Genomic DNA, 72089 nt, shown 5'->3' on the forward strand with positions numbered 1-72089 from the left:
GAAGGCACATAGTGTGTTAGCTTTCATTAATAGAGGGATTGAGTTCAAGAGCCGTGAAGTTATGCTCCAGCTGTACAAAAGCCTGGTCCGGCCACATCTGGAGTATTGTGTCCAGTTCTGGTCGCCTCATTACAGGAAAGATGTGGAATCATTGGAAAAGGTTCAGAGGAGATTTACCAGGATGTTGCCTGGAATGGAAGGAAAGTCTGACAAGGAAAGGTTGAGAGAGCCAGGGCTTTTCTCTTTAGAACGAAGGAGAATGAGAGGTGACTTGATAGAGGTGTACAAAATGATGAGCGATATAGATAGTGTGGACAGCCAGAGACTTTTTCCTAGGGTGGAGGTAGCTGTTACAAGGGGGCATAGATTTAAAGTGAGTGGCGGCAGATATAGAGGAGATGTCAGAGGGAGGTTCTTTACTCAGAGGGTGGTTGGGACATGGAATGCATTTCTGGAGCAGAGAGTGGAGTCGGCCTCAGTAGGGACATTTGAGTGGCTATTAGATAGGCATGTGGATGACAATCTCAGGTAGGGTTGGAGGTTAGATAGGCCTTGGTTTTCGGGTAAACGTTTGGCACAACATCGTGGGCCGAAGAGCCTGTACTGTGCTATGTTCGAGGTACACTCGAGGGGGTGGCATATTTGAAGGGAGCTACTTGTGGGATCTCACTGAGCTGAGTAGGGTAAGGGGAGGATGGGGATGAAGGAGGGAAAAGGGAAACAGCTGAAAGAGGGAGAGGTGGGTGTGGTGGGGGGGGGGGTGATAGGTACAGGATCTGGGGTGGGGGGATAGGGGAGAGGAGGTTACTGCAGTGTTCAGGCCGAGCCCAGCTCCAAGTTGAAATGGGAGAGTTCAGTGTTTGCTGGTGGGGGAGGCCCTTTTTGCACTTTGCAGCCTGTGGGATCTTGCTGTGTGGGGACAGCCTGCAGCTGTTTCTTTACAGTAGCGAGGCTACACTTTCCAAATTCAGATGTGGTGGGGCGGGTGAGGTGGGAGGGCTTCCGAAAGTGGGTGGAAATGATGCAGAAACGTTCAGGCTTCTTCAGTGTGGGGTAAGGGCATTGCAGGGGACAGCAGGTGGGATCCTGCTGTGCAGAATGTCCTTCATTCCTATGTCAGCTCCTCTCCTTGTGGGGCGCTGTGGGGGTGGGGGGATGGGGTCCTGCAGGTTGTTAAGGGAATCCATTGGAGGTCCTGCATACCGTAGTCTGTGGGATCGTGCTGTGTATCCCCTTTGGCAACATGTCACCGTCAGGCTGTCTGCAGGAACTCAGGCTGAGTTTTCTGACAGTCTGATAGTGGGTAGGGTGCATCATCCCTCCTTTTACCCCCCCAAGGTCAGACACTCCCCTCCCCAACACCTCTCGTCACCCCCTCACCCTCCAAAATGTGACAGTGACATTGCGAATGTCTCCCAGACACAGCGGGGAGATGGGAACATGTGGCAAATGTGAGGCAGGAGAGGGCATTGTTGTCAAATAGAGAGGGAATAGGGAGAGAGTGAGGCATTGAGCAATTATCGAGCAAGAGAAAGCTCAACAGAGATGGAGACAGTGATAGGGACAGAGAGAGAAAGCACAGGGCAGAAGGGAGAGAGAGAGAGAGAGGGGTGACTGTACCAGTGGAAGCTCATTTTTAATATTTCATGTAGAAACAGCACCAATCCCAGACAGAATGGACACGGGGGCTGAGCCCAGTGAATGGGAGTAGACCGGGGGGAGGGGTATTGGTTTTGTTTTTCAACATCCCCCACCCCATAATATCAGAGAACCAGCTGGAGGGGGCAGGTTAAACACGGAGGGAGGGAGAGACACAGGCCCTGTGGGGTCACTCCTACCACTGTGTCATTGCCCAGCCTCTCAGAAATTAAACCCTGGGGGCAGTCAGAAAGCATTTGCTCCTTGAATCCAGATGAAATCTGTTCCCATTCTCTGGATTTAAAAGTCAGGGGGAAGTGCTGAGAAATTGGGGAGATTTTGGAAGTCAGTCAGTGATGGGACCTCGTTTCAATCCTCGTTATTTTTGTTTCAAAATATATTGGCTTTGATGGGAGCAATTTCCATCTCTCTCTCCCTGGGAGATTTCTGAGAGACTGAAACTTGGGCACAGACAGAGGGAGACAGAGTCTGGGAATGGGGATGGGGGTGTGAATCCCAGCCTCTGGAGTAAACATTTCTCCTGCTCCCCCTCCCCTCAAACAGAAACACTGGTACAGGCCTGAGACAGGTTGAGACACCTTCCTGTTCGCCGTTCTCTCAGTTTAACATAAGGGGCTCTGCTGGGGGAGTGGGAAGATGTCAGGTTGTGAAGTCCAACCAGCAATGGGATCTTTCTGTGCTTTTGATGCTTTTATTTATTTATTCAATTTTCATTTCTCTCTGCCTTTCCACACCTGCCCCTGAGGGGATTTGATTTGGGAGCTGAATCTCAGGATGATGTGATGTCGCTGCACAGTCTGATCCCACAGATTTCACTATCTCCCTCTCTCTCTGCCTCCATACTCTCAGCTTCCTGTACCTCCCACTGCTTTCTATAAATCTCTGTCTCCCCCACATCTTTCACATCTCCCCGTTCACCAATACCCCACCTCCTCAAGTCTCCTCCAACTCTCTCACCCCTTTCCCCAGTTTTTGCAGGAACTGTTTTAACGTTCAGCCTTTCCCATTTCTGAACTTCCCTGTCCACCTCTCTCCACACCTTTCTCTCTGCCCAGTGGGATCTTACTGTTCCTGCCTGATGGTCATTCTATCTGCGACCACCCCTCTCTGTCTCTCCATCACTCACTCTCCATGGTATCTATTTGCTCTCCTCTCCTTCGATTTCTCTCTGTATCTGTCCTTTCTTGTTCTCTCCCTGGGATTTCTCTCTCTCTCTCTGTCAGTCCTTCTCTCTCTGTACTCTGGATTTATTCCCCACTCTCACCTCTTTGCCCTTTTCCTTGCTCTGAATGAAATTTCTCTCTCTCACCGTGGCTTTATTCTTCTCTCTCTGCTCCTTTCTTTGGGTTTTGTCTTGTCTCTCTCGCTGGTTTCTTTTGCTCTCTACTCCCTCTCTGTCTCTATCCCAGGCCCGTGCCTCAATCCCTTCTGTCCTCCCAGATCCCAGTCAGTTCCCAGCTGTCTCTACCTGACATGTACCTCTCTCAGGCACAGAGCAGAGTAAGAGGCTTCTTTGTGAGATTAAAGCAGGATGTGAGGTGGTGTGAGAGAAAGCAACAACTCAAATGTTCTGTCCAATGGCTCCTGTCTGTCTCTCCCTTCCCCCTAAAACAGTCACTCCCTTTCTCTCACACTCCTTCTCTCTCTCTCTCTCTCTCTCTCTCTCTCACACACACAGAGACAGACACACACACACATTTCCCCAGGCCTGAAATCCACTCAGAGACAAAGCTGCAGTTTCAAACTAGCTACAACGCCCTTTCATTCAGACAAGGGAACAGAATTTTCTGCAGCCAGGGAACCCAGATTTATCCCACAGGGGAACACAATACTTTCACACAAACACAAGATGTGAGTGGGATTGAAATTAACCAGTACAGTTGGCGAGTTTACTTTTAATGATTTTCTGAGAATGAACATCAATCAGTTTCACAGATGGACATCAAGTGATGACATGGATCTGTTGTACCATTGGGCGTATGTACATTGCACAAATGCTCATGTGTTTGTTAAACACATTCACTTTCTCCCTGACAGTAGCCAAGGGGCATCACAGCACTGTCCCACTTTCTCATTGGCATTTCATTTGTAAAAGCTCGGCCATATCTGATTCACAAGAACTGTCTTGAAGCTGGTTAATCTCAGGGCTGTGTCTGCTACTGCACACGGAATCTGTATGTGTCATTTTGTTTCTTTGTGTCTGTGTTTCTGTGTGTTTGAGGTGTGTGCTTCTGCGTTTGTGTGTGGCTGTGTCTATCTGTGTGTTTCTGTCCTTGCATGACTGGGTCTGCATGTACATACGTGTGCATAAATGTATCTGGATGTCTCCATGTCTGTGCGTATATGTGCATATGTCTCTGTGTCTAAGTGTGTGTGTGTGTATTGACGCTGCTGTGGGCGACTCTCCCTCTTTGACTGAGTCCCTGCTGGCTTCCACAATCTACCATCCCTGTGCAGTGGCATGAGGAGGCCAGCAAGGGGTAGTATTGTTTCACTTTAAACACGAGGGAGCAATCGGGATCAGAGACAACAAAGTGTGGAGCTGGATAGACACAGCAGGCCAAGCAGCATCAGAGGAGCACAAAAGCTGATGTATCGGGCCTAGACCCTTCTTCAGAAAAGGGGGATGGGGAGAGGATTCCGAAATAAATAGGGAGGGATGGGGAGGCGGACCGAAGATGGATTGCAGTGGGAGAGAGATTCCCTGAGTTGGTCCAGAGGGAGGAGGGTAACTTCTTCAGGTTAGGTATCCCTGGAAGAGGCTTCGCAGTGAGGTTAAAATTGTATCAGAGATAATGGGAACTGCAGATGCTGGACCAGTCGGGAATGAGATGCAGATCCTTCTCTCTCTCTCACTGTCCCCCACCTCATTCTGTTTCTGCCCCCTCTCTCTCTGCCTCTCCTGCTCTCTCACTTCATCTCTCTCCTCCCTCCTTTGCTCTCTCCCTCTCTCTCTCTCTCTGTCTCATCCCTGGAGTTTGGCCCACCATGAGGAAAGCTCATGTTTGATGTGATGGTAGGTGAACGCCCCCTTCCTGCCAGAGATTGCGGAAGGAAGGTGATAAATCTAATTTGAGAAGCAAAATGGGACAATGAACGAACAAAGACAGCGAACATTAGAAGATAGTGAGCGTCAGTGAGCAGCTTATTGTTGAGAATGTGATGCCTGAGAGCCCTGTCCACTTCCCTTCCATCACTTCAGTGAACATTGAAGATGACTCACTCAGAGATAGTACGAGCTGCTGATGCTGGAGTCTGAGATAACACAGTGTGGAGCTGGAGAGACACAGCAGGCCGGGCAGCATCAAAGGAACAGGAATGCTGATGTTTCGGGTCGGGACCCTTGTTCAGAAATGGGGGAAGGGGAAGGAGGCTCTAAAATAAATAGAGTGGGCGGCGGTGATAGCAGGTACGTAGTAGAGGGATACGGTGGGAGAGAAGACGGACAGGTCAAGGAGGGTGGATGAAGCCAGGAGAGGTGAGTGTGGTTGGTGGGGATGGTCAGTGAGATGGAGGGAGTGGATAGGTGTGAGGAGCGGGTAGGTGGGAGGAGCGGATATGTGAGAGGGAAGATGGATGGGTCAAGGAGACAGTGATTGGGGGTTGATGCTGGACTTGGGATGAGAACTAGTGGGGAGTGTGGAGGATATGAGGGATATACTTCCCTCTCCACCCCATCTACCTTTTGAGGAACTGCTGTCTCCGCGATTCCTTCGTGCGCTCCACACCCCCCACTAACCCCACCAACTCCAGCACATTTCCCTGCAACCGCAGGAGGTGCTACACCTGCCCCTGCACCTTCCTCCTCACCCCCATCGCAGGCCCCAAAATACCGTCCACGTTAAACAGATGTTCACCTGCACATGCCCAAATGTGGTTGATTTTATCCGCTGTTCCCGATGTGGGCTCCTCAATGTCAGGGAAACCAAACGGAGGCCCAGAGACCGCTTTTTGTGGAACACCTACGCTTGGTTTGTGACAAACGACTGCACCTCCCAGTAGCGAACGAGTTCAACATTCCCTCCCACTCCTCAGACGACATGCCCATCCTGGGCCTCCTCCAGCGCCACATCGATGGCACCTGGAAACTGGAGGAACAGCAACAATAATACAGTTCTCTCTGCTGCTTGGCTCTCTTTAATGTATATATTTATCAATTACATATTGAAGTAATAGTTACAGTCAGTGGAATGGTGCCCTTTCTCACTGGCCCACTGAATTGAGAGAAACATCAAAATGTTTCCCTGCAGCCCCCTGCAAGATGAGTTTGGACCAGCGCTACCTCCAGTCTGTTACCATAGCGACAGGCTGCTTCATTGCTGAAACATTGAACTGAAATGAGAAAATCCTGGATGGATTGATTAATGAGCGAATTTGATTGATTGATGAATTTGGGTAAAGGGATATTTCAGCACATTCTTCAGCTGCTGCCTGAACTTAGTCTGGGTCACGGCATAAATCGCGGTGTTTGTGCAGCAACTGAGGAGCTGCAGCATGAAGCCCAATTCCTGCATAAAGTCATGTAGATGCACAGACCAATACCCAAAATCCCACATCCGGGCCCAAATAGAAAACACCATTAACGTTGACCATAACAGAATGAAATTGGCCGAGATCACAAACAGTAAAATGATGGATTTTTTTCGATTTCTCATTTCTGTGTCACACTGACCGTCCCCATTGGTGTGAGCCCGGAGTCTCCTGCGGGCTCTGCTGGTCACTAAAATGTGTCTGACGGTGAAAACATTGAGCAGCAGAATCAGGAGAAATGGGAGAGTCGGGGTTAGAATGTGGTGGAGGAACTCGATTGTGACCCAGGCACGAGACATTTGAACATCGATTGTTACATCACAAAACCAGGGGAGGTTCTTCAGCCAATAGCGAGCTGTGAGCATAAAATACCAGAAAATGTTCTTTAAACAGCTCAGCACAGTCACTGTTCCCAGAACCACAGCCGCCGTTTTCTCACTGCAATATTTACTTTTCAGCTTCTGGCAACAAATGGCCACAAATCGATCAAAGGTGAAAGTGACGGTGAACCAGACAGAACAGTCAGTGGCTGCATAAAGCAGGATGGCGTGGATATTACACACGGGGATGTACCGCAGGAAATCAAACTGTTCCGGATAAACAATGGGAATGTGTCTCAGTATCAGGTCGAGGATAATGACCAGTAGATCCGCCACTGCCATGGCCCCCAGGTAATGTCTGACACATGGAGACAATCCACAATCTTTATAAAGCAGGACGTAGATTGTCACCACGTTAACTGTGAGGAAGGAAAACAAATAATATATGTATCAGCCTGGAGGCAAAGTTACCAGTTTGATTGAGGACTCAGTGGCATTTTCAAATGTGTCACTGATTTATTGAGGAAAAAAAAGCTCAAATAACAAATAGTAATTTCTCAATTTTGTTTGCGAGAAACGCTACGTGAAACACAAGAAGCACTCCCACCCGAAACACACAGACACACATCCATAAGAACGGATGTTTTCTGGAACATTCCCACCTGCGCAGTCACAGGTCACTTCTTCACAGTTCCTGATACAGAGGGTGAAGACGTTGCCTTCCTGAAGGATTCTCTCCCTGTTCCTTAAGGACAAACAGAATTTGGAAATTTCTGTCATTTCGTCTAAATTGTGGTCAATTTTCGGTTGTGAAGAAATGTGAACACAGGGAAAATGTATTCACCCCTTTAACTGCCTTAGGAAATTTTGAAACAGCATCTCCTTCTCCCTGGAACAGGTTCTTTTCCCTCGGGATCTTATCTTTTGTTCAATTAACTGACATCCAACCGTTCACAAACAATGTCAGTTGCAGAATGTTCCGGGGAATGTCAGTTACAGAATGTTCCGGGGAATGTCGGTTACAGAATGTTCCGGGGAATGTCGGTTACGGAATGTGATGGAGTCAGAAAGACCCACATCACAAAGGCCCTTCTGTCCATCAGTTTTGGTGAGATCCACTCAGCCTCGCGGTGGAAATCTCTCCACAAACTCAACACAACTGGCAAACACAAATTAAAGGCATTGCCAGATCAGCTGAAGTGGTCAGTTATCTTACATTCTCAATCCACCTCACAGAACCAGCCCATACACCACAAACCCAGATGGAATATCTGTTCAGCATGGAGCACTGTGCAGACCAGGCTAGTGTCCTGCTCAATACAACCCGGCAATCTGTCCAGAGTGGGACACTGTGCAGGCCTCACCAGTCACATAGATATCTGTCCAGCACGGGGAGCTGTGCAGACCACACCAGTGCATTGATCTATAAACCCGGACCAGGTATCTCTCCAGCGCGGGGGGCTGTGAAGTGAACACCACTGAACTGATCTGCAAACCTGGAGCAGTTACCCTCCCAGCGTGTAGATCTGTACAGACCACCCCAGTGCAGTGCTCGGTAACGCTGTGTTAAATCGCTGCCCAGCCTGGGGAAACTTGCAGCCCATGTTGGAAGTGACAGGATGTGGGGGTCCCATCCACTTACAGCTCCATATCTCCAATGTGCCATGACAAGGGGTGCCATGGGTGTGAAAATCACTGCCAGAGAGAGATGGTGGGGAATCAGTTTAAATATGAAAAATGGGAGCGGTTGGATATACAGACAGAGAGGGGGAGATTGAGAGACTGTGTCATGGAAGGATGTGCTCACATGTTTTAGAATGCTGGCATGTAGACATTTTGATAGCATCTTGCAACATGGGTCAGTTTTTCAGGAATGATGTGTGAATAGGATATTACTGTGAGTTCAGATGATGGAGAGTTTTGAATGAACATTTGTTCTGCATTTGTGACTGAGAGTGTGGTGAGCACAGTCTTTGGCTCATTTTGCCGAATCTAACAATATTTTGTCTCAGTGACATTTTAATTGAGTGTGACAGAGGGATAGGCTGCAGGAGGCTGAGCTAGTTTTCTGATGCTATCTTATCAAACTCCCCTCAGTAGCTACCTACCCCAGCACATGCCATTCCTCTCATTCAATGCCAGCCTGACTCTCCCACCCATCATGGCTGGTAAGAGCTCCCATCGCCTGGACGGCCCAGGTATTCCATCCCTGGTGCAGGTGCCATCTTTAAAAGGCCAATGGGCACACATCTGAACTTTCTTAGTTTGGAGCCAGCCTGCACGGTTTACCCCGAGCCTGGCAGATAAGGGGCAATTGCTGCAAGATTTGTCAAAAGGGGCTCGGAAGTGCTGGTGGGTGGGCGAGTACAAAGGAGGACCATTCTTTTAGCAGAGGAAACCACACCACCAGGCCCACCGAGCATGGTCTGAGCTCACCACCCAGCTCAGTGCAGTACCTGCAGTCTGAAGAAATATCCAGCAACACAGGACAAGCAACTATAACCTTCCCCGCTCTGTCAGGGTAAGTCTCACCATGTTCTCTCTGCTCTATCTCTCTCTCTCTCTCACACACACACACACACACACACACACACACACACACACACACAAGCATATAGAGACACAGACATAGTCATGTCTTTAAGACAGAGATAGATACATTTTGATTAATAAGCAGATGGTGGGTTACAGTGAGAAGACAAGAGAATTGTTTTGAGAAACATGTCAAACATTATCGAACAGCAGACCAGACTTGATGGGCCAAATGGTTAATTCTGCTCCAATTTCTTAAACTGCCTGGTCTGAAGTTGTCGGGAATATTTTCCCAAGAGAGCAGTGATGGCAGAGATTGACTGATACTTTACTGAACCGAGTCAGTCAGAATACGGAATAGCTTTGAGGGGGTGAATGGCCTCCATCTGCTCCCATGTGTTGTGCCCTTTAAAGAGGAGGTAACTTGCTGTGAGGTTAACACACTTTATGGAGTTTCCCCATAAACACTGAGATAAGAATATTTCATTCTCTTTAATATTGTGCTGTCTGTGTGTTCTCACCCCCAGGGAACAGTGAAGACTGGGTTAGTGAAGATATTCAAGGTGGAGATCAACTGACCGTTCATGGAGAAGATTGTCCATTATTGGGAATAAACAGGAAAGGGGTGTTCAGCCACAAACAGATCAGCCATGTTCTTTCTAAATTGAGCAGCAGACTCGAGGATCCGAATGGCCAACTGCAGTTTCTATCCTGTGTGTTGTTCTCTCACTCCAACCCTCAAGGCTGTTACAGAGGGAAACAAAATCCCCATTCAAATAGTTGTGATTGTGACAATGAGATAGGAGATCATTCTTCCTCTCTCAGGAGTCACACAGGACTAGAATGAAGTACTCAGACATCGAGTCAAAGAGACACAGAGATATACAGCATGCAAACAGGCCCTTTGGTCCATCTTGCCCATGCTGTTCAGATATCCAAAATAAATCTAGGCCCATTTGCCAACATTTGGTCCATACCTCTCTAAACCCTTCTGAAACATATACTCATCCTGATGCCTTTTAAATGTTGTAACTGTACCAGCCTCCATCACTTCCTCTGGCAGCTCATTCCATAAACACACCACCCTCTGCATGAAAATGTTTCCCCTTAAGTCCCTTTTAAATCTACCCCCTCTCTCCTTAAAGCTGTGCCCTCTCGTTTTGGACTCCTCCACCCCGGGGAAAAGACCTTGGCTGTTTACACATCTTTGCCCCTTATGGCTTTGCAAACGTCTGCAAGGTCACTCGTCAAAGACATTTTATTTTATTTTATTGTGTAGCAATTGTGGCAATCTTTCCACACAGCACCCACAGCCAACAATGAAATTAATCGTGAAGACTATCTGTATTCCTGGTGTTGTTAAAGGGACAAATGTTAACTAGGCTGAAAGGAAATCTCCCTTGCTGCTCAATATGTGTCCAGGGAAAATTGTGCATCTGATTGAGAGGGCAGACTAGATTTATTGCTGCATCTGAAAGACAGCATTTTTGACCCTGCAGCATTCTACTCAAATGTCAGTCTATATTCTGTGCTTGTTTTTGAAAATGCTCAAGGATCAGAATCTTTGACAACCTCTACCTGATGATCTGACAACAAATAGCCCTAATGGTGTGTTGCTGAGCTCAGAAACACCTGGACAACCAGCTGCACACCACAGGAGAGGCCCTGCAACCTTTCCCAGCTGCTACACAGCGAGCCCTGGTTAGCTAACAGGAAATGCAGAGTAGAGAGAATTATTTATTTTCAGTTTGGGAAGCTGCAATTCATGGAATTTCTCAGGGATCAATGCGAGGTTCATCAACAGTTTACAAACTAGATTACCAGTTTGGATCAAGGGCTGATAGGATTGGAGCTCAATTTGCTAGTACACCAGCAGAGTCGTCCAATAAGATGCCAAGTGGAGGCAGAGCATCTGCAATGGGCTGTAGACAGAGGATGAGAATGAGCAAACCTTCGGCATTGCAATTAAAACAGTAGAGTGTGTGTTATGGGAAGTTTGTATTTTGGGGAAAGGATAAAACAGCAGGAAATTATATGAGTCGAGAAGGTACACAGAGGTCGGTGCCACTGAGGGATTTGTGTGTCCTGGGACATAAATCATATAATATTGTTCTGAAGATGTTGCTATTGATTTGGAAAGTGAATTGAATGATGTTGTTTCTTGCAAAGGGTGCCGGATATGATCTTAGGCATGTTTCTCTGAATCTCTACAGGGCATTGCTGAGAGCACATTTGATGCTCTGTGTGTAGTTATGATGCCCTAAACGGGAAAAAAAAACTGTGCTTGAAAATTTTCAAAGATGGCTCTCTATACACTGCCCTGGGATGAAGGCATTATGCCATGGAAGATTCACAGCTCAGACCTGAGAACAAGAAATGTTCTTCTTGGACAATATAAGACTTTGAAGGCAGTGTAGCTGGTGAATGCCTGTTGAATATTTTCTCGTGTATGGGAGAATAAAACTGAGGAAGTAATTTAAAAAATAAAACAGGTTCTGAGGAAGGTTCACTGGGCCTGAAACATTAACTCTGACTTCTCTTCATAGATGCTCTCGGCCTGGTGAGCTTTTCTCGTAATTTCTGTGTTTATTTCGGAATAAGACGCTTTCATTTTAGCAGAGATATTGTGAAGACATTAAGCATTTTATTTTTTTAAATTACGCAGGCACATATAAACATATATTTAAATCAAGTCGGCCCATTTGTTGCTGAGGAAATGGCTCTCTGTACGGCAGCAGCAATGATGCACCGACATGGAGCCGGAAATGTCACGGAAACATATAGTTCAGACAAAGTTCAAGGAGACCTCACATGTTCCAGTTTGGGGGTTGAATAACATTATTGTGTGATTCAAATCAGAGAGGGAAATATATTGGAACCTCCCTGTTTAGCAATGGCCTATTGCTCCCTCTCTGTTTCCTTCTTCCCCATCACAGCAATGTATGAGAGCTAAACACCGGTCAGCCATCTTTACCGCTCGTGGAGGATTCATGACTCGGATTCACTGGAACCTCCTACTGCCTGGAGCAATGGGAATTCAGCCAAATCTAGCTGTTCCAGGAAGGAATCTCATTGCCAACAATTTGTGCTAACAGAACACATTTGGAAGCAGAATAACATTGGGGGCAATGTCACATTTTTCCTTTTATCATGAGTTCAACTATTATGTGAACAAAGTTATATCAAATTAACATTTGTATGTTAATGTGTGTGTGTGTGTGTGTGTGAGATATACCTACTTGCAGATCCAGACTGTTTTACATTCTTCTTTCCAGCACAGCTTGAGTAACTTTATGTTGGGCATAAACGTGCTTTTTAGCAGATTAAAGAAAACTGCCTGATTCGTTCCTTACACTGGCCCTGACCCAGTCTGAGACCTATATCATCGGCCACATCACCAACCTGGTTACATTTAAAATTTGTAGTGATCAGGGGAGAGGTGGGACTAGAAAAGGGAACACTGACCCGGCAAGCCAGGGAACCATAGACCAGTGAGGCTGACATGAGAGCTGGGTAAGTTGTTGGAGGGGATTCTGAGGGATAGGATTTACATGCAATTGGAAAGGCAAGCATTGATTAGAGACAGTCAACATGGCTTTGTGTGGTGGAAAATATGCCTAAATAACACGATTATTTTGAAGATGTGATAAAGAAAGTTGATGAAGGCAGTGTGGCAGACGTTGTTGATATGGACTTTAAGATGATGTTTGGTAATTTTCCAAACGGTTGACAGGTTAATAATGGTGGGACACATGGGATCCGGGGGAGATAGCCAATTGAATTCAAAATTGTCTTGAAGACAGAGGATTGTTTTACAGACTGGAGACCTGTGACCAGTGGTGTGCCGCAAGTATCAGTGCTGAGTTCCCTGCTTTCCATCATTAACATAAAGGATTTGGGTGTGAATATCAGAGACATGGTTAGTCAGTTTCTAGATAACATTAAAACATGGTTCAGTGGACAGTGGTGAAGATTATCTCAGAGTGCAATGGGACATTGATCAGATGGGCCAAGGGGCCAAGGTGTGGCTGATGGAGTTTAATTTAGGTAAATGAGAGGTTTTGCATTTGTTACGGTGAAGCATGGCAGGACGTGTACAGTTAATGCTAGGGCCCTGGGGAGTGTTGCTGAATAAAGAGACCTTGGGCGCAGGCACTTAGCTCCTTGAGAGTGGAGTTGCAGGTAGACAGGATGCTGAAGAACACATTTGTCGCGCTTGCCCTAATCAGTCAGAGCATTGGGTACAGGGGCTGGGATGGCATGTTGCTCCTGTACAGGACGTTGATGAGGACACGTTAAGAATACTGTGTACATTTCGGTTGGCTCTGCTAAAGGAAGGACGTTGCTAACCTTGAGAGGAGCAGAAAAGATTGACAAGCATGCTCCTGGATTGGAGGGTTTGAGCGAGAGGGAGATGCTGAATAGTTTGAAGCTTTTTTTCCCCTGCAGTGTTGGAGATTGAGGGGTGACATTACAGAGGCTTATAAAATCATGAGGAGCATGAATAGTCTGAACAGCCAAGATCTGTTTCCCAGGAGTCAAAAAGTAAAGTGCCTATGTTGAAGGTGAGAGGGGAAAGATATAGAAGGGAACGTGGGACAACATTTTCATGCAGAGAGTGGTGTGCGTACAGAAAGTGCAGGCAGAAGTGGTGGAGACGGGTGCATTTACACAGTTAAAGGGAACCTGGGTTGGTAAATGTATAGGAAGCATTTAGATGGATATCAGCCAAATACTGGAAAATGGGAATAGATCAGATTACATATCTGGTCAGTGTGGACAAGGTGGACTAAAGGGTCTCTTTCTGTGCTGTGTGAGTTTCTGATTCTATAATATGGATGAGAAGAAATTCTAAAAGGGCATTTTGACTGGGAATTCTCTTCCCCAGAAATCTGTGGTGCCTTTCTGTTTACATTTATTCAGAGCTACAGTCGTGAAATAGTTGACAGATGTTGCGAAATAAACTGAAGCCTCTCAAGCTGTTTACTCAAGTTTTATTAAGTAGACAGCTTTGTGCATCTCGTTGAATCTCGCTCTTGAAAGAAACCAGGACAAAACAATTTCTTACAGCTACAGCATTGTCACACAAGTTCGCACATCGAGCTGTTACACGGGAACCCTGGGAAGCCCAATGAGGCATTTGGCCCTGCTGTGCAGCCCCTTGCGTCACTGACATATGAACTGGAGGAGGCCATTCAGCCCCTACAGTCACTTACATGGAAACAGAGTGAGGCAACTGATACTCCAACATGACAAGCAAATGGGGCAGGGGCTGCACAGATAGTCAGCTTCATGCTGTTCCTCATGTGTCCATTGCTCGTGGTACACATGTGGTACTTTAAAATGGTTTTATAGCAGTGAGGTGGGAAGCTTTATGTTTTGTGCAAAATCTCAAGGTGGCATCCTCCAACACGACAGACTTGTGTTCTCTATGGACACCAGAATCTGGTTGGAATGACTTCTGTTTCAGAAGTAAGGTATTACGGAAAATGTTGGGATTGTGAACAACAAGACATTAAGTGGAGAGTCACACATCAATGTGGCGAGATTTCATTAAGAGTCTGCATTTCTGTCTCAATTGACATAGGGCTCTATATAATTCTACACGTAAAATCTACTTGTATTTAAATAAGCAAATTATGGAATTTCTTATCTTATCAATGCGTTTCTTTGGACATAAGTCTTCAACACGAACTCCAAGTTCTAATGGAATTATCTGTTACTCTTTCACAGCTTTAGAGATTAAACAGTCAGTTTCCTCATGGGACCATCATCTCAGGGATGAGACTGGTGATACTCGTTTGCACTGAGCCTGTGGGAAGGTGATCTTTCCTTCCAAAAGAGACCAAATGTGTACCAATGCCCCTAAATACTCTCTGTTCAAGGCTCTACAAGTGCAGAAAGATGGCTTTATTTATGTACTGGAATAATTTACAATGAAGGACAATATACCATTTACTTCCCTTGTTGCTGATACCCCGATATGTACTACGTTTGGCAACCTATGACGAAGGGCAGGCAGGTCATTTTGGACAACAAGACTTCCCAACCTTGCACCATTTAATCAACAGAAAATGAGATGCATGCTATTGCTGGCCACATCCAATTTGTTTGAATGCCTTTCAAATTCCTGTGATCCAAACACTGGTACATGTTATATACCAAAAGTAGCAGCGTTCAGCCTGGAAAAGGGCTTGACTCGCTGTATGGTCTCAATCAACAATTCTCAATCCATGTAGTATATTTCTACCTACCCCTCGACTCCAACTTTTGTCACACACCTATGTGCAACCATATCAAAAGTGTTCTGTAAATTTAAATACACCCCCCCCCCCCACCGTTCTCATGTGTGGATGCTTCAACTGTTATATACATATGACTCAGTCGTACATGCACTGGTCAAAGGATCACAACACACAGGAATTGCCAAAACAAATAGCAAAGTACATCTACTTCTGTCGATAATATTGTTTTCTCTATTTTTACATCTCATTATCCACGTTCTCTCTCACTTTTTCCCTCGCTCATTACAGATATTGAGTTAATAAATACTCCATTCTTTCTCCATATATTAGCTGTTAAACCTCCATCTTTCAGTTTAAATATATTGCTCACGTTTGGATGTGACACAATTATAATTGAGAACTAAAACTACAAAGACATGAGGGAGGAACTAACCAAAGTTAACAGGAATACAATCTTAGCAGGGAAGACTGTGAAGCAGCAATGGAAGATATTTCTGGGGATAATTTGGACGCAGATCCGAAATTTGTGGATACTTTAATTAACACAGGCTTACCAAACATGATTTCCTTTTTCTGAATCTAAGTTGATTCTGGCAAGTCATCTTATGATTCCCCAAGTGTCTAGTTTTCACAGCCCTCATAAAAGATTCCGATATTTTCCTAATAACTGGCATCAAGTCGTCCAAATTTTAGTTTTTTTTGTTTCCCTCCCATTCCGGATTTTATCTGGGTTACAATAGCTATTTTCCATTCTGCAGGAAACAGAAAATCCACAATCTTAAGAATTTTGAATGGTGGCCAATAATTCTTTCTTGTAGTTACAAGTTTTAAACGACATTTGGATAAGTACATGAACAGGATACAAGTGGAGAGATATGGGCCAAACCCAGGCAGGTGGGACTAGGATAGTTTGCGATTATGTTTGACATGGACTGGTTGGACTGAAGAGCTGTATGACCATGTAGCTCTTTCACTAGCTCTATTGCCACCTCCATGTATACTCTGGAACATAGCAGAGAAACGTACCAAGCTTCAGTTCAATTAGCTTTCAGTAATTCCTCTTTATTTATTTAAATCTCCCACAGTTACTCATTTTCACATTCACTCTGCCCTGTGGAATTTCTAGAAGATTTTCTGTATCTTCTTCTGTGGACACAGAGTAATGTATCCCACTCAGCAGTGGGTCAGTGGGGGTGAGGTGAAGAGAGATGCCTCTGTCACCAAGTGAATACATTGGAGCACTGCCCTTAGGAAATGATGGACATGGCACCCACTCCTGCTCGGAGAGTTCTAGAATCTAAACAGTCCAATGAAACTGTCATTTGATGATCATTGACAGGTTATGCTGAAACCAGTGACACAAAGCTGTGACCACCTCATTTTAGAATCAAACTGGCTTCACACTTTCCAACTGGCATAGGCCCAGGTAGAGACAAAAATAAGTACACAATCAAAATATTAGTAACTGCAAGTGTGGCCAGAAGAGAACTGCAACTGGAAAGGAGCAGATTATAGTTTATTCAGAAACAGCGCTGAGGCAGAAGTGAAAGCTGGGAATATTATGGGTGATAAAGGGAATATTATGATATAAATCAGCTCAGGACAAAATGGGCCAATTTGTTTGTTTTCCCTCCCACTCCAGCTTTTATTTGGGTCATAACAGTTATTTTCCACTGTGTAGGAAAGTTATGAACACTTATGAACACTTCCTCCTCAGATCTTTGTTAATTGAAGGTGAAACAAAGCCACGGAATAAGAATTGAGTTTGTTATTGAAAGTGAATACGAAAGTTTCTATTTTTGCCAAATACAGAACTTAGAAATTGAGATTCTGTTCACAAAGTTTTACAGAATAAATGAATGGACAGAGATAGAAAGGCTTACCAGGAACACCAACAATAGCGAGGATGGGATAGTAACCAGCCTGAATAACCATCAGTACAGCTTGTATCCATGATGTTAATGGTAACCAATTGATAGAAAGCCAGGAAAGGCCCAAGGATAAACTCCTGTCCATTGTTGGAACATTCTAATCTATTCCTCTCTGATTCTTGTACATTGTTGTAAAGTTCTCACATTCTGATCCATGGTTGGAACATCCCAATCTGCTCTTCACAGATTCTGATCTCTCCCTCTCTCTGGAGCTGCTGATCCCAATTGTGTTGAGGATGACACAGCCACGGATACTATGGGATAACGCATTGGAAGAAACCCCTTATTAACAGAAGAGGGAAATCCTCCAGCGACACAGTTGGGATCCATGGTGACTGTCATTAATTTGAGTCACAGAACAAACTGCTCCAGTTAACCCCTTTCACTCTGACACTTTTAATGTAACAACACTACCTGGTCTGGGTGGGAAGCTGACATTGCCTGCTATTGGTCTTAGTGCCCATCTCCAATTACTCTCACAGTGAGAGAAGGAAAGGAGAAAGGTGATGCTGTCTCTGTACAGGCTCGGTGATTCTGCTGTGTCATCCACATGCGATGCCATATGTAACCGTTTACCTCAGAGCCAATCGAGAGGTTGTTACTGCACTGAGCTCTCCTCCACCACAACAACTGCCAAACTAAACACTGCCTCTGGCCACAACTGCCTGGAGAATTACAGGGTTTTGCTGAACTTTCCTCTCTCTGCTCTGAGAAGGCAACATTTTATCTTTCACAAAATACTTTCAATAATTTGCTTCTAAAGTTGCAAAAGTCTTTTTTTTGCAGGTTATACAGCTTTTGTTTCCTGATTTTTTGGCCTTAGCCCCAAAGTAAACATTACATTTCCAATTGCTTTGCTTACTGGGAGTAAAGGGTCAGAGACAATATCTATGTGAGTGATTAAGGAACCCTAAGGAAGAGGAGACAGTGTGTATGCAGACTGGGCAGGACTAACGTGATATCGCCCAGTAGGCAATTTCCTCTTCATAGACGGAATAAAATAAAATGCAGAGAAAGAAACAGAACAAATTTGGCTGAAGGAATGGGGACTGACAGTGCAAACAAAACACAATAGTTTGAAATGGAATGGAGGAGAAATGATTTTATATTCACTGTTTAATCAGTGTGCGTGTGCAGATAGATAACATGCATAGATAAATGTTCACATTTGTGCAAGACATTCAGAGTTATTAATGGAGACGTGGTTAATACAATATGATGCAGATGAGATAACAAGGCGTGGAGCTGGATGAACACAGCAGGCCAAACAGCATCAGAGGAGCAGGGAAACTGATGTTTTGGGCTGAGACATTTCATCAGAAATGGAGGAGGGGAAGGTGTCTCTGAAATAAATAGGGAGAGGGGGGAGTTTGAACAAAGATGGATAGAGGAGAAGATAGGTGGAGAGGAGACAGACGAGGCGGGGATGGGGCTAGTAAAGATGAGTGTGGGTAGAGGGGTAGGGAGGGGATAGGTCAGCCCAGGTAGGACGGACAGGTCAAGGGGGCGGGATGAGGTTAGCAGGGAGGGAATGGGGGTGCGGCTTGAGGTGGGAGGAGGGGATAGGAGAGAGGAAGAACAGGTTAGGGAGGCGGGGATGAGCTGGGCTGGTTTTGTGATGCACTTGGGGGGAGGGGAGATTTTGAAGCTTGTGATGTCCACGTTGATATCATTGGGCTGCAGCGTTCCCAAGCGGAATATGAATTGCTGTTCCTGCAACCTTTGGGTGGCATCGTTGTGGCACTGTGGGAGGACCAGGATGGACATGTCATCTGTGGAATGCGAGGGGGGTGTTGAAATGGTTCACGACTGGGAGGTGCAGTTGTTTATTGCGAACCAAGTGTAGGTGTTCTACAAAGCGGTCCCCAAGCCTCCACTTGATTTCCCTGATGTCAAGGAGGCCACAACAGCTACAGGGGATGCAGTATACCACATTAGCAGATGTACAGATGAACATCTGCTTGATGCGAAAAGTCTTCTTGGGCCCTGGTGCGGGGGTGAGGGAGAAGGTTTGGGAGCAGTTGTAGCACTTCCTGCGGTTACAGGGAAAAGTGTTGGGTGTGGTTGGGCTGGAGGGGGGTATGGAGCGGGAAAGGGAGTCACAGAGAGAGTGGTCCCTACGAAAGCATACAAAGGTGGGGAGGGAAAATTGTCTTTGGTGGTGGGGTCGGATGGCAGATGACAGAAGTGTCAGAAGATGATGCATTAGATCCAGAGATTGGCGGGGTGGTATGTGAGGATGAGGGGGATTCTTTTTTGTTGCTATTGTTGGGACGGGGTGTGAGGGATGAGTTGCAGGAAATGCGGGAGGCGTGGTTGAGGGTGTTCCCGACCACTGCAGGGGGATGTTGCGGTTCTTGAAAAACGAGGGGCATCTGAGATGTGCAGGAGTGGAATGCATCATCCTGGGAGCAGATGAGGCAGAGGCGAAGGAATTGGGAAAAGGGGATGGCATTTTTGCAGAAGGTGGGTGAGAGGAGGTGTATTCTAACTAGCTGTCGGAGTCAGCGGGCTTGAGATGGATATTGGTTTCTAGGTGGTTGCTGGAGATGGAGACAGAGAGGTGCAGGAGGGTGAGCGAGGTGTTAGAAATGGTCCAGGTTAACTTAAGGTTGGGGTGGAAGGTGTTGGTGAAGTGGATGAGCTGTTCGAGCTCCTCTTAGGAGCATGAGGCAGCTCTGATACAGGCATCAATGTAACAGAGAAAGACGTGGGGTTGAGGGCCAGTGTAGGTACGTAAAAGGCATTGTTCCACATAACCTACAAAGAGACAGGCATAGCTTGGACCCGTGCGGGTACCCATGGTCACCCACTTTGTCTGTCGGAAGTGAGAGGAATTGAAAGAGAAGTTGTTTAGGGTGAGGACGAATTTGGCGAGGCGGATGAGGGTGTTGGTGGAGGGGGACTGGTCAGGCCTGTGGGACAGGATGAAGCGGAGGGCCTTTAGGCCATCTGCATGGGGAATGCAGGAGTATGGGGACTGGATATCCATGGTGAAAATGAGGTGTTGGGGGCTGGGGAATTGGAAGTTCTGGAGGAGGTGGAGGGTGTGTGTGGTATCATGGATGTTGGTGGGGAGTTCCTGGACCAAAGGAGAGAAAATGGAGTCCAGGTAGGTGGAGATACGTTTGGTGGGGCAGGGGCAATTGGAGACAATATGTCCACCAGGGCAGTCAGGTTTGTGGATGTGGGAAGGAGATAGAAGCAGGCAGCTCGGGGTTGGTGAACAATGAGGTTGGAGGCTGTGTGTGGGAGGTTGTGCATGGTTTTGGAGATGATGTTTTGGTGCTCTGGGGTGGGATCATGATCCAGGGAGCGGTAGGAGGAGGTGTCAGGGAGTCGGTGTCTGGCCTCTGTGATGTTGAGGTCAGTGAGCCATACTAAAACCGCACCTCCTTTGTCCGCGGGTTTGATGGTGAGGTTGGGGTTGAAGCGGAGGGAGCGGAGGGCTGCCTGTTCTGCAGGGAAGAGGTTGGAGTGGGTGAGAGGGGTGGAGAGGTTGAGGCAATTGATATCTTGATGGCAACTGGAGATGAAGAGGTCAAGGGAGGGGAGGAAACCTTGTAGTGGTGCCCAGGATAGGGGCTTGATGTGGAGGTGGGAGAAGGGGTCAGTAGAGGAAGGGTTAGGTTCACAGTTAAAGAAGAAAGTGTGGAGGTGGAGGCGGCGGAATATCCCCTCAATGCCCAAACGTAACCGGTATTCATTGATGTGTGGGTGGAGGGGGACATAGTTGAGCCCTGTACTGAGGATTGAACGTTCATCCTCCGTACGGGGAAGGTCTGCAGGGATGGTGAAGACTCAACAGGGCTTTGGGTTGTTGTCTCCTCTGGAGCTGCTGTCTGTCGCGGTTGTGGGCGGAGCGACGTTGGCTTCGGCTGTGGGCAAATTTGCGTCGGTGGTGGTGGGCGGAGTTGCATCGGCGTCAGCTGTGGGCGGAGTTGCCTCCACGCCACCGCCCTCACTGCCATCCCAGGCCCCGAGAGGACTTTCCACATCAAGCAGACGTTCAGCTGCACATCTGCCAATGTGGGATACTACATCCGCTGGAACCATTGTGGCTTCCTCTACATTGGGGAAACCAAGCGGAGGCTTGGGGACTGCTTTGCAGAACACCTATGCTCAGTTTGCAATAAACAACTGCACCTCCCAGTTGCAAATCATTTCAACACCCCCCCCTCCCATTCCGCAGACGACATGTCCATCCTGGGCCTCCTGCAGTGCCAGAACAATGCTACCCAAAGGCTGCAGGAACAGCATCTCATATTTCGCTTGTGAACACTGCAGCCCAATAATATCAATGTAGATTTCACAAGCTTCAAAATCGATCCCCCCCCACCACATCGCAAAACCAGCCCAGCTCATACCCGCATCTCTAAGCTGCTCCTCTCTCACCTATACCGTCCTCCCACCTCTAGCCACACCCCCATTTCCTACCTCCTAATCTCATCCCGCCTCCTTGACCTGTCCGTTGTCCCTGGACTAAACTATCTCCTCCCTGCCTCCCCACCTACACTGGCTTCTTTCCCACCTCTTTGACCTGTCTGTCTCCTCTCCACCTATCTTCTCCTCGATCCATCTTCAATCCACCTCTCCCTCTCTCCCCATCTATTTCAGAACTCCCTTCCCCTCCCCCATTTCTGATGAAGAGTCAAAGCCCGAAACATCAGCCTTCCTGCTCCTCTGATGCTGCTTGGCCTGCTGTGTTCATCCAGCTCTACACCTTGTTATCTCAGATTCTCCAGCATCTGCAGTTCCTGTTGTCTGTGATGCAGACGATGTGACTTTGTCTTGTTTGTGTCTTGTTAACATTGCACTCAATAGAGAGAACCCATCTCCCCCATTCACACCTTTATTTATTCCCATTGTACATCTGCTTCTCTTTCACCGGAATTAAAAGCCCATTTGTATATTGCACTGCTCCCCCACACCCTCTGTTTTCTATCACCCCTCCTCCACCTCTGTCAAGTTATAAAAAGTTTGTTTTCAAACCCTTTTCAGTCTGAAGAAGGGTCTCGCTGGACTTGAAACTTTAACTCTGTTTCTCCATCTCCACAGATGCTCTAGGCCTGCTGAATTTCTCCAGAAATGAATGAGAACTCACTGAATTTTCAACAAAACAAAGAACCGTGCATGCTGGAAATCTGAAACAAGCAAAATTGCTGGAGAAACTGGGAGCCTTGAAAAGACATCACTGGATCCAACAGCTTAACTTTGCTTTCACTCTGCAGATGCTGACAGACCTGCTGAGTTTCTTCAGCAATTTGTGTTTTTGAATAAATTCCAAAACATACGTCAAAGTTTCTCAAAAACCCTGCCCAACATGGATCACCGTATACTGAGAAGTGAATGACAGCACAAGGTGAACAAATTAATTGGTTCTGAAACTACATAACTCTTGCATCACTGACATTGCAGAGCTCTTAATCATGGTCAGGGACAGAAACATTCACTTTAAAAAAAAACCTTCCTATGGTTTGGTAACAAGCCCCCCAGCCTAACAAGCCCACACCGACCCTCAGGGCATCCCATCCAGACCCACCCCCCTATTACCTACCTAATTTACACATGGCTCAACACAATGGGCAATTTATCAAGGCCGATTCAACTCGTCTGCACATCTTAGGACTGTGGGTGGAAACCGGACCACCTGGAGGAAACCCACACACAGACACTGGGAGAATATGCAAACTCCACACAGACAGACACCTGCAGGTGGAATTCAGCCTGCATCCTGGGCGCTGTGAAGCAGCAGTGCGAACCACTGAGCCACCATGCCACCCAAAGATGCCTCTACTGGTGGGTAAACGTTCAGATGAATATGTTAAAGGGTTTTGAGGAATGTGACAAATTGGTGGTGTGTTATCATGAAGAGAAGAATTAGAATATTAAAATGCAAGTGTTACCACACCAGAAAACAAAATAGGTCACTGTGTACAATGGGGACTCGGTCTGAACTGGGGAACATTACATTGCACTTATTGCAGCTCAAAACTGGGCATCCATGTGGTGATAGAAACCACAGCAGCAGCAGCAGCAGCAGAATTGTATTCCACCAGAATCTGTGACTCTTTGTCCCAGATAATCCTTCAGTCTATGATTCCCATGAAGCTGGTCAATAGCTCAGTGACGAGTGCAGGCAAACACGCCGGGGTCAGAAGCATGTGTACCTGAAACTGATGGCAACTGTTATAGATACTGCATTCAACTGCTTGCATTACAGACAGCAGAACTGACATATTACACACAGGGTGGAATGATTGCAAGATCAACAGACCAACTATCCTGCTGGAGCCAGTCATGAATGGTGATGGGGGCAGCAGGAACTGCCGATGCTGAAAGCTGAGATAACAAGCTGTGGAGTTGGATGAACACAGCAGGCCAGGCAGCATCGGAGGAGCAGGAAAGCTGACATTTTGGGTCTGGATCCTTCTTCAGAAAGGAGGGGAAGAGAGCTCTGAAATAAATAAAGAGAGGGGGAGGTGGCGACAGAATGGAATCAGTGGAGGAGATAGGTGGAGAGAGGATGGGCAGGTCAAGGAGGTGGGGATGAAGCCAGTAAAGGTGAGGGTAGGTAGGGAGGTGTGACGGGGGTTGGTCAGTGAGGAGGAGGGGGCGAGTAGGTGGGAGGGAACGTGGACAGGTCGGGGAGGCAGGGATGAGGCTAGTAGAGGTGAGGTGAGTGTAGATAGGAAGTGGGGGTCAGGGTTGGTCAATGAGGGGGAAGCGTAGGTGCTTCACAAAGCAGTCTCCAAGCATCCTTTCGGTTTTCCCGATGTAGAGGAGGCCACACCGGGAACAGCGGATACAATAGACCACATTAGCGGATGTACAGGTGAATATCTGTTTAATGTGGAAGGTTTTCTTGGGTCTGGGATGGAGGTGATGGGGGAGGTGTAAGGGCAGGTGAAGCACTTCCTGTGGCTGCAGGGAAAGTACCAGGCCTGGTGGGGCAAGTGGGGAGTGTGGAGCAGACAAGGGAATCGTGGAGAGCGCGGCCCCTCCGGAAGGCAGTAAAGGACAGGGAGGGAAATACATCCTTGGCAGTGTGGTCAGATTGTAGATGGTGGAAGTGGTGGAGAATGATGCATCGGATCTGGAATTTGATGGGGTGATACATGAGGACAAGGGGAATTCTGTCTTTGTGTTTATTGCAGGGAGGGGGTGTGAGGGCTGAGGTGTGGGAAACACAAGCGATGTGGTTGAGGTCATTTTCAACCACTGTGGGGGTGAAATTGCACTCCTTGAGAAACAAAGGCATCCGGGATGCCTGGGAGTGGAACGCCTCATCTTGGGAGCAGATGTGGTGGAAGTGAAGGAATTGGGAATAGGGGATAGCATTCTTGCAGGAAGGCAGGTGAAAAACAGAATATTATAGGGAGCTGTGGGAGTCAGTGGGCTGAAAATAGATATCATTTTCCAGGCACTTACCAGATGGAGACAGAGAGGCCCAGGAAGGAGAGAGAGGTATCAGAGATGGTTCAGGCGAGCTTAATGTTGGGTGAGAGGTGTTAGTAAAGTGGATGAACATTTCAATCTCCTTGTGGGAGCACGAGGCAGCGCTAATATAGGCATCGATGTAATGGAGGGATTGGTGGGGATGGGGCCAGTGTAGCTGTGGAAGAGGGACTGTTCCATGTATCCCACAAAGTCGCAGGCATAGCTTGGGTCCATACGGGTACCTATGGCCACCCCTTTCGCCTGTAGGAATTGTGAGGAGTTGAAGGAGAATTTGTTTAGGGTAAGGACGAGTTTGGTTAGGTAGATAAGGGTATCGGTGGTGGGGGACTGGTTGGGCCAGTGGGAGAGGATGAAGCGGAGGGCTTTTAGCCCATCTGCATGGTCAGTTACACAACTCCCTGGAGGAGAGGGTTCCAGAAATATCCCCATCCTAAATAATGGAACAGCCCTGCACATCAGTGCAACTTCAAGGATGTAGTATCCCCACTTTCCTCAGCCAGAAGTATCGAGTTGATGATTCACCTCACCGGCACCATGACGTCCACAAAATCACAGAAGCCAGTCTTCAAACAATTAGATTCGCGGCACATGATACCAAGAGAAAAGATAATGATAAAGTAAAGATACGATAAAGATAACTGGCCCTGATGCCATTCCTGCAATGGGACTGAAGGCTTATGCTGCACAACAAGCCGTGCCCCTGGGGAAGCTGTTTCATTCCAGCCACAACTCTGACACCTACCTGGCAATGTGGAAAATCACTCAGCTGAGCCCAGTCCCCTCAGAGGAGAATAGTTACAATCTGACCAACTGCCACACCCTCAGTCTCATCAAGATCGTCGAATTGTTGGAAGTTGTTTTTGACAGAGCTGCCAAGCAGCACAGAAATAACCTGCTCAGTGTGGTTTCTGATAGTACCCCATGTGGAGATGGTGCTGTTGTGGAAATATCATTGGGTTTCTAATCCAGACCAGGCTAATGCTCTGGCAGCTGGGGGATGTGAAGAATAATTAATAAAACATCGAAGTCTCAAATCTGGTGTCAGTAAAAGTGACCTTGAAGCCAATATCGATTGGAAACATCAATGTGCTTCACCAACACACTTTCAGGATGCAAATCTACCGCGCTGTCCTAATCTGGCCGAAAAGCCTCTCCAGATACACAGACATGTGATGAACACTTCAATGTTCTCTGGAACAGCCAAGCAAGGGACTCATTTGCATCAAACTGCTCTGATGCCTTCAAGGATAAAATCGGATGGAACACCCAGCCGTGGTATCGGAACATTTAAAGAGCTTTCCCACGGGCGGCACAGAAATATCAGGAAAGGAGAAGGCCATTCAACCCATTTAGTGTCCCCCAATCTAGTTCATGGCTGAACATACACAGGCCTCCTTCCTGATATCTGAGAGCTTGTGAGAACATTGAAAGAGCTTTCCCACGGGCGGCACAGAAATATCAGGAAAGGAGAAGGCCATTCAACCCATTTAGTGTTCCCCAATCTAGTTCATGGCTGAACATACACAGGCCTCCTTCCTGATCTCTGAGAGCTTGTGAGAACATTTAAAGAGCTTTCCCACGGGCGGCACAGAAATATCAGGAAAGGAGAAGGCCATTCAACCCATTTAGTGACCCCCAATCTAGTTCATGGCTGAACATACACAGGCCTCCTTCCTGATATCTGAGAGCTTGTGGGAACATTTAAAGAGCTTTCCCATGGGCGGTACAGAAATATCAGGAAAGGAGAAGGCCATTCAACCCATTTAGTGTCCCCCAACCTAGTTCATGGCTGAACATACACAGGCCTCCTTCCTGATATCTGAGAGCTTGTGGGAACATTTAAAGAGCTTTCCCACGGGCGGTACAGAAATATCAGGAAAGGAGAAGGCCATTCAACCCATTTAGTGTCCCCCAATCCAGTTCATGGCTGAACATCTCTTCAATGCACTTCTCTCACATAGTGCACATAGCCCTTACAGTGATTAATCATTGGGGAAACAATATTAATTAGGAACTGTAGTAATTCCTTCGGTCGATTAATTTTCCTCCACCACTCAACATAATGACGCTGATACTCTTTCTCATACTTCTGTTCTCTGCCATTTAGTGTCTAGAAATCCATATTTATATTCAGTGCCTGGCTTCTACAGCCTTGTGTGGCAGAGTGTTCCCAAAATTCACCAGTCTCTTTATGTAGACATTAATGCTTATCTTGTTGTACAGTGGCCTGCCTGTACCTAATACTGTGGCCCCTTATTTTAGACGTCCTAGCCAAGGGCATTATTCTCCCTGCTTCCAAACTGTCTCACTCTGAGAGAACTTAATGCATTACACTGAGATCTTCAGTCATTTTCCTAAACCTCATGGAATTTCGGCTGATTTGACTCGAACTCAGCTCAAACAATGAGCCTGTCATCCCATAGATCAGTCTGGTCATCCTTCGCTGTGCTCCCTCAATATAAGGTTTATCCTTAATGAGGCAAGGAGACCAAAACTGCATACAATGCTGCACAATGTTCAAGATATGGCTCATCAAGGACCTGGTCTCCAGTAATATAAATAGCCTTCTCACACCATCCCCTGTCTCCTGCCAATTAGACAATTTTGAATGTGACTTGCCAAATTACCATTGATACCATTGCGTTTTACTTTCTTTATCAGTTTCCCATGTGGGGCTTTGTCAAAAGGCCTTGCTGAAAAACCATATAAGTGATCATCTTGAAAGAAATCAATGAAATTTGTTCGGCATGACTTCCCGCTAATAAAGTCATCCTGACTATCCCTGATCAAACCTTGTCTCTCTAAATGCAGAACTTTTTTTTTGCTTTCCTATTTTCTCCCACTGTTTCCCTAACACTGATCTGATACTCACTGGTCTATTATTGCCCAGTCTATCTCTGCACACCTTCCTGTAAAGAGGTACTACACGAACTGTTCTCCAATCCTCTGATGCCTCCCTGCGGCGATTCTTATAAATCTGGATAGGGGTTTCCCTCTCCTGTCTCCGACAGCTTCCTCTGTTGCAAATCAGCCAGGTTCGGGGATTTGTACAATTTTGTACCTGCCAAAACCATCAATCACTGCTTGCATCATATATCCATCTGCTAAAGGGCTTCACAGTTCATCTTCTTGAATTCTGTCCCCGAATCCTCCTTCTCCCAATTAAAACAGGCGTGAAATACTCATCTATCATGGTTCTCCAGCTTCCACACACACATTGTCCCTTTGTTTCTGGTGGGCCCTATTTGTTCCCTGATTATTCCATTCCACTTGATGTACATGTGGAATATTTTCGGATTCTCCCTCATCTCACCTGCTTGCTGTTCTCCATGTCCCTGTGTTAGTCAGTCCCGTCTGTGTGAATTTTCTCAGTTTCACTGTGATCATTCTCACTCTTTTAAACTTGGAGAACACAGAATGAGTTTTCTGATCAGACAATTTTGCCATCTGTGGGAGTAATCTCGAGAATACCCACTGCATTTCCTCATTGTTCAGTGTATTCTTTCTCAGCAAACTGGACACAATACTTCAAGTACCGTCTCACCGACATTCTATGGAACTGCTGCAAGACATCATTATTGCTGTATTCCAATACCCTGCAAATGAAGGGAAACCTAACTTTCACTTTTCAGTTTGCATATGTTCCTCCCTACACCCTTTGCTTCAATTTCCTAACTCACTGTGCGATCTCTTGGAAAATCCTTCTGAATATCCATATGTACCACATCCACTAGTTCTCCATTACCTATGCCTATCAGAGAAATATCTTCAAACAGTTTGAAATGGAAAGCTCATCAATTGTAATTTTCATTTCATAACTGTCTAATATTGCTGCCTGCGACTTCTTAGTGCTTGCATTAAATTTACAGCTGGAATTTTTGGCTTCCCAGTCAAATTAGGTTTAAATGTATTTTTAAAGAACTGATCATATTGATTTTGAAAATTTCCTATTTCCAGTTTCCCCTCTCTTACAAACTGCAAGAGTTCCCCTCCTGTGATTACATCAATTCCGGCTTTGGAACATTGACAGGCAAAAAACAGTTTGAACTGCATTGCAACTTCGAAATGCAGGCATTAAACTAGCTCTGACATACGACCGTAGGTCAATTTCCAAGGATTAACTAGTTGCATTGTACACAAAGTCACTGAGAAACTTTACATTTTCACAAGTTCGTGATTAATCCCAAAGTGCACAATCCCTTCAAGTTTAAGATGATTTGTTTTATTGTTGTGCCTTTAGCTACTTACATTGTCGATCAGAAAGTGAAACCATGGTGGTAGTGTCCTTAATTCTGAGCCTGGAGTGCTGCGTTCAAACTCCACCTGCTCCAGAACTGTGTTATGATTTCCCTGAACATTTTAGTTAGGTTTATCAAGAAGTAAGTGGATATCAATATGGTGTCGGAAAAGGACTGAGGTTTGATTCCGGCCTCAGGTGACTGTGTGAAGTTTGCACATTCTCCTCCTGTCTGTGTGGGTTTCCTCTGGGTGCTCCAGTTTCCTCCAAAGATATGCAAGTTAGGTGGTGTGGACATGGGCAATGCAGGTGGTTCAGGGATCTTCAGAATGTCGGTGTACAGTCGATGGGCCGAATAGCCTACTTCCATACTGTATTGAGTTACCTGGTTCACTTGAAGCTTTCTCTGACCAGCCAACACTACAGACCATTAACTGTTTCATTCTGCCAAATTTTCATTGCAAGACTTTACCCGTACAATATTTTAATAGTCTGATGTCAATTTTTATGAGGTGGTGCCATTCCCAAAGGGATTGAAACAGGCTGGGGTTGTTGAACTGGAAAGTTGGAGAGTTGTGGCTTTCCTAGTGGCTGTAAGTGTGATTCCATTTGTATCAGCATCAAATAGACAGAACACTGATCTTCTTAGGACTGGCTCTGGTATATGGCATCGAAAGGTTGCATAAAACCAACACAGATTTACTTACATCTGTCACAAAGAGCCACAGTGTAGTATATACACACAGCCATTTGAAGTTGGATTACTTTTATATTAATGCTTCTAAGTGAAGTTGAGAAGGGAATCTGAATGGGATTTGGACAGTTTATGTGACTTGGTAAGGACACGGCAATTGGAATGTAATGTGAAATTTTCCACTTTGGAATGAGGGAAAATGAAAGACAGAGCCTTTCTTAAATAGTGAAAGGTTGAGAAGTGTTGCTGTCTGTAAGGACCTGGCTATCTTGAGCCTCCCAGTGAGCAGCAGGTACAGCAAGCTGTTGGGAAGATAAACCATTGGCCCTTATCACAATGGGATTTAAGCACAGGACTTGAGGCATCTTGCTGCAACTGTTTTGGGCATTGGTGAGACTGTACTGTGCACAGTTTTGGGCTCCTTCTCCAACAAAGGATAAGTAGAGACAGTGCAATGAAGGATCAGCAGACTAATTCTCGTGATGGTGTGTGTGTCTTATGAGGATAGATTGAGGAAGCTGACCTCCCTGGGGGAGGTGAAGGCCTAGTGGGTATTATTGCTGAACTATTAACCAACAGTCCCAGGTAATGTTCTGGGGAGCCCAGTTCAAATCCTACCATGCGCATGGCAGATGGTGGAACTTGATTTCGATAAAAATCTTGAATTGAGGATCTAATGATGTCTACGAATCCATTGTTAATTGTTGGGAAAATGATTCTGGCTCACTAATGTCCTTTGGGGAAGGAAACTGTCATCCTTACCTGGTCTGGCCTTCACGTGACTCCAGACCCACAGCAATGTGGTTGACTCTTTATTGTCCTCTGGGCAATTTGGGATGGGCAATAAATGCTGGTCTCACCAGCGATGCCCTCATCCCATGAATGACTCAAAATAAATATTCTCTCGTGTTTCGATGAATGCTTGGAGATCTCATTGAAACGAATACAAATCTCATGGAGATTGTCAGCATGCATGCAGATAAAATGTTTCTTCTAGCTGGCAAGGCTAAAGGCAGAGGATATAATCTCAGAATAAGAGATGGGCCATTTAAGACCAAGGTATGAAGAATTTCTTCACTCAAAGCTTGCTGAATTTTTAGAATTCTATACCACAGTGTGTTACGGAAGCTCAGACATTAAGCACACTCAAGACAAAAATGGAAAGATGTTTGTACACTGATGGCATCAAGGGATAATGGAGCTTTATTGTAGATGATGAAACATGTTCTAATTGAATGACAGAGCAGGCTGAGGGGTCTGACTAGCTCACTCGTGTTCCTACATTCTGTTAGAAACTGAAAAGATGTATTTTCCAGTTCTCAGTCTAGTTGACAGTACCACAATTCCCACAGGACCAATTTGGGATTCTAAAGGTAAACATCAGGAGGTCATCCAGGAAACTAAACTGTTTAGAACATGCTGCAGACTCCTGGACTATTAGTCTTTTTTTCCATGCAGTATATTTCAATAGCAACTAACTGTGGACAGGACAGAGACAAACATCAAGGGCCGAAGGGCCTGTACTGTGCTGTAATGTTCCATGTTCTATGTAAACCATGTGGAGCCTGACTTAGCTGCATTGAATCCTATTTACGTTTCAAGCCTTCATCAGAAAATATGTTGTTTGCTGCTCCAACTGTTTTAGCTATCTCTGCGGAAATGTACAATATGTGCTGCTACAATGCAATCCTCTTCCAAATTACTTTTGGTTTTCAATTCTTCATTCACTACACATAATCACTGTAGGGGCCAAACCAACCCTGTGTGAAGAACTGAATATTCTGCTTGTTGTGAATTGCATATTCCAACAGAAATTTAACAGGGATGAAGAATGGCTGTTTCAATAGTTAAGGGTCTGCTGTTGAAAGACTAATGTTTTCCAACCTGTTTGATCCTACTGGGACAGTATTTTTGTAAATATGTAACAGTTAATCATGTATTTCACAGGCTAACTCAACCTAAATGAAATTAAAGCAAAATACTACAGAAGCAGGAAATCAGAATGTGGGGAAATTGGGGAAAACAGAAAGTGCTGGAAATACTCAGGCAACATCTGTGAAGCGACAAAACTAACATTTCAGCAAACATTTCAGCTAACATTTCCTTCGCCCTGCTTTGATCCTAGATGCATTTTCTGATAAAACAGCCTCACCACCTCTGAGCTCAGTCACTGCAAAAATAAACATGCAGCTTTCCTTTTTAGTAAAGGAAAAAAGCAATGAGCATCAAACAACATTTTGATAAAAATCTTGTGAGCAAAGCATTATGACCAGGGATTTAGCTAATGCTCTAAACAGAGGTCAGTATGCAGAAGTTATAAGATGCGGAATTCCACCACTAACCTTGAAGAATAATTTCCACTTTATATAAAATATTAAAGTGGTACGGACAGGGAGCCTTGCTGAGCAATTCAGTAATGAGCAGAAACTGGTTGAGTAGCATTATCAAACATATTGTGATCATCTGATTTGATAAATACCACAATTTACGTTAATGAAACTGCCATTTGTGTTCTGAAACTATGCTGATGACTGCCAAGCGTGATGCAGCTGAGATTATATCAATACCCTCATGTTGGAACTATTGAGAAAATCCCCCATATCAGCTGCCATGGGTCACCTTCACAACGTAAGCCATTACCTGGTTTCCCTGCAGAACAGGACACATCACATTTGCCACTGCAGCCAAGTTAAATCTTTTGGTGGGGATGTCTGAGCTCAGATTTTTGCAAACATCTATATCAGGCCATGGGAAACATACATCACTGAAAGCAAGTTTGCTTTTAATATTTTCACTTCAGGATTGCACGAAAATCTACTAGTTCCAATAATGAAACGTAGTAATATAAACATTCAACTTAGAGCATTTATTAGAGTCACAGAGTTATACAGCACAGAGATAGACCCTTCAGTCCAACTTGTCCGTGCCGACCAAGTTTCCCAAACTGTACTAACCTCATTTGCCTTTATCCCCCTCTGAAGCTTTCCTCTTTGGGTAACTGTCCAAATGTCTTATAAATGTAGAAGCAGAATTCAGCTGTAGTTGTCTGTACCACTTCCTCTGGCAGTTCATTCCACATACAATCCACCCTCTGTGTGAAAATATTGCCCCTCAGGTCCCTGCTGCTTCCCTCATGCAAGTAATATGTTTAGACTTTCAGAAAGCATCAGTAAGATTTTATAAAAAGGATTAAATAGGTTAATACTCAAAATTAGACCTCCGGATTGGGGTTAAATATTGGCACATATTGGGAATTTATTAAAGGGCTTAAATTTGACAGCAGGATTAAACAGTTTTGTTAGTGGACAATACGAGGGACTTAAGGGGAGGAAAGAGAGGAGGGGGAATGGTGATTTTGGTTTGGGATAACATTATGGCTGTACTTAGCGAGTACTTAGGGAGGATTTCTGGGAGTTTGCCCAAGGAAATTATTTGGGTTGAACTATGAAATAAGAAAGGGGTGACCATCTTGTTGGGATTGTACAAAAGTCACCCCCAGTTGTCAACGGGAAATTGAGAAGAAAATATCGAAGGAATTCTCAGATATCTGTGAGAATAATAGGTTTCTAATGGTTGGGGATTTTAACTTTCCAAACATAGACTGGGCCTGGCACAGTGTTAAGAGGTGGGATGGGAAGGAATTTATTGCATGTGTGAAAGAAAACTTTCTTATTCAGTATGTGGATGTATGTACAAGAGAAGGAGAAAAACTTGACCTATTGGGAATAAGGCAGGTGAAATGATTGAGGTCACAGTAAGGGAGTACTTTGGGAAAGTGATCATAATTCTATAGTTTTAAAATAGTTCTGGAAAAGGACAGATTGATCAAAAAATTAAATTGGAAAAAGCCCTATCTTGATGGAATTAGGCAGGAACTTTCAAAAGTTATGAAAACAGAAATCGCTGGTAAAGTTCAGCAGGTGTTGCAGCATCTGTTGAGAGAAATCAGAGTTAACGTTTCAGGTCGAGTGACCCTTCCTAGATTCTGAAGGAGTGTCACTCGATCCGAAACACAAACACTGATTTCTCTCCACAGATTCTGTCAGACTTTTCCAGCAATTTCAGCTTTTGTTTCCAATTTAAGCATCCGCAGTTTCTTCAGGGTTTTTACTTTCAAAATTTGACTGGGAGAGATTATTTGCAGGTAAAGATTGGGAATCAGGACTCCTTTAAAAAATAGTTAAGGAGAGTCCAGAGACAGTTTGTTGACGATAATGTGAAGGGTAGGGCTGGGAGGTGCCAGGAATGCCGGATGAATAGAGAAATTGAGGGTCCGGTTAAGGAAAATGAGCCATATATTGGGTTTGGACAGCTGGGATTGAGTGACTCCCTGAACAAGCATAGGGGCAATAAGTATATATTTAGGAGGGAAACCACGAGTGCAAAAAAGGGACATGGAATGGCTTTGGCAAGTGCAGTTAAAGAGCATCCAAAGAGATTCTATAACAACAATAAGGGCAAAACAGTAACGAGGGAGATAGTAGAGCCCTTTAAAGATCAAAAAGGCCGTCTGTGTGTGAAACCGCAGGAGGTGGGTGAGATACTAAATGAATATTTCACATCAGTATTTCCCCTGGAGAAGGACGTGGAAGCTAGGGAACCTGGGGAAATAAACAGTGATGTCCTGAAAACAGTCCATATTACAGAGGAAGTGCCGGAGGTTTTAAAATGTATAAAGGTGGATAAGTCCCTGGGACCTATCAAGTGTAACCCAGAGCATTGTGGGAAGCTCGGGTAAATTACTGGGCCCTTTGCTGAGGTATTCATATCATCAAAAACCATGTGCGAGTTGCCAGCAGACTGGAGGTTGGCTAACGCAGTGCCATTATTTCAGACAGGTGGTAAGAAAAAGCCAGGGAACTATAGACCGGTGAGCCTGACTCCAGTGGTGGAAGTGGGTACAATGACAGTTAAAAGGAATGCGGATGGGTATATAAATAGGAAGGGTTTGGAGGGATATGGGCCAAATGCTGACAAATCGGACTAGATCAGTTTAGGATATTTGGTTGGCAGGGACAATTGGACCAAACGGTCTGTTTCTGTGCTGTAGAGCTCAATGACTCCATGAGTACCAGAGACTCTTAAGTCTCAGAACAAATTCCTCCTCGCCTCAGTCTTAGGCTGAGGAGTAGGACCTGTCAACTCTGGCCATTTCTTTTCTGTTTTGTTTTCCCTATTTTGGCTTCTTTCTTCTCGGTGATGCCCTGAATGTCCAGCCTCAGTGTAGGCCCAGCAAGGTGATCCATTGGCTGACATGCCCTTAGCATGGACTTCTGGCCTTGAGGTGATTCCAGAGCAGTCTCCCGGCCTCGAGAGGCTCAAAGTGAAGCCTGGCATGGTCAGGAGTTAAGGCTCAGACTGGAGGCTCGGTGCCAGCGTGAACTGGGTTAAAAGGACTGACATTCTGAATTTCTTACTGATATTTTAAAATTTATTCCTGTGAACTATCACGGTGAATTTCTTGCTTATTGTTCTCCCTTATTACTCTGATCTATAATCCTGGAACTTTTCTTTCTTTATTTTTCTAATTGTCAATCTGACCAAGAATTTGTACTTAAGAATCTTAACCTGGGTACCTCTGTACCTGAAATGGCCCGATCTGTGACATTTGAGTATATGTGACAATAAAGCTACTTCTCAGATTCAATTCTAACGTGGCACCTTTTATTTGGGGACTATACCCTCTGGACATATAGTCTCCCATGAAGGAAACATCCTTTCCACATTTACCCTGTCAGGCCTCTTAAGAATCCTGTACGATTCACTGAAATCACATCCTCATTTTTTAAAAAGTTCCGGACAGTAGAGTCCCAATCTGTTTAGCCTTTGCTCATAAGGTCATCCCAACACATTGGAGATCATCTAGTGAACCTTCTTTGAGCTGCCTCCAGTAAAACGATATCTTTTAAATAAGGGAGGAAAAACTGCTGACATAGTCCAAATGTATCCCACCAGCACAACTCCCTCATTTTAAGTGGTTGGAATGTAAGACAAGGGCCAATATTCGATTCGTCTTCGTGTTTATCTGCTGCATCTGTGTGCCAACTTCCTGTGTTTTGTGCACAAGGACCTCAACTGCCTTTATTGCAGATTTCTGCTTTTTTTTCTCCATTTGAATAAAACAACTCTTTTGTTTTTCCTTCCAAAATTAACAACTTTGCATTTTCCCACATTATACTGCATTTGCTTTTTGTCTATTCAGATATCAATATTTCAATGTGAAATGTGTGTACATCTCTCACAGCCCACTTTTCTACTTTTTTTTTACATTTTCTGCAAATTCGGCCCAGGTACTTACACTTCATTACCCCAAGTTATTTATATTTGTTGTAAACAGTTGCCGTCCCAGTACTGATCCCTGTGAAACTCCACTGGTCGCAGGTCACCAAGTTGGAAAAGAACCTCTAATCCCTGTTCACTGCTTCCTGGCTGTTAGCCAATTCTCCATCCATGTCAACTTATCACCTCCAACACCATGGTTTTTACTGTAAGGCTTAACCTTTTGTGAGGTACCTTGATGAACGCCTGCTCGAATTCCAAATATAACACATGTACTGGTTCCCCCCTAACTGCTCTGGTTCAGCATTCTTCAAAAAACTAATAGTCAGACATGATTTCTCTTTCATGGAGTCATGATGACTCTGTTTAATTAGATTATTGCTTTCCAAATGCACTGTTATTATTTCCTTAATGATTGATCCCAACACCTTTTCAACATTAAATGTTTGGCCTAAAGTTACCTGCCTTTTGCCTCCCTCTCTTTTTGAATAGGGGTATCACATTGGCAGTTTTCCAGATACTTCCCCAGAATCCAAAGATGAGGAAAACTACAACAGTACACCTACTATTCCTGGAGCTAACTCTTTTATCTGTCCCACCAATGCTTGTGCCAGCACGAGTTGCCCCACAGCGCTGATGTGACAGTCACTGCAAACACCATTATTCAACAGTCTTGCACAGAAATTCTTTGAAAGTGCATCAAGGCCAATGTGACCTTTGCACTAAAGCTTGCATTTTACAAATGGCATGGGGTCAGTGATGCAAGTGAGTAGACGGATATCAGAGGCCATTTTTAATGGAGGCACCTTTCCCACGTATTGCAAACAAACTGTTCCAATCCTGGCAGAGCCATTATTTGTTCAACTAGTTTGTCCATCAGCTGCCCCCCCAATAGAGATGTCCTGTGTGGTGCCAAGGTACCTGCCTTGCTCTCTAGGATTATGACTATCAATTGCCCCAGATACATGGTTCGTGGAGGTGAGCTCTCAACACAAATTGCTGATAGGAGGTTATATTTAGTGAAGCAGCACTAATTAGATATGAAGTATACTCCCTCAGCCTAGAATTTGTCTTCTACTTCAAAAGAATGAAACAAAAGATTGCAATTTAAGTTTTTTAATTTAAAACAAATGTAAGAACATTGAAAACATTTACTGAACACTATTTTTAGAAACAAACTTAGACAAAGAACTCAGATGATTTTCTCTTCTACCTGTGGCTGGTATTGTTGGCATAGCCTCGATGGTGAACCATTTTAATTTTAAAGTGGTTATGTGTAAATGTCTAATTAGTGAATCCTATGTCGAGCACCAAGCGATTTACAGGAGGAGAAGGAAATAAAATACATACGACCTCTCAAAAATCAGGGCGGTGAGCTCTCTAAAGCCCTTCCTCACCAGAGCTCATTGATTCACATTGGGAAGGAGGCTCGAACATTGCCTGTGGAAGAAAGGAATACCAGAAATGTTAAAGTGCTTGTTGTTCCTGGTGTTAATTTATACATCGTGCAAATGTGAATTTGACAGAGACTCAAATACTGTTAAAAATTCCTGATATTTTGCTACTTTGAATGGATTTTTGTTTTGGATCCATTTGAAAAGTGAATATACATAACCAACGCTGTCCTGCACGTGAGATGTGATTGCATGAAGATGAAAAGGTCAATGAATGAGTTTCAAATTGGCTGTTAACCAATGAGACCCACTTGAAACAATGACAGGTCTGAGTAATGGAACATGAGCAGATAAACTAGGAACAACAAGTGTCTTACAGTATTCATGTCTGAGGTGATCTGGTCCCCTGTCCATTTTTTAAATACCTTTTATCCCCAAAATGGTTTGCACTTTACAAATATATATTCTCTTACACACGCACGCACATCTCACAATATAACCATTCAAAATAAATTCATTATAAAGCTGAGCATTAATTAAAGTCTCAAACAAGTGCAATACCACTGGCAATAATAAACAGTGCTGTTATTTCTTGCAGTTGCAGTGAGTTAAAAAACATCAATGGGTTTTTAATGCAGAATTAGTTAAAGCCTCTGGAAACAAAAGGTTGGCTGGAGACTTTAAAGGCCGAGCCAAACAAACCAGCTGAAGTACTCATCATCCCACCTAATGGTCTGGATAAATGGTTAGTTTGTTAGTTTTTTTTCCCCTGAGATGGCTTGCACTTTACTCTCATATATCCTCTCATACACACACTCCCTCACTCTTACACTCTGACAGTTTCATTCGCAGTCTCACACTTACACACACAATTTCTCACTCAGCCTGTTATAGTCGCTCACACACACACTCAGTCAGTCTGACTCACACTTCACGCAGCCTCACTCACACTCAGTTTCACTCACAAGTATGGACTCATTCACACACATGGACTGACTCCCTTCCCTCACACTCTCAAACAGTCTCATTCACACTCAGTCTCACACAAGCACAATCTCAAGGGTGGCATGGTGTCTCAGTGTTTAGCACCGCAGCCTCACAGCGCCAGGGACCCGGGTTCGATTCCAGCCTCCGGTGAGTGTCTGTGTGGAGTTTGTACATTCTTCCCGTGTCTGCGTGGGTTTCCTCTGGGTGCTCCGGTTTCCTCCCACAGTCCAAAGATGTGCAGGTGAGGTGGATCGGCCACGCTAAATTGCCCGTAGTGTTTGGGAGTGTGTGGGTTGTAGGGGGATGGGTCTGGGTGGGATGCTTCAAGGGGCAGTGTGGACTTGTGGGGTCAAAGGTCCTGTTTCCACACTGTAGGGAATCCAATCTAATCTCACACGCTCTCACTCATACAGTATCACGCTGACTTTGCAGCTTCAGTCACACGCATACACAGTCTCACTCTGACTTTTTCACTCACACACATGGTCTCAGTCTCACACATACAGTCTCATTCTCACTTCACACAGTCTCACACATGTAGTTTGACTCCCTCCCACACAGACACTCACATTGTGTCACATGCACAAACTCAGGCTCAATAACACACATGCCCAATTTTGACTCTCACGCACCAACTCAGTCTCACTCACACAGGCTGTCTCTGACACTCTTAGCCAGTCTCATTTGAGTGCACAGTCTCACCCACACAGAGACTCACTCACACAGAGTCTCACCTGCGCACAGTCTCACTCGCACGCAGTCTCACCCGTACATAGTCTCACTCACACACAGTCTCACTCATAACGCTGTCTCACTCGCATGCAGTCTCACCCGTACATAGACTCACTCGCACACAGTCTCACCCTCACACGGTCTTACTTGGAGGTTCAAACACACAGTATCACTCTGACTTCCCACGATTTCACTCTCACACACCTTGCCTCTCACACTCACATAGTCTCACTCATACACAATCTCACTCTGAGTTCACAGTCTCAATCACACATGGTCTTGTTCAAACTCACTCAATTACACATGCTCTCTCACTCATACATTCTCACACAATCTTATTCAGTCTGACTAATATTCAGTCTCACACTCAATCATACATTCTCAATTAATCTCACTGTGTCACTCAAACTCTCACTCACAGTCACACTCACATCGGATCACTCGCAGTCTCACTAACACAGTCTCATTCACACACAGTCTCTCTCACACACACATTCTTATTCACACACATGGCCTCACTCTCACAAATGCACGGTCTCATTCACATACAAATTCCTACTCTTTCTCTCTCAGTCTCACTCTGACTCACTCACACACGGGCCCACTCACACACGGGCCCACTCAGACTCTTTCACTCACACACATGTTCTTAGTCACACACATGTTTTCACTCTCACAAATGCATGGTGTCATTCACATACAAATTCCTACTCTCTCTCTCTCAGTCTCACTCTGACTCACTGACACACAGACTCACTCACTCACCCACAGACCCACTCACACACAGTCCCACTCAGACTCTCTCACTCACACATGTTCTTAGTCACACATATGGTCTCACTCTCACAAATGCACGGTTTCATTCACATACAAATCCCTAGTCTCGCTCTCTCAATCTAACTCTGACTCTCTCTCTCACAGTCTCACTCACACATATGGTCTCACTCGCACACATGCTCTCACTCACAGTCTCACTCTGACTTCATACAGTCCCACTCTCTCACACCCACTCACACAGAAACTCTCAGTATCACTCACACAGTCTCACACTGACTGTCATTCAGTCTCACTCACACGTACAGTCTTACTCTAACTTCACAGTCTCACTCTTACACACACTCACAGTCTCACTCACACATCGCTTACTCTGACTCTCACTCACACAGTCTCACTCATATGTCCCACTATGACACAATAATTTTATGTTAAATTGTTGTAAAATTGAACATTAAGTAAAAACAGTTAAGATCTGAAACAAGTGCAATATGACTGGCAGTAATAAACAACTCTATTATTTCTTGTAGTTACCCTCTGCTGAAGGCATGTCAATGGCATTCTCTCCAAATTAGTTTAAACCACTGGAGAAATAAAAATATTGAAGGCAGGAATGGAGTGCTGAAGAGTTTAAAGGCCAAACCAAACACTTCAGTTGAAATATTCATCATCCTGCCATTGGCTGAACAAATGGCTGGTTTGCTTTTTAACCAAACAACCATTGAGGAACCCAAGCAAATTCAATCACAATTGGTCAACAAGATTGATACGTAAACGATTCTTTTCCTCATCCAACCAATTGATACATGACTGTGATGTTCATAGAAGACCGGTGGCAGGGTTCAATTCTCCAGCATTCCAGGAAAAATAGCTGATGTGCAAGATGTTTGAAAAGGACAAACAAGCACTGGACTCAAAAGTTAATGTTAAGCAATTGTCTGAAGTCAAGTCACTCTCTCCAAATTGTCCAATAATTTAAAGTAGAACACTGCCAAAGTAATTTATTCATATATTGCAGAGTTTTTGGTACTGAGCAGAGATTTTAGATCCAACAGAGTCCCATGAAACATTATGTTCCTTACAGCTCAAACTTGCATAGACATGAAGATCTTCTTTCGGTGAATCTCAGGATGAAGTCATGATTCACTTTCTTGTCCATTGCATAATACAGGATGGCATCGGCCGGAAGTATGAGCACTGAAAAAGCAGAGGGAAAGCACATTATTATTCACACGTGTTTTCATCATATTGATTGTGCACAGGTCCAACTGCTTCCTGGATATGGAAATATCAATGGCTGGGAGGAACAGAACAAATGTACTGCAAGGATTCAGAACGTATTACAAAACACAAGAGAAAATCTTGGAGTTATACCAAATTAGGTAAACTCAATAACTGAAAACCATTATATCTGAGACCCATTCTCAGGATGAGCATTGTTGGTCAAGGCTAAAATCCATTTCAAACCTCTCACTGTCCGATGGCACATGCCTTCTTCATGACAGTTTGTACAATTCAGTGGCTTTATTAGACCAGATATGAGGCTGTGAAGAGTCAGCATACAGTAGCCCAGGTAAAGATGTCAGATTTTCCTTACTACAGAACAACGCAAAACCCCAATTGATTCACGAATGACCCAGCAGCTACATGGTCACTTCTGCTGATACCAGCATCAAACACAAAAAGGTGCAGTGTGATCAATGCGAAAACGCTGAGAAAAGCTATCCTCTCTTTCAGCATTGTGTTGGAATCTTGAAACTAACACCACTGAGGGCACCTAAATCAAACACGAGTTAGTGATCCAGTGAATGGCCATTTTCTGAGGGCTATGATGGATGCAGAATAAATTCCAGCTTTGTCAGTGAGACTTACGTCCAGGGAACTGATTTTTCTTTTCTGTGAAATCTGACAGGGATAGCATGCTGCAAAGGCATTGGGACCTTTCATTTTCATAAGGCATTCTGCTTAACACAGCCTGGATGGCAAGTTTTACACCACAGCAGAATTAAACCCATGAGACCTCGTTTCTACTTTTCACCAGGAAATGGTCGGGGGAGGGTTGCGACAGATTAGCAACTTGACAGCAGTGACCCCAACCATGTTTCTGGTCTCTCAGCCACGGGCCAAAAAGAGGGGAAGAACAGATTAATTTCAGCAACAGGAAACATTTATTTTGGAATAACCAGTTAAAATAAGAATGAACAAAGCAGAACAATGTGCAAACAATGCGAATAATTCAGGATTTAATGCCACACCCAAATCCTGATGTACATCCTTCACTCAATATGGCTTTAGGTAGTTTTACAAAAGGGCTACTGGACTCTAAACACTACCCCTGACTTCTCTCTACATGTGCTGCTACTGCTGCTGTTCTTTTCCAGCAGTTTCTGATTTCCAGCATTTGTGGTTCTTTGTTCTGATTTGGCTTTAGGGCAATCTGATGAAATAATTTGCTTTTATTAGGTGCAGGTATTAGTTGTTTATTGGCTTTACATTCCTCAGAGTTGAATCCTGCTGAACATGCTTGGGTATGTTCAATGATACAAATTTAGATATCTGCAGCTTTTTGGTGAAATCAAAAGAAAATATCAATTCCCTTGCAGTCGTTATGCTGTTCAGAAATAGATTTAACTTAAATTGAAGCAATTTCCACTGCTCACCTTTATTTGATTCAATGATCTGTGCTAGATCAAATTCCTGAGGACGCTCGGGTTCAAATTTGAGCGCGGTCATGGCTTTGTTGAGAACTTCAGATACACGATCTTGATTAGTCACCTAATTAAAAAAACATTCACTTTTCATTAATGCATTAGACACACACACCAAATGAAATATATAATGCCTCAATTTCCAAAGGGCTTATAAATATTGCTGCTTTCACCCAGAAAACTAATTGGGACATTACACTGTAAGCTGTAAAAGTTACATTAATGAAATAATATCTGGTCGGACAGTTATTGTAAAATCTGCATTCGATGCTCCATAACACAGTTACTGTGAACAGTAAAGGTTGGAATTTGAATGGAAACAGAGCCCAGTGATCAAGTTTACCTATACACACAGTTTGAAACAAGTAACTAATGACGAAATTCATAATTTAAATAATCCACTTCCATCCCCTCCCACCCAAAACCCCCATACCATTTGACATAATGGGAACTGCAGATGCTGGAGAGTCCAAGATAACAAAATGTGGAGCTGGATGAACACAGCAGGCCAAGCAGCATCTCAGGAGCACAAAAGCTGATGTTTCGGGCACAGACCCTTCAACAGAAAAGCTTTGTTTCAAGGCTGAAGAGATTACAAGAGAGTTGCAGTGGGAGAAAGATCCACTGAGGTTTTTCCGGAGAGAGGAGGGTAACTTCTTCAGGTTAGGTATCCCTGGAAGAGGCTTCACAATGAGGTTAAAATTGTATCAGAGATAATGAGAACTGCAGATGCTGGAGAATCCAAGATAACAAAGTGTGGAGCTGGATGAACACAGCAGGTCAAGAAGCATCTTTGGAGCACAAAAGCTGATGTTTCAGGCCTAGACCCTTCATCAGAAAAGGGTCTCGGCCTGAAAGGCCAGACTGTGTGCTCCTGAGATGCTCTGCTGCTTGGCCTGCTGTGTTCATCCAGCTTCCCACTTTGTTACCCCCATACAATTTGCCTGCTTTTAACATTTATTGTCATTACAGCAAATGGCTCAATGTTGTTTGTGAAGTCTGACATTTCCTAATGTTATGCTTATTCATATAAATTATTCATAAAATTGCTTTAACAGTTTGAAACAGTTAGCAATTTGTGATTTGAAGACAGTGCAAATATTTAATATTCAATCATAATGTGACTGTACAGGAATAATATTTGATAGGCAGGATATTGAGAAGACCAGTTTTTTGGGCAATTGTCTGCTTTTGTTTAATTCTCTGTTATATTTGGAGAATGCTTTTCTCAGCTCAAGTTTGAGCAATGACCTGGAAGATGAAATGCACCAGTAAATTTTCTGTTTCTTCTGGAGAACTGCAATGTTTTCTGGTTGAGTAAACTCACACTTAATTCTACTTTAATTTTGCTATAGTTCATGGCTAAAAAAACTACTTTTGCCACCCAGTCAAAAGCAAAGATCATATTAAATATATTAATGGATAGCAAATCTGAAAAATCCAAAAAATGTAGTGGAATTAAATTCCTGAGCAAGTGGCAGATGTAGACACAATTACAATGTTTAAAAGACATTTGAATAAGTACATAAATAGGAAAGGTTTGGGGGGATATTTTGTTCGGTACGTCTCGACAATTCTATAAGTGGTAGAGTCAAATATTACACAACTAGAGATTAGATGAACTACATTATCTTTCTAAGGAAGGGTCTAGGCCCGAAACGTCAGCCTTCCTGCTCCTCTGATGCTGCTTGGCCTGCTCTGTTCATCCAGCTCGACACCTTGTTATTTTACATTAACTAACATCCCCAAAAGTGATCTTTTTTGAATAACCAATACCTTTTCCACTCTGTATGCTCAGACTTTAAATGATTAATCACTAATTTTAGTGATTCATTGGTGATAAATTGGATTTTCTAAATTATGTTCGAAGAAGTGCCACACAAGTGTGCAAGCAAAATTGAAGCCTGTGGAATGAAATGGGCAGTGGCAGTATAGACTCAAAATTGGGTGAGGATTAGAACATAGAATCATGAAGAACAGTCATTTGCTCAGGCTAACTAAAGTAAATGAGGGAAACTGTTTACTGGTCCTTCTGACACTATGTACCAAGGTCAAAATCTAAGGTCATTGGTGGGGAGAAAAAGCAAAAACAAAAAAGAATCCTGCTTTTTCCAAACCGCAATGTACGAATAGGTGGTTAAAGCACATTAAATAACTTTCTAAAGACAACTGAATAATTACATGGAGCAAAATTTGCAGGGCAGGGCTAAAAAGGGCAATGGTGGTTGTGTTGGGGGAGATGGGTGGCGAATTTAGCTACTTCTCACTGAGATTTAACACAGACACAATAAGTCAAGTTTTTGTTTTGCTTTGTGATAACATTCCACGATTCTCTAGTTGGCCTCTCATGACTGTATTAGTTGGCAACAATTTGTTGCACATTCAGCAGGAGACATTTTCGTCATTTTGGTTGAGAATTTTGTTTTCTGTGTTTCAGAGATGTTCAATTTAAACAAGCTGTTTGCCATTTGCTTATCCAAATTCTGCCTCAGATCTTAGGCTGGTTCTGCCCCATCTCCAATTCACTGACAAGCTAACAAATGTTCTCTTCACCAGAATAAAGAGGCGCTGTTTGTTAACAATATTTAAACACCAGAAGCAATTTCCACACATCACACTGACCTCTGTGGAGGCACAATCAGAGTACGACTGATCCTGTCAAGGAAAATGCATGATCAAACAAAACAACCTATGTGCCTTCTAATTTGGCCAACATTCCTTCGACTTCCCTGAACTAGCCAATCGGCAATTATTCTGTTTTGGATTGCACTCTTGCTATTGGAACGCTTTGCCTGCAACGGTAGTAGATTCACCAACTTTAGGTACATTTAAGTCGTCATTGGACAAGCATATGGACGTACATGGAATAGTGTAGGTTAGATTGGCTTCAGATTGGTATGACAGGTCGGCACAACATCGAAGGCCGAAGGGCCTGTACTGTGCTGTAATGTTCTATGTTCTTCTCCAACCCATTTTTGATGTGCTTTCTTCCATGCACCAGCCTTTTAAATTTCACATGAGCCAAAGCCAGGAAAGAAATATTCAATATCTCTGTTAGTATTACTCGATTGGCTTACAGATGGACCAAAGTGCCTGTGGTCAGCTAACTGAAGATCTGGTACCTCCTTGCTGATTTATTGTACAGTTAATGGTGCGTGTTAATTTGTGATATTTCCTCTTCAATAGTTATCAGCCAATCTCCAAAATGGGGCAACAGAGCGCTGCACCTTGCCATGTACACTTAAAGGAGAAATGCAAGGAAAATGTGTTCAGGCCTAAAACCTAAACATTGCTACTGCATTACAAAACAGGATCAAAATGATGGTCAAAGCACTCTCAGAGAGCAAAAAAGGCTTCAGCAATGTGGAAAATACACACTGAATATGACTGCATCGCAACAAATAATTGGGATAAAAATTCCTCTTGCGATACTGGCAGGGAGCAATGGCAATTATTTGGACCGAGCATGACGAGAGCAACCAGTCCAGGGACTTACCAAAATAGTTTTGAATTCTTGTGCTCTGTCCTCCTCTAATCTGACTCGGATGAGGCAGCTTTTCTCATTCTGGCGGTTGTCCCTCCGACGTGTTGCACACCAGCAGCTGCCCAAACCTGCACGCCTACCAGACTTGGCTGTGTCATAATGTGGTTTTGCTGGTGCACCACTGTTGGATAAACCTCCAGAGGAGGCAGTATCCACGGATTTTAATGACTGTGGAATAATTATTTTGTTTAAGAAAACGTTTGTCAATTGTTGCATATTAGATACTTCCCCCTTTCCCGTTATATTTATTATTACACAAAATATGCTGTCCTGCTGCCCACAAAGGTGAAGGCATTCTGCACAGGACAGTTTAATTGTAAGAACATGAAGTTGCACATGAATTCTTGGTCGTTGCTGTCTTGTGAAATATTTAACTTGCAGTTCTTTCCTCTACCAGTAAAGATCACTTCTGAGGAATTATACTCCCGCTTGTGTTTACTAGCTGTTCAGTCAACATCAACAATTCAGTACTTAGCATGCCCATAAATTACTAATTAGTTTCCCTCAGCATAATAACATTGTGGTCATTTCACTTGACCATGTAAACTGGTGTTTCAATTCTAAGTTTGTCAGATAAACCTTTGGGGTTTCAGTTTGCACTCAGTATGTGAACATGCTTACATAAATATTTATTTGCCCACTTCACCCTGCTACGCACAGAAATCTTGAATACAACGATACTGTTTGAAGTTAAAACACATTTATGAATTGCAGGTGACTGCGAATGGGCCAACCAGTGCATTGTGCAGGTCAGAATGTGTGCAGCACAGCACCACTGGCAGAAAGAAAGACAGACAGCAGCAGCAAACCACATACAGCAGAGAACTAAAGAAACCAGAAGTGAAATCATCCAAGTCACTGCAGCTCTCAGTTTATGATTAACATACAGGGAGTCACAACACTAAACAGGAGAATCCATAAAAAGGAAGAGGGTATTTTGAAACAAAGAAATACCACTCCAAAACACCTAAATGTGACCTAATAATACTTAGCCCAATTCTTAGGGGAATACATTATGAAAATATCCCTGGGACAAGTCCTAGACATATTCTGTAAACAATAACCATAACACAACTTTGATAATCTCCCAAGATACAATGGTCTTCAGCAGAGAACGCACTAATCAACAGCTCAAAGCCCAAATATTGAAGAAAAACAAAACGTGCAGTCACGAGGACTCCATGCAGAGAGCTGCATTACTTTGTTGCAATTGCTGGATCAAGACCTATCCAACATACTCCAAATACTGTTTTTGTGGGCAGTGCGCTTCAAGCTGCGACAGATGTACCCCATGCACTAAAATTTACTGTGTAGAAATTAAACATGCTGTGAATAATTAAAGATGAAATATTTTGGCTATTAGTATAAAATCATATAAAATATCTAAGCAAAACAAAGCCAACAGCACAACTCAAAAAAAACAAATAAAATCAGCTCTCACTTCGTGAGCGAATAACACCTTTTCTGGAATCAAATGCTTCAGTAACCAGCACAAAGGTTGAATTTGGCTGGGAATTGCACAGCTGTCTTGCCTTCGTTCTGAAAGCAAGTAACCCAACTTTGGCAAGTGGGACTTGGGACGGAAAATTGCTGGCAGCAGCCAGGTATGAAGATGCTTGGTGGAACGGCATTCACTTTAAGGATTTCAGTCTGGCTGAAACATCAAAATGGCTATTCGGCTAATAGCTCTTAAAAGAAAGGCGAAGGAGATTGGCTAGGCAGCCATCCAGCTCCAGTGGCTGGGACGGTATCACTGAGTACCCTTGTATCCTCTTGACTGCCAAAGTGTAGTCAGGAAGGCAGAAGAAAGGAAGGAAAGAAAGAAGAAAAAAACTGTCTGGACATTATTAGACAAACCAGAGTCTCCAAGAACAACATATTTTACGTGATGAGTGCCTCACTGTCTCACCTTTTCCGGCGCTTTTTGCAAAGTGCTCGGCTCTTCCATTTCCAAGTGGCTGGAATCGGATAAAATGCTGGCTGCGGTAATGCTGTCGTCTGAATCCTCATTCTGAAGGGATGCTCGCTGCTCAGAGCTTTTAGTTTGAGTGTTGTGATTTTAACACCTCTCTTTGAAAACAGGCTGCACAAGGGAAAGGGGACACAACAAACATGAAAATGTCATTGCATTCTAGAGAATTAAACTAGAATGAAGGTATATTGATGATGTGAGTACCAGGAGTTTGATGTGCGCCACATTTGACCTGTGAGAAATTAATAGTGGCACACTCATACCAAGAGCTCGCATTACTAGTATTGAACACCGTTACATTGTCTAATAGTTAGGGAGTATATGAATAGGTTACAATGTTTGCATATTCCAATGGCACAAGAATCTGGGCTTTTTGCAGTGTTTGTTCAACCTGCTATCAACTTCAATCTCATGAAAGGCAAAATGTGGATTTGAATACCCACAGGGTGGAAAATTTCCCCCAAACTGGCCACATGCTAATGTGTGTGTAATTTCATCCTGAAAGCTGCAGTTTATTAAAAATAAAACGTAAAACAAAGTAACACCATTGATAATTGATAGAAAACTGTATACAACACTTTGTAAGGTAGGACAGTGTCCTCTGAATTTGGCCTTCAGTATATTGGTACTGCAAACGTTAGGATTTCTATTCAGCAATTTGCATTTATATTGCATGATTAACATCGAAAATTTTCCAAAACTCCCAAAAGAAGTACAGCAGATGGCATGATAAAAAAATTCCCACACTGAAAATCCCGATTGTTGGTATATTAGGCATTAAATAGTACAGGGAGCAAGAGCAGATGGCTGCTGAAATGTGAGATTGCACACTAATGCTGCAATGTTGAATGCCTGCACTTCGAGAGTCACAATTAAGCCATGGAAGCCTAAATCACATCCATGTAACATCCACACTCATGTAAAGAGAAGATATCCTAGGAAGTGAATAAGTGTTTCCCTTCTCTTTCTTGGTTTCTATCTAACAATAGTCACATGTCACAGTCCAGATCACTGCAAGGCACAACACAGCAACAAGGCATGGTTTTGCTTCTCTGAAACTCTACACGGGTATGTGGGGGAAAATCTGACTTTGCTGAGTTCTGGTCAGTCCTCACCTATTGAACAGAAATATAAGATAATATCCCCAACTCAGGAAAATTATCAAAAACAATAACTTTGAAGTCTTTACACATGTATGCACAACAACACAAACACATACTTTCATGACACCTACATGGAAAGAGATTTGAGTTTTATAGAAAATAGACAATAGGTGCTGGAGTAGGCCATTCGGCCCTTCGAGCCAGCACCACCATTCATTATGATCATGGCTGATCATCCACAATCAGTATCCTGTTCCTGCCTTATCCCCATAACCCTTGATTCTACTATCTTTAAGAGCTCTGTTTATCTCTTTCTTGAAAGCATCCAGAGAGTTGGCCTCCACTGCCTTCTGGGGCAGAGCATTCCATATATCCACCACTCTCTGGGTGAAGACGTTTTTCCTCAACTCTGTTCTAAATGGCCTTCCCCTCATTTTTAAACTGTGTCCTCTGGTCCTGGACTCACCCATCAGCGGAAACATGCTTCCTGCCTCCACAGTGTCCAATCCCTTAATAGTCTTATACGTCTCAATCAGATCCCCTCTCATCCTTCTAAACTCAAGTCTCCAAGTCCAGTCGCTCCAATCTTTCAACATATGATAGTTCCGCCATTCTGGGAATTGACCTTGTGAACCTACGCTGCACTCCCTCAATAGCAAGAATATCCTTCCTCAAATTGGGAGACCAAAACTGCACACAATACTCCAGGTGCGGTCTCACCGGGACCCTGTACAGCTGCAGAAGGACCTCTTTGCTCCTATACTCAATTCCTCTTGTTATGAAGGCCAGCATGCTATTAGCTTTCTTCACTACCTGCTGTACCTGCATGCTTGCTTTCATTGACTGATGTACAAGAACACCTAGATCTCGTTGTGCTTCCCCTTGACCTAACTTGACTCCATTGAGATAGTAATTTTGAGGTGGAGCTTCAGATGTGAGAAGCATGGCTGATAATTTTTCAACAGAAGAAATTTCTGCTGCCTGCTGACCCACAAAGTAGAACACAAATCTGATTTTTCACTCAAAATTGTTAAACATTGCTAGTTTTCATTATACAGGCCCTCAAATTCGCAAATTTAATTCACTGTAACACCTTTTTTGCTTACTTGTCTCTCATAAACAAATTTATTCCGGTGAAATTTAGCCATGGTGCAGAAACTTCTCTGGATAAATGAGATTCGCTAGGCAATACCAAGCTCATCACAGGTCCACATTCTACACTCATGGTCATAGCAAAGAATCTCTATCAATCAGTCTACACTAGACACATGCACGAGGTGAGAATAACAGCACCACTCCTTGCATCATCTCAAATTACTCGAACAGTTACTAAAAAATCTCACTCCAATGAAGCAATAATGACCACACATCAAATGTCTCTATTTGTCAAGGAACAGATGGAATTACCCTTCTGTCCATTCATTCCAATAATAAAGGAAATAATGAGATATTTGCGGTGCTTAACATGGGATACTTACCAGCTGAGGCGTTTAAACACACTCTTTTTGGGCTTTGGCGGTTTCTCGAGTTCAGAGGAGCTGCAGGGTGGCAAATAAACATTTTCAGACAAGATTCATTTAAGAAGAATCAGATGCTTTTGTTCAATATTCTTATTATTTATGGCAAAATCAATCATTTACATAGATTTGAAATTGCAGAATGATAATTTTGTTTGCAAAAGGAACGTGTTTTCAGGCAGGAGAACACTGAACATTACTTTGAGTAATGAGCGACAAAAGTTCTCACTGTAGGCACATCGATCTTTTCTGCTTTATGAACAGCAGATCAAGACAATAAGAGTTCTGAAGAAATGTCACCAGACCAGAAGGATAACTCTGCTTTCTTTCGACAGATGCTGCCAGACCTGCTGAATGTTTTCAGCAATTTCTCTTTGTGTTTTTGATTCCCAGCATCTGCGGTTCCTTTGCGTAATTTTTTACCAAGACGATAACCCCCTCAGTCTTTTTGCAGAACACATGGAATTGAACAAAATGCTCGAACTTCTACAGCAGGTACAGAAAAAAATAACAAGGACTGGGCTTGAAAAAAGTTAACTGGAAAACACGAGAATCAAACTTCCAGTGCCGAAGGTGATACAATAGGTTGTAAAGTTATACAGGAGTTTCTCTGGGCCTCATCCACACTGTCATGTGAATGTACAGACAATGTCAAGCAATGAAAGGTGGTCATGAATCAGTCACTTCAGGTGACTAGAACACCACATGCCACATCTCGGAGATAGTAAAATGAAGGAGTATATCTCTTGACCAGGCTTTCTGTTGCTGATATTTTCAGACAATCTGTCCAAAAATCAACCAAACTATCCCAGAGGTCCAAAAGAAGTTTAAATATAACTTATGATCTATGTAAAGTGAATTTCGGTAACATTTTGTAATTACCGTTACAATAAATACCATGTTTGAAGTTGGCCCAATACTGACTGTGCCACTGATGGAATTGACGATAATGCCAGGTGCTTGCTGCACATGGTCATCCATAGCCTGAGGACGGGCTTAATAGTGAGCTTTGTTTTTCAAAGCAGGAATGTAAATTGCTACATCAGGTGCATTTTAAATAATTACTTCTGCCCACCAATTTATGAAGAAGCAAACTGTTTTCAAACAATGTAATTATTACAAAGCCTGCTCTGTCAAAACAAAAAATTAGTTTCAGTGATCTATAATCTGGTTCCTTCATCAACTCTGGTCCAGCAATGGCAAAGTGTTTTGTTTTTCAGTTGGAGATTATTTTTGGTTGCATTATTAAAAATATACTGTGGCTATTTCGAGATGAGGGAATGATGTTTTTAGGCAACCATTGAAAGATACTTTAAAATGCTGACCAATTGTGTAGGGTTATTGTTAATTTTATGTTAGTAATAGGATTGAAAAGAAATTGGAAGGAAAAGAAACATTTCTCAAAACTGGTACAATTTACACCTGGATTTGTTGGTGCACCCACAATAGGAGCTCTTGGACATGTTGCTAAAATTGGTCATTCATCAAGTTTTTTGCATTTTCCTGCAATCATTGGCTTAGTGGTAGTATACTCTGCACTATTATATCCCAAAGAACACATTTTGATGCAACACAACAGAATTGATTCATTGAGCAACTGGCTTTATCCTCATAGGTCAGAATTCATTGTCAAAAATTTGAAGCCAAGGAAAAGGAAGACAGTAAGTAAACTGGCAGCTCACTAGCATTAAACAGCAATTATAACTAGAGAAGATTTCACACACAACCCTTAACTGCTTTACCTGCACACTCCTACAATACCAGTTACGTACTCGCTATCCTCACTTAAGTATTGTTGCATAAAGAACAAGTCTAGAAAATTCTCGTTTGGACGAAGGGTGTAAGATGAGCAAGCAAACTGCAGGGATTTGATACCCAAAATTATTTCATATTCCTGAAAGAACACAAATAAATAATGAGCTGTTAAAGCAAGTTTAAACTGCTGTAATTGCTTCTGCTAAATCCGAGTCCGTGGTATTTTGAACAGCATCAATAACTTTATTCAAAGTGCACAGTACATCATGTCACAAAAATATTTCTGCTTTGGAAATAAATGACACAAATGTGACTTTTCAAGGAGATATTTCTGTACAAATTATCCAGGATGATTTCAGGACACTAATTCCCAAAACAGTGCTTCAAAGATGGATTATTTTTAAAAAAGATTCACTTAAGAACCATAAGCTGATTTAGGGTGAAGACAAGAAATGTTATGAAAGATCATTGATCTAAGCAAAAGGAAGTCTGCCAAGTACAAAATAAGTGGCTGATCTATAGTAACTGATACCAAGACAGACGGTGAAAATGTTGAGTTAATTTTTCAAGGTTGCACCACCATGAAATTGAATGGACCATGAGCAGCTCAAAGTTACTGGACGATTTTCTTTCAACCTCATTGGCTTCTTGGTTGAATCTTGTCACAATTTGACATGTAAAAAGGGGCAGACCTTTCTAAGTCAAACTCTGACAACATGTTACTGCCAAGTTGGAAAGTGCCAGCCAGTTTTCAACAGGTCAGTGAAAAGAAACACTTCACTACATCCACATCAGCCACGACAAATGGCGGGCCATTTGACAGATTACATTCCGAGCTGGTGAATTGGAGTCACACAGCGTTGGATGCCTATTTTGCCACCCAGCTGATTTTACATCACATGGCCCAGTTTGGCAAATTCAGCATCAGCTGCTTCTCATCAGAACCTATTTTATTCATAGGGACCTCAAGTTACAGCTCTGTAAGCAAGAATTCATTGTTTGCCATAAGGTCAAATTCCTCTCAAATTCATATTCTCAGGTTGCCTGCTGAATGTTGCAGTACCAGATGAAAATACAATCTGAGTGGGTTATCTCTGGGTGCTCTGGTTTCCTCCCAAGGTGCAAAGATGTGCATGTTAGGTGGATTGCCCATGCTAAATTGCCCGTAGTGCCCAGGGATATTTTGCTTCAGTGAGTTAGACATGGGGAATGGGTCTGGGTGGGACCCTCTTCAGAGTGGCCCTATGAACTTTTTGGGCTGCACGGCCTGTTTCCACACTATAGGGATTTGATGATACCCTCAACAGTAGCCATGACAACAGGGTTGTTTGAGAATTTGGTATTACCAAATTCAGAAATATGGAGTAAAACATACTGCCCAGTCAGTGAGAATCCAAACAGGTGCACTCCCTCAATTTCTGACATCCCATGACGAAATCATGCCTCTCATATAAAGGAAAATACTAATATGGAGAGATTGTTTCCCCAGTGTCTTCAATAATGAAATAGCTTCCATGACACTGAGATTATTTGAACAACATCTTCATACACATAACGCCTAGCATATCCTGTACATGGCTGTGACTGTTCAAAGGTAAATTGCAGCACATTAGCAGCGCAAAAGCAGGCTATTTGACTGAACTGCTCCATGCTGATCTATACACCTCTCCCACCTTGCTTCAAACTCTAAATATGCCGTTGTGTCCTTTCTGACATCTAACTTTCTCTCAAATACATCTGTGCTCATCCTCTCAACGAGTCCTGGTAGCAGCAGCTTCTGCAATCTGGCTGCTCTGAGCAACAAAGCATCTCCTTAATTCTTTATTGGATTTATTAGTGACCATATACATTTAGGATGCAGTTGGCGACTCCCCCTACACCCCCATCAAGCAAATAAAGCAGCACAAGATTGAAAAGCATGCTTTTCCCCTTTCATACAATTCCAAACATTTTGTACAGTGCAATTTTCAGTACTAACTTTTTGTCTCTTGTCAAAGTTGATCAAGCCATTCTGTAAGAGATAGACAAGGACAAAGAAAATTAATTCAAATGTACAAAGGTCAAACAGTACTACAAGATCATGAAATTTAAAAGATCAGAAGTGAAATTCAAGCTCTGTAAACTTGGTTCCATTTTAGTATATCGTCAAAGGCCAATCACAAATGATCTGTCATACCACCAGGTCATATCTTGGACACGACATAGAGTCCTTTGCTCCAGTCAAGTAGATCAGTACCAAGCTGAAGACATTCTCAGCTGTTCAACTGCTCAATAGGCAGTGACATCCAGGTAACCAATTTACCTGTACAGAATAAAAATGATGTGCAATTTATCCAACCTTTTGAAAAACTAAACCCATATTCAATTAACTGCAAAGTGATTTGCATGTTCCTTTGTTTACAAATTGTTTGATTCACAGCACAAAGCATCAAATTATTCTGATTGGGATTATTAATCAAACATTCATTTTTTTTATTGCTTTGATTCTCATCTACAAGCAGCTTGCAATGAAACCATAATAATAGCGCTCATCAGCAAATAAGGAATCCAAATCTTGTAAGAGAGACTTACTGAATGGTAATTCGGGAAAGCCGAATCCAGCGCTGAAAATTCTGTGAAGAAAGTTCCCAGGTACGGCACAATTCCCTGAACGATATCCTAGAAAAAGAGAGGTGAATTTGTTTAATCCATTGTGAACTCATTGTCCTATTTCTCAAAATTACTACTCCATGTCTTATTTATTCCCTTGATCATACAACTAAATCTATTTAGAATCAAAATTTAGGACTCAAAATTTTAGACAGTTATACAGTGGAATGCAAAGTTAGATCTATCAAGGCCAGGCAAGTTAAACGTTTGATCCCTCATCTGTGAACTGGAAACCAAACTCAATATTTGTGTAACCTCATCATTTGGAGACTGGAAATTTTCTACGTAATGTGCAATTTCGCTTGAAGATAAAAACAATTTACCTCACAGATCTCCAAAACTTTGTCTCAACAAGTTTAAACGTTATTTTTTTGTAAACTCAAGAATATAATTCTTCTCAATGTCTTTTCATTAGACACCTCTCTTACCTGAAGAAATAATTTAATGGTCTCAGATGGTGGGTTGGTTCAGAACCTAAGAGCCTAGGAGATACATCGAATTGGCAAATTGGAGCCAAAATTGGGTTTGTGGCAGGAAGTAAATGTGATTTTTGAAGGGCTTTTCGGCAACTTGATGCTTTCATCCAGCAACATACCACAGGGGACAGTAATAGTTCTTACTGTGCGTACATTAATGTTGAAGACACGAAAGCTCCAAGTATGAACAGCCGATTCACAGATGACACAAGAATTGGACGGTTGTAAACAGCAAAAAGCCTTCGTCTCTCAGGTTACGCATATGGGCTGGTTAGAAGGCCTAAACAGAGGCAAATAGAATTCAATACAGAAAAGTGTGAGGTGAAGCATTTTGGGGGTCTAATAGGTCAGGAGAATATATGTTCAATGAGATAATAAGGTGTGGAGCTGGATGAACACAGCAGGCCAGGCAGCTTCAGAGGAGCAGGAAAGTTGATGTTTTGGGTCTGGATGACAGAGGATCAGAAGGACCTTGGTGTGTGCATAAACATATTCTTGAAGGCAGGAGGGCCTGTGGATAAGTTGGTAAAATATTGGATAACTGCCTGAATATAACAGCAAAGGGGTAATGATGGAACTGTAAATAACATTAGTTGAGCCACAGCTGGAACAATGTGTGCCGAGAAACTAAGGCATTTTGCTACTTACTACCGCTCCAATTCTTGTGTCATCTGTGAACCTGCTGTTCACACTTGGAGCTTTTGTGTCTTGAACATTAATGTACACACAGCAAGAACTATTGCGGTGCCCTGCATCACTGCCAAAGCACATTTGTGAAAGATTAGCAAACCATGCACTGTAATTCACTGCATAATCTGGAAGTTCGCTTTATGGAAGTTATACAACTGTCCAATCATGAACTCACATTTTCCCCTGGATACTTGACAGAATTTTGCACCACAAAAACAATCATCATGCAGAGCACACATTTTTGATTATAAAAGCAAACCTACTTTTAGATTCAATCTAGATCAGAAAAATATGTTGAAATTCTGTACAGTGCACCAATCACAACACACAATAAACAAAGTGTGACAGCAGGGCAGTAGAAATTCTGGGGCAAACATCTGGAAAGCAATGTAAAAAGATAGTTCACTGCAACTAGAACATTGAGCAGTTTGAAAAATGGAGTGTCTATCAAACTGACAACATGCTAGAATGATTACTGCATTTCTCCCTCTTCAAATACCAGCTTAAAAGTGTTTCAATTCCAACTAAGAATGATTTAGAGAATAAGAAAACGTTGACTATTTTCTGAGCTGGACAACTAGTTTGGTAAAGTGGCACCAAAATATTTATATCTGACCAAATATTTTGTTATTTTGTCAAATTCAGGAGCAAAATGAGTGGACAAAGAGCATGATAAAAGGAGTGAGGAGGAATGGCTAGAAACTTGTCAGTTTTCGTTCAAGCTAGTTGAAACTAGATAGTTGATGTCTGAAATACTGAACAAAGAGATATGAATATCTCTCCATTCCTACGCAGCAAATAGTTCTTACTGCAGAGAACAATAAAAGGAAGACATGGTAATTGAGTAAAAACACTTCTGAGAACCAGTTAAATCTCTTAATGTTTTGCCTTGGCTTTTATTAATTACAAGGCCCTTGAAGTGTACAAAGCAAAAGAAAAAGAAATTGGCACATATCGCACTTTAGACATTGCTTCAGTTCAAATTTCCAAGATACTGAACACTGAGAAAGATAATCTATGAAGGCTGCATCACTGCATCATAGACATTGCTTCACTTTAAATTTCCAAGATAATGAACACTGAGAAAAGTAATCTATGAAGGCTACATCACTGCATCATAGACATTGCTTCAGTTCAAATTTCCAAGATAATGAACACTGAGAAAGATAATCTATGAAGGCTGCATCACTGCAGTATAACCAAATTAGATGTCGATTAAAATGTTAACTGCAATATCATCAGCAATTATAAGAATCATGACAAAACAATCTTGGAAGACTTGAGCCAAGCCAGACCACCTGGACTGCAATACATATACTCCTGTTGCAGTATTGATTGACAGAATCTGTATGCATTCAGTCACCAACTGAGTTCATTGCAGATATTTTACGAGAAACTATTGATCATGCCCTGAATATAGTCACACTGGGCCGAGTGCAACACCTTACCTCCATTAGCAGCTCTCTACTTGCTATAAAGTTATCTTCTTCATTGTTTGAAAGGTCTTCAAATGTTATCTTACTGCTCCTAGTCAAGAGAATGAGACAAATTACTCTTGGCAGAATAGAGTCAAGATAACAAACAGCCGACATAGAATCTGACAAATAAGCAAGTAATACAGACAGTGAACGGCAGTGAAGCATTTTTACAATAAGTATAGTTATTTTAACCAAATTGTTCAGAAATGTTTTGGCAATCTCTGGGGCAGGTAGAACTTGAACCCTGATTGTTGAAACCCAGGGATGGGGATACTGCCATTGTGCCGCAAAAGCTCTTGAGTGCAGTCGTTTTGGTGAATCTCATTGCAGCAAGAGAGACTTCATTCCCAAGCTGCCTACAAAAAACAACCATGATCAAATGGTCTGAGGCACACGAACATAAACTACAGGTGTGCACTTCAAAGTGTTATAGAGTGCTTTCTTGGGAGATTAAAATAATTGTTGTCTTTGTATTTTAGTATCCCACATAAACCTCTGGCTTATATCACCCCATCACAGCATATCCACAGGAAACTGTGTTACGTTCCATCCAACAGCAGATCAGTTTTTGAACACGATAGTTAAATATTTCGAGTTGCCAAACAGTTTTCTTTTTCCACTTAAACAAATTAACTCTTCGCTCCTTCGTGAAAGAATGAAAGATTCTGCCAATTAGCCAATTGTTACGATTGCACTGTAGCGCCTCTGGTAATCCTGTTAATGCACCGAGCGTGTGAAGATCACTTGGGCAAGTAAACCTGGAGGTCAAACCTGCAATTTCCTACCTCATATTTATTAAATAAAAATTACATGGCTCTTTCTGAACAATGACTTACTTTGACACGGCTGCCCAAGTCTTCTTCAAATTGAACACACTATTCAATTGCAATGCCGTAGTAATTGCATGCACTGACGAGAAATTCTGCAAAATCCTACATTCCTGTCAGAGAAAAAAAGCTGTGAGTTCTGTGGAAAAAGCAGTGACTCCCCATTACCCAACACCTCAGACTTTTTAAAAAGGTTCTATCAGAAAAATGTTAGCTGAGAAAATAACAGCATTAACAAACAAACTTTTTGAGGGAAAGAATTCCATGATTCTTGGCAACTCAAACCTTGATATTCGTTTTGTATCCCTCTGAGACAACCTTTACAGTTCCCTTGCTGCCAGCCTGTGACTGGTTAGATATGATTACTGACACCAAAGGAGAGCTTAAAATGAGTAGGATTGACACATGGACATCTGAGTGGTAGAAGTCGCGAAGGTAGGGGGTGGAGGCGGGGTAATCATCTTTGTTATATCCATCACATTTAGCTCATAAATGAATGATAGGTTGTATTATCTGACAGAATAGGAGGGCAGGACCAGTCACGTGAGATACTCATTCGAGGGAAAACAGACAAATCAGGAAATTGGGTCTACTTTTATGAATCACTACGTTATTGATACTGAGTTAACTAATCTTACCTAGATTAGCAGCTGAATGTCCTTCATCTGTTTGCCACCACCCCCCCAACCTGTTGGAGGTAGGGAGAAAACTGGATCAAATCAAACCTCCCAAATGTGTACTTTGGGTTGTGGTGGAGACGAGGAGGAAGCCTGCGAGTGTTTGTTATCAGGTCTCAAAGCCACTTCTGCTTGGGGAGGAAGGCCAGGGAGGGGCAGGGTGATCACACCATTTGGGATTTCTTTAGAGGTGCGTCAATTGGCATAATCATAAGTGCCTTATCTGATTAAGGCCAGCAGGTAGGTTCTCAAGCCCAGAGTCTTCCGGCTTCAGGGAAATAAAGCTGCTGCAGTAAAATGGAAGTAATGGAGGGCACTTCAACATGGAAGCCACTCCTTGTCAACTATTGTAAAAACTCAAAATCAGAACTAGAAAAGTCAGCCAAGTGATCAAGTGATTCCTCTTCAGAATAGCCTTTGATAGCACCAGTGTATATGTCAGGAACTCTTTCATCCATGTCTACGACTGGGTGTCAGCCTACATTCGGTTGAACTGCTCCATATTGTAAAACTGGAGACAGACTTTCAAATCCCCATCAAGGTCCCATTAATGCCTCAAGACTCTTAACGAGTCAAAACTGATGCAGGCAGTGTTGCCAAGACCCAAACCAGACTTCTCTAAATTAGCTGGCAACAGAATTATTGTGAACTTTCATTCCAAACCTTACTAATGAATGAATATTTTGTTGTCACGTGTATACGGGAAAATACATTGAAAGTACAGTTTTGTTGCAAAATCCAGTGCAATTTTGGATTATAAAATCAGTAAGAATCAATTACTTCCTTTACTTAATTAGTTAATTACTCGGTTCCTATCCTGATCCTTTCCAAATGTACGAGTGGGAATGCCACATGTTGGCGACAAGTACAAACCTGGTATCAGATCTGACAGCCCTTCCTCACTCTTTTCCCGATTGCTGACTAACATGCTGAGACAAATTCCTTTGGCAAACACATAAGAAACAGACAACCAGGCAAGTTACTGAAGTGCCGTCATGTAGGCATACAGAATGCAGAACATTGGGAATAAAATGTACACTGTTTCGTAGACTGATTACAGCTTGGAAGGGAGGCAAATAACACTATGTAATGCCCAATAACTAACTTCATTTTTGAAGGGCCAGTAAAAATCTGAAATCAGTTTGCCTTTTTTATCCACATAAATATTTTTGATGAGAAAAAAATACATTAATACTTCAATGCAACTGTAAACTGAGGCAAGAACTATTAGCAGCCAGCACTACAGAAATTATGAATGCTAGGATTTTCCATGAAGCATTCAACTCTTATTCAGAAAAGTATTCTGCTTGCCAGTTCAAGAGGCTTTCAAACCTTGGACATATCAACACATAGTGTTAATGGCTTGCTCTCTTCCACCATGGTTGTTTCATGCACTGTGGACTTTAACATGTCACAAAGGCTAAAAACCAATAAAGAATAGTGTACCTGGGCAACATCAATCCATTTCTCAATGATTTTAGCCCTCTGCCGTGGTTTCAGCTGTTGAGGTCTTAATATGGTGCTGGTGACACATTTTGTAACATTATTGAACTGTGTAATGGTGGCCTGGACGGTTGATACCAGATGCTGTTTTTCTTCCTTCCCTCGTTGAGACCAGATGGACCCTAAACATTGGCTGGGCACAAGTTTCCGAAAAAGATCCTGATCAAAAATAAAAAGGAAACAAAGGGTAAAGGTATCAGTCGTGCCATGTTTTTAGCAATGAACGACAAACAAGATTTGTCCGTCCATGGGTACATTCGTCCTGCTAGTTTGCAATTGTACATTAAAACTGCGTGCTATATTGTCAACGACTGGCTACATAATACTCACATTGATGCACAAGCGCACACTGGCTATTCAGACAGATCAAAACCCTCGAATTTTCAGTCATCTGCTTCCTATTTGTAGGTTAGATTTAAAATCACTGGTTATCTCCACCCAACTCCGACTGGGCTCCACGCACACCATCATGCATGGCTCTGCTGGCAATAGTCACTGCTACAGATGCTCAGCCCTGGTGGCCCACAGGTTAGACAGGCTGGGCATCAGTATAGCAGCCCTGCATCATGTCTACTTCTCGCACCAAGGCAGGTTGACAGAACACAATGGCAGCCCGGCCCTCTGTTGGTTCAACAGATCTCAATGTCAACACTTCCCCACTGTTGGTTTCATGCTGAACACGAATATTGCCAAACGTCCAAGCTTGTCAACTGGCCATTCAGATTGCATAATGTCCTTCTGTCTCCCTCTTCAAGATGAGCAACTCCCATCAACAATTATGCCCCAACAGTGAAAGTTAACACAGCTGGCAAATAGTTCCTTCAGATCCCCGTAAACTCATTCAGAATGGAGAAATTTGTCAGTCTCGTCACTTTCAAAGCCAGAGTTGGCTGTGACAGGTTGGAATAGAATGGAATGCTCAGAAACCATCGAGTGGGAAACTGTTGCATGTTTATGCAAGCATGGTGGGCTCTCACTTTTAACAGTCTGATCACGTCACAATGATGTCATCGATCATTTCTGGCAAGGAATAGCTTAGGCTAACCCTGCTGCCTCGACAGCAAACTACATAATAAAACTCCTGCTGTTTAATGCTTCAGCCCCCTGGACCTGTGCGGTAAAGGAAAAAATAAAGAACTGGCAATGAGGATCAAAAAAAACCGCTTTGAGATTCATCAGGTCAAACCACTGATTTGAAAAAAGACTCACAGCCCTCACTGCAGATCTCTATGATTCAACAAAAGAAAAGCAGCTACATTCCTCGACAGACACCCAACGAGGTTGCTGCCCACCAAAAATGGCTGCTGTCATCATTATGTCACATGATTAGACTCTAAATGCCAGTCGGTATATACATACACATATGCAACAGAAACTGCAGTGAAAACAGACAGTTACCTTTGGAACTCTGTGCAGAAAAGCAGCTGCCCCTTAACAAACTGAGATAACAAAGTGTGGAGTTGGAGGAACACAGCAGGCCAAGCAGCATCTGAGGAGCAACTGTGCTCACCCAGCTCTGCACTTTGTTATCTCGGGTTCTTCAGCATCTGCAGTTCCCATTATCTCTTATCCCATAACCAAAACCAACTTTTGACAAAGTGGTCACTTCCAGATGAGATCGCTGCACCCCTGTTCTGAACACTAACATATGCTTGGGATTTTTGAGACCTAGAGGACTACTTACATTCTAGAGTCACACCCAATGCTGACATACAGACCACTGAACTTCCACTTCAAGCCTAAGCCTATGATCAGACTTTGACATAACTCAAATTTTGATTCAGCAACTACGAGTCTCATTTTTTAGAGGTAGACATCAAGCCACCTTGCAGACGAGACTGGAATACCCTGTGGCTGATTCCACTCCAGAAGATTCTGGGAAAACAACAAAATTGCCATCCTGGATACTTCAAACAAAATCAGTGGACTCTTGAAGAAACAGTGACTGTTATGATGAAACAATTAAACTTTTACCCTGAAATACTATTCATTTTGTAAAGGTTCAACACTAAGTTACAAAGGATTTTCAGTGCTCTCTCAGGTCACTTATTTCACATGACGTTCATTCAAAACAAATGACAAGTGCTGAATTATTAGTTGGCAGGTATTTCAAGCGAGATACTGAAGTTACACGTCAAACAACACATTTTAACATCTTGGAAGACTGCATTTTGAAGGGAATTCAGTTATAACGACTGGTGGAGCAGTAATAGCATTAAACAACACAGAGAGATTCAGATGCCTACTGCTGACTGAAATACCTTATTCAGAATGACTGGGCCCCAGATTCCTGTTTACTCACAGCATCCATAAAAGTCAGCTGCTCTGCAATGAAGCGTGATGGGTAGGACAGGAGCTTTTCGTCAACTTGTTCGATGGTTTGGTCGTGTTCTTCTCCAATATAGAATCTAACTCTTCTACGGTAGCCTTCTGTGCAAGTGAAGATAGACATTTATTTTGTGCCCAAAGTTCACATTGCTCTAAAATATCTCACAAACTTGTGAATAGAAGTCATGCATTGGTTTACAATAGTTATCTAATATTCATACTTCGAAATCTAGATTTGGTGAAATTAATATGATATTGCACTGAAATCCTCTTGTTGGGAGCATCTCAATTGCAAAAGAAATTGTATTTAATGACAGATTCCCATCCCAATTTCTAGCTTTAGGAAATCTTCCGAATCACAATCTATTGTTTCACAATAACTTGCAAACTTATTACATGAGATTATAAAATAAAATGTCATTGACGGCAACAGTTCAAAAGGAAATTGTCCAGAAAGTCATATTACATGCTGCTGGGTCTTAGCGGACCATATTAGAGTATCAAATCTATGCAGAATTTGGTCTTGTACATCATGTAGTACAGGGGTAATCATTCAGCAATAATTTTAATTAACTTCGTTTACCCAAAAATTTGGAAGTAATTTTGAAGCTTGTCAAAGGAAACCAAAATGAACTAAATCCTGAGACAGAGGGGCAAGCCGCACACAAACTTGTAGGGAGGCACCCTGAATTAAAACCACATTTTTGCAACATAATTATAAATCTTACTGAACATCTCTTTCTCCGCTGTTTCCTCCGCCAAAAACCGACTCAGGAGTTTCTGGGCCCGATGTTCAGCATCTGACCCCGGCACTGTCTGGTTCAAGTAGCAAAGTACCTTCCGGAGACAAGAGTAAGTTGGAACTTGACGAAAGTCTTCGGCAGACTCCTCCAGCCAGATTTCAAGAATTTCAGGTATAGCACTGGAAATAAAGTCAGAGTTTATATCTGTTTATCGGGGAAGCAAAACGTGTGGGAAAAAAGCTTCTAATTCTACTAATGTAAATGCAATAGATTAAAGTTGGAATATGGGGTCATCGTGCTCACACAGGAGATGAGCTGCCATCTTGAGCTGCTGCAGTGCACATGGCAATGGTGATCCTGCTGTGCCATCAGAGGGGGGCTGTGTGGCACTTTGACCCAATGATGAAGAAATGACTGTCCAAGTTCGAATTACGCTGGCCATGGATGGAAACTGCAAGTTGGCCATGTTTCCAAGTTTTCTTCTAGGTAGATTGCACAAGTAAGCTTAAGGCTCACGTATAAAGTGATTTCACATGTGTCTGAGGTTACTTATTACACCAGCAGGACCTCTTGGTGTTTAGAGTTTGCTAGTAAAGAGAAAGTGAGCTTTAACAAAAAATCTTCTTTTTAAAAGTCAAATGGGACAAATCAGATGAACAAAGAAAAACACAAGGATAATGATGATTTGTTTGGCTTTGTTCTGGGAGTTGCATTGCCAGCAGTTGGATACCTCGGTAACATGGATAAATTGGGTCCAGCTGAGGATGAATAATGAAATACTCCAACATAGTCAGCTTTCAATTCACTTATTTTAACTGCCTGCCTGGCTAATACTGAGAGGCCACGTAGCATTATTTCACAGGTAAATCAATGGTTACTTTTTTGCAACAAGACGTCAGCGGCACAGAGAAGTCATCACACCACTGAAATCGAACGCTTTGCACAGAAAAACTCCCCAGGGCACTTCACAGCAGATTAACCATTCAAAAACTGACAAAGGAGGAGATATTCAAACAGGTGTCCAAACATTTGGTCATAGTGACTCTTCATGAGTTTCTTAAAGGCGAGAGATGGTGATGTCTCGAGGAAGAAACTATACATCTGCAGGAAGAAGCACGAACGGTGGTGGGCTGATGAAAAAAATAAGAAGTACACAGCACACTGGACGTGGCAGAACAGAAATGTACCAGGCAAAGTTTGGGACCTAAAATAATTCCAGACAAAAGCAAAATAAGAACGTGAAAGGATGTGAACACAAGAATTGAAAGTTTTTTTCGAAAAAAAATCTAAAGTTCAGACATTGGTCAACCGAGAGACAACGTGGGCCAGCATGGACTGAGTTGCAGCTATGGTCTATGATGCAATAGGCAGAAGAAACCTTTGATGTTCCAAAGACTCCAAAAAGTAAACATTTGTTTGATTGGCATCCCCAATTTACATGGAATATTTTACACTGAAAGTGCTGTTCTAGTTTTTAATTTGGAATTTCCTTATCTGCAGCCCTACACTGAAACAGATGATCACTTATTTGAGTCCGTTCATAATAGATCATTACAGCACAGAAATTATATGATGTGAAACATTACACACAGACATTGGGGCTTCACTCAGACTTTAACAGCTCCATTCCTGTTAAACAGTGGTTGGTGTAGGAAGTGCTAGGCAGCCATAGTGCCATATGCAGCAATAGCCTCTTGTTGTTTGAGAAAGATATACGACTTAGAAATAGTTTACACTGGAGGGACTATTTTGACTTCATCTGCTTTCAGGTCAGTTGGCATAGGTCGTACTCTTTTGCAATGATTCAAAAACACAGCTGGCCCACACTGCTAAGATGCTGAATGATATTAACTAGTGAACATGGCAAATTATGAAATGAAGTGACTCATTTTTGGAAATGTCAAGAGATTGTTTTTCAGTGAGGTCAGAAGAATTATGAAAAGCTTGATAAAAGGTGAAGTTTTTAATCAGCTTTTTAAAAAATGGAGAAAAGCATACTGTGCATTTCAGATTTTAGAGTCTAAACAGCTGAAGCCATGGCTGGTAACAACAGGACAAACATAATCTGGGATAGGCAAAAAAGTGAAACTGGACAGGAAAAAAGAGAAACGTCTGAAGTGGACACAAGGAAATTGCAGAGATGGAGGGACAAGGCTGTGGAAATGTTATTTGTTATGTTACCTCTCGGAAACAGTGACTAACTGAAACACACTGGAAATGTGACTTAAGGAAGTTGCCTGGGCTCATTTGGTCCTGAATCTTTCAGAAATGCTTCGATCACATTACAAACACTCGAACAGTAACCCTCCAAAAATATATAGAAAGAAAAATCAATTCAAAAGATCACAAAACCAAAAAATTCCATATCCTACTGAAAGCCTTCGTGGCTGGGAAATAGGTTGCTGAGCTAAAGAGCCTCTACCCTGCTGACAATATGGTAGAACCTAATTAGTACTGTGCAGAGTCCAAAATTTGACCCAAAACACTTTTCTGTCGTCCCACTAGAATTAAAGTCTCTGTTTCCAATAGATTCATTAACAAGTTACTACATCCCTATCGAGTAATCTGAAACCTCTAATCAGCTGCAGTGTACAACATCATTTCATTTAATTACTCATTATCATCCTTCCACCATCTAAAAGGATCATTTCCGAAAGCGAGCACAACATAAACTTAGATTGCAATGGCACTGGAGAGAAGTGTATTCTTAAAGTATTAGAGTCTTCCAGAATTGAAATAATTATGTACAGGTGCACTTTTGTCTTTCTTTTCAATTCTGGCCACTTGCGCATCTGAGATTAATTGTTTCATCGATGACAACTTCACTGGATATGTTCCTGCCACTTCTGCCCTCACTCAAGATGTTCCTTTAAAACCATGTTTTGACCATGCTTTTACTCAACCCCCAAAATATCTGTGTTTTCTTCAATGTCAAACTGACAGGTTGTAAGCTACTATTCTGTAGAAAACAAAAATGATATTTTTCTACATTACTCAACCCAAAAAACTTGAATTCAAAAGGAGATTAACATACCAAATAACATGCCAAACCAGCACATTACTTTCATGAGGATTACACTGTCCTCAATCGGGGATCAGGATAATTTAGGTTCCTTCATACACTTCATCCCTATATGTCTCTTGAGACATTAGTACAGGAATATTGTGAAATTAATCAGGACCAATTTGGTATCCACAATTAGCTGTGTTCATCCAGACATGAATAGCTAGGTGTTGGAGAAAAATGTCCAGATAACCACCAAGCCCTGTGGCTTAGATTTCTAAAACTTTGTTTCATTTACCCAAAAAGCCAACTGGGTGGGTTAGAGTGAATAGCAATGCACAAGGCATCCCAACTGTGTTCTGAGTTAGTAGGTACTGCTGATGCTGGAGTCTGAGATAACAAGGTGTGGAACTGGATGAACACAGCAGGCTAGCAGGCTAGGGGCTCAGGAAAGCTGGCATTTCAGGTCTGGACCGTTCTTCAGAAAATTTCTGGTGGAGGGCCCAGACCCGAAACATCAGTTTTCCTGCTCCTCTGATGCTGCCTGGCCAACTGTGTCCTATTTGTTTGATTAACAAGAGGGATTTTTCCTTTGCTGCATTTTTCATAAATTGTTTGAGCTTTCTTTCAAACTTCAGTGCAGCCCAGTTGTGAACGCTTGCTATTGCATCTGAAGTAAAAATATTCCCTGAAAATCCTCACTCCCTCAAATTGACCATTTTTCTCAAAGCAATACTGCAAAAATTTGCCTTTGTATTTGCTCACAAGTAATTTATCTGTGCTGGGCCCTTCAGGCATTGGCTTTCTTGATTATAAAAATGACAAACAATATCAACTCAAGAAAACAAAATAAATGAATAAGCAAACCATGTACAAAAGAAAATAAATCACTGTATATATAAAGATAAGAATTTCAAACTTTAAAGTCCCCAAGTCCAGTCCAGCACTCAAATCTATTGGATAAGTGTTCTTTTGTCTTCATCAAAAAGCACAGAGTTTAATCGAACGGCCAGACAAACCAGAATAATCCCATCTTTAATCCCATGCTGCCAAAGTGTCATGCAGGGCAGCATGGTGGCTCAGTGGTTAGCACTGCCACCTCACAGCTCCAGGGTCCCGGGTTTGATTCCAGCCTTGGGCGACTGTCTGTGAGGAGTTTGCACATTCTCCCCATGTCTGAGTGAGTTTCCTCCAAGTGATCCAGTTTCCTCCCACAGTCCAAAGATGTGCAGGCTGGGTGGATCAGCCGTGTGCTAAATTGGCCTTCGAGTTCGGGGAATGGGTCTGAGTGGGATGCTTCAAGGGACAGTGTGGACCTGTTGGGCCGAAGGGCCTGTTTACACAGTGTAGGTAATCTAATCTTATTCAGAGCAGTAAAACAACCTCAGCAATCTGGTATAGCTCAAAAATAACTAGAATTCCAGCTAGAGATGCATTTGTGCGATGCTTTCTACAGTCAAATATCTTTGAAAGCACTTCGTTGACAAACTTCAAACATGAAAAATGATTTCACGAGATTATTTGGATTTCATAGATTCAGGAAGTATTAATTCAAGATCGATTATATGCAAAATGTACAACAGCAGCACGGAGTCGGAGGGCTACCAAAGTCAGGACACCACAAACAAACCACTTGCCAAGTATCTGACTGCTCTAGATAGCGGTATCATTTGGTTTCAACTATTCACAGGAAGTTTGCAGGATAACTTCTAATAAAGTGGTGTGAAGAGGAAAACCATTCCTGCAATAATGCATCATTATCACAAACTAGACTAATGACAATCTGAGATAAACAACCCCAAAAGCGTGATCATGTAGGACAAACAATTCCAAAAGACAAAGAATTTTGGATGATTTACACTGAAAAATATTAACAAGCCAATCTCTAGGAATAATGCAATCATTGGACATGCAAGGCAAGCAGCTTCTTTAATGCAAAAACAGAGTTAATATTTTGGGTCCAGCGACCCTCCCTCTGAACTGGAAGGGTCACACAGCCTGAAACATTAACTCCGTTCTTACCTTCACAGATGTTGCCAGAAATGCTGAGCTTTTCCAACAACTTTGTTTTTGTCCCTGAGTTGCAGTGTCCGTGATTCTTTCAGTTATTATTTAGCTTCTTGAATGTGATTGTTATGGGTTGGAGTGCTGTTTGCCATCCTGTTCTGGGTGCCTCATATCTTCATGACAAAGGCTCTACATTATTTTACAGGTCTTTCTGGCTCTCCAGCAATTCTTCTCACATTCTTAAATTTCACATTGAAAATACAATTTCACTACATGTCAAATCAAACTTACATTTTCATTAGTGTTTCCTTTTCTGCAGGACTGAAATTATATTCTTCTAGAAAGCTTGATCTGTTGAAGTCTATGCTTCTGCAATTGATCATAAACCACAAAAGAAAAAGCAAATTAAAATGGTGTTTAGGTCTACAATTGGTTGCCAGACGTAAAATAAAAAAATGAAGTCTCAAAATTCAGCATCCCAAACTGTGATCAGCTAACTTTATGAAACAAGGTCACACTCTAAATGTAAAACTGCATCAAATAGTGAATACGTTCTTTAAATTTCCTCAGGAAGTTTACCAGAAATGCCCTTGAGGGCCAAAGCAGCTCACCAGCAGTGGTGGCGGCTGGTGGTAACAGGGGAAAGGAGCAGGTGCAAGGAGTGAAGCCACTTCTTCAATAGCTTACATTTGCTACTAGTCCAGAAATTTCAGTCTGAGATAAACTCAACACCTTCACACGCAACTGCTGCTTGTGCTTTGTATTGCTTGTTCCTCAGAATTAGGGACAGAATAGGCAAAGAACTCAGAAGCTGTTTCTTCATCAATGTGCCATGATCTGGAATGATATCCGTGTTTTTGTTTCTGTGGTATGTCTGACAGAGTCATACAGCATGGAAACATCTCTGCCTTCATGAAGAGATTTCTGATTATCCAACCTATGGCCATCAGCTCTCCAGCCATTCCCTTTATACACTACTGTATTGCAAATGAAGCATAACATGGTCACATTTTGGATCAAACTCACTTCTTGACTGTCGCTCCCTTTTCTGGTGAACTTAAATTCTGAATTTCATCAGAATTCGGACAGTGTTCAGACTCAACGCTTTCACAGCTGCAAATGAACATGAAGAACAATTTAAAACACCTCAAGCAAACCCTTTCATCTTCAGTTAAATCCAGTAAAATACCCATGAAAATTGAAGATTCAGAATTACAAGCCTCCATCAGATGGTTTTATTAAACAGGTTACACACCAGATGGTGAAGATTTCTGAGTCAGCATAAAATGTGAGCCCATATGCTCCCCAAGTATTCTTGCTTGAGACTGGGATTACAGTTCCTGTGATGCTGTCCCACCAATAAGATGAATCTAGTTGCTGGATTTATCCACACACTTTTGAACATAAACATAGTACATGTTGTAATCCTCCAGTCCTCTGATACCACCCCCTGCATTCAAACAGCATTAGGTTGTTGTGCAAAGTGCCACTGCAGCCTCAAGCTATTTTTTTCTTTCTCAGTATCCTCAGTTGTCTACAATTCACTTCCTTCTGAGTTACCAACACCAGGGACAACCAGCCGTTCTAATCAAAGCAGAAATTGCTGTAAAAGCTCAGTGGCTCAAATTACTCAAAAATATTAACTCTGCTTTCTCGCCACAGATGCTGCCAGACCTGCTTAGCTTTTCCAGCAATTTCCATTTTCGTTTCAGTTTTCCAGCATCTGCAGTTGTTTTATTTTCACATTTCTAAAATGCTGTCCAACCTCAGCTCATCCTTGTCTCAACTATTTACTTTTCATCGTGAATTGGACATCAACTTCTTCTGAATAGGATCTCAGCCAGGCCCTTACCTCTGTGAAGATTAAACAGTGGATTTATGACCATTAGCCCCACTTTTGCGACCCTTTCACTGCTCACAATGGAGGACGACATTCGGATTCCCTGTTAACATGAGCTGCCAGCATCATTTAGTTCAACACTTCCCTTCTGAACTACTTATAATTAACTCGGTACACATTGGGGTCATCAATAATCCTCATCATTTGTACCATTTGCCACTATTTCCTGCTTGTGGAAACATTCTGACACTGTCACTAAACAACCTCCTTCTGTAAGACAGACTGCTGTTTCATTGCAGTTTTCCCTGAACTTGTGTTCAACCTTACTTGCTGCAAACGCCTTCTTGCTCCTTTTGAAGTTGGACCTCCTCCAAATCAAAATTATTCTGGATTGTTCCTTCCTCTTTTCTGTAGCCAAAATAAATATCTTATGATATGGTGCTTCCTGAAATGATCCATGTCTGATACTCGATATATAGTGTGTGTGTGCACACAAATTATAGAAGTGGTAGTGCAGGTTGAAGATATCATCAGGATTCTGAACTTTAAAAATTGGAGCATTGTATGAAAAACAAATATGTTCTGACTAATCATGATTAAACAAAAACCTCCTGATTTCCCCTCAACTCTGGTATTTAACAACCACACTTCAGGAAGGGATTTGAGAGAGTGCACAAAACATTCACAAAAAATATTACCATAGATGACAAACTAGACAGCCCTGTGGAGAGGCTGAAGGAGCTTGGGCTGCTCTTGGAGAAGACTAAGAAGTGATTTTAAAAGTGTTCAAAATTATAAGGGATTTGGTTGGAATGGATAAGAACAATCGGTTCCTTGTGACAGAAGGCTTAAGAAGAAAAGGACACTGATTTAAGATGATCAGCAAAAAGAACCAATGGTGACAAGGATTTTTTTTAAAAATAGCATCATTAGAAACTGGAAAGCTCTGCCTAATAGTGTGGTGGATGCAGCTTCAATTGAGGTCTTCAAAAGTGAGCTACAATTTTCGAAAGGAGAGGTTTCGCAGTATTACACAGTAAAAGGACTTAGGAGTGAACGTAGGCAAGTCCCTCTTTGAGAGCTGGTACAAACATTATCAAATCATTGTCTCTGGGCTATTACCATTTGATGGCTGTACAACATTGCACAAACTGCTGGCTCCCCAGCTATTTCCTACCGCTTTGTCATATTCTGAATAATGACTCACTTTGTCATGCATGCAGTTAAACTTACTTAGCAATTATTTCGCTGGATCCTGAAGAACCACAACTTCCATTTTCCTCACCATTTGCACTGTCAACATTTCCAGAACTGCAATTGATCAAAGAGGACAAATTAAGTCATTTAGAATAGGCAAACTCATCCAGAATTAAATCCAACTCAATTCAACACAAAAAAATCACAGTCTTGAGAGCAGGTTCTTTTGACTTCCACAGGATGCCCACAGGTCTTCATATTGAGGCAGTGCTGGGGTGGGGGTTGGAAGAGACAGA

At 42.8% G+C, this 72089-nt stretch overlaps 1 protein-coding gene across 1 annotated transcript; it reads right to left on the reverse strand.

Annotated features, from left to right (window-relative positions):
* Positions 1 to 36988: 36988 nt before the first annotated feature.
* On the reverse strand, positions 36989 to 48070 carry LOC132208035 (ral guanine nucleotide dissociation stimulator-like). The gene is made up of 4 exons (XM_059643778.1): positions 47937 to 48070; positions 42436 to 42550; positions 40858 to 40972; positions 36989 to 37328 (listed from the first exon to the last, which is right to left on the reverse strand). The coding sequence occupies exons 1-4, from the start codon at positions 47973 to 47975 to the stop codon at positions 37292 to 37294; spliced, it is 306 nt and encodes a 101-aa protein (XP_059499761.1). The 5' UTR covers positions 47976 to 48070; the 3' UTR covers positions 36989 to 37291.
* Between the last annotated feature and the right edge of the window lie 24019 nt (positions 48071 to 72089).

Source organism: Stegostoma tigrinum, unplaced genomic scaffold, assembly GCF_030684315.1.
Source record: "Stegostoma tigrinum isolate sSteTig4 unplaced genomic scaffold, sSteTig4.hap1 scaffold_256, whole genome shotgun sequence".
Classification (NCBI taxonomy): Eukaryota; Metazoa; Chordata; class Chondrichthyes; order Orectolobiformes; family Stegostomatidae; genus Stegostoma; species Stegostoma tigrinum.

Excerpts from the sequence above, each read along its gene's own strand:
- LOC132208035 (XM_059643778.1), bottom strand. The coding sequence starts at position 47,975 with ATGGAAGAGCCGAGCACTTTGCAAAAAGCGCCGGAAAAG. Across the intron at positions 42,551-47,936 it reads TGCAAAAAGCGCCGGAAAAG|GTGACTAATCAAGATCGTGT; the intron begins GTGAGACAGTGA and ends TTTTTTAATTAG. Across the intron at positions 40,973-42,435 it reads GATCATTGAATCAAATAAAG|TGCTCATACTTCCGGCCGAT; the intron begins GTGAGCAGTGGA and ends CTGCTTTTTCAG.